Source organism: Talpa occidentalis, unplaced genomic scaffold, assembly GCF_014898055.3.
Source record: "Talpa occidentalis isolate TD23 unplaced genomic scaffold, MPIMG_talOcc4v2.1 talOcc4.15, whole genome shotgun sequence".
Taxonomy (NCBI): domain Eukaryota; kingdom Metazoa; phylum Chordata; class Mammalia; order Eulipotyphla; family Talpidae; genus Talpa; species Talpa occidentalis.
In genome coordinates this window covers 79,498,653-79,568,972 of record NW_023601543.1, presented here as the reverse complement: position 1 = coordinate 79,568,972, position 70,320 = coordinate 79,498,653, and the positions used below count along the sequence as shown (strand labels likewise).

General features: G+C 48.8%; 2 protein-coding genes and 1 pseudogene across 2 annotated transcripts; 1 reads left to right on the top strand and 2 right to left on the bottom strand.

The window, feature by feature from the left end:
• Positions 1–17,252: 17,252 nt before the first annotated feature.
• Positions 17,253–17,497, bottom strand: LOC119246781 (cytochrome c oxidase subunit 7C, mitochondrial-like; annotated as a pseudogene).
• Positions 17,498–37,012: 19,515 nt separating this feature from the next.
• On the top strand, positions 37,013–51,070 carry PDHA1 (pyruvate dehydrogenase E1 subunit alpha 1). The gene is made up of 11 exons (XM_037512637.2): positions 37,013–37,154; positions 42,314–42,373; positions 42,825–42,998; positions 43,416–43,542; positions 44,127–44,218; positions 44,887–44,979; positions 45,671–45,826; positions 45,928–45,999; positions 47,426–47,493; positions 48,360–48,468; positions 48,858–51,070. The coding sequence occupies exons 1-11, from the start codon at positions 37,098–37,100 to the stop codon at positions 49,020–49,022; spliced, it is 1,173 nt and encodes a 390-aa protein (XP_037368534.1). The 5' UTR covers positions 37,013–37,097; the 3' UTR covers positions 49,023–51,070.
• A 150-nt stretch (positions 51,071–51,220) lies between these two features.
• On the bottom strand, positions 51,221–69,546 carry MAP3K15 (mitogen-activated protein kinase kinase kinase 15). The gene is made up of 14 exons (XM_037511704.2): positions 69,455–69,546; positions 67,777–67,858; positions 65,524–65,657; positions 64,212–64,339; positions 62,474–62,604; positions 62,180–62,285; positions 57,858–58,015; positions 56,761–56,944; positions 56,003–56,162; positions 55,416–55,590; positions 54,646–54,831; positions 53,969–54,074; positions 53,061–53,247; positions 51,221–51,415 (listed from the first exon to the last, which is right to left on the bottom strand). The coding sequence occupies exons 2-14, from the start codon at positions 67,834–67,836 to the stop codon at positions 51,253–51,255; spliced, it is 1,878 nt and encodes a 625-aa protein (XP_037367601.2). The 5' UTR covers positions 67,837–67,858; positions 69,455–69,546; the 3' UTR covers positions 51,221–51,252.
• Positions 69,547–70,320: the final 774 nt, after the last annotated feature.

Genomic DNA, 70,320 nt, shown 5'->3' with positions numbered 1-70,320 from the left:
TGCACCACCAGGGGAGGCCCTGTTTTGTTTTGTTTTTTTTAAAGATTTATTCTATTTGTACAAGAACCGGGGTACAGGCCAGATGCGCGGGAGGGCGAGAGGATTCACCAGAGACAGAGTGGGGAACAGAACAGGCAGACTGACTGAAATACACTGCTGAGGGGGAGCAGCGGGCGAGACAGGAGAGGTCTGCTCGCCATGTGGGTTGCTCCGAGGCCGGCGGGATCGAACAGGCGCTGCAGAGGCTGCAGACAGCTTCACAGCGCTGCGCTCTACCGCCTGCTCCACCAGGGAGGCCCTGAAGGGTGTTTTTAAAGAATTCTTTATTAAGTGCTTCCTTTCTGAAGCAAATCATAGATTCCAGTCAATATTTCCAATAATGTGGTTGTTCTCAGGACTGGTTGGACATTAAAGTCACTTGGGGAGCTTTTAAAATGCACCAATGCCAGGACCTCACTCCAAAAAATTCTGATTCAGTTGTCTAGGTTAGGGCCATGTCATTTGAAAAGCTCCCCAGGTGATTCCAACTGGCCACCAGGGTTGAGAATCCAGTCATAATGGAACAATTGGTGTCTTATTAATACCCCAGAGAATCTACTAAAGTAATATATTAAGATGGGTAGAAATGAATAGGAAAATTTGTTTAAGTTCCTGAAGATGTTTAAGGAAAAACAAGTTAATAATATTGCTGTGAAGGTTCTTCTTGGCAGGGTCTCCAAATATCTTATAATTAAAAAAGCAAAAAGACCTTTGCAGTGACTTATGGAGCAGAAGTTTATTAAACATAATAATACCTTGCCTTGATCCCAATGCCAAAAAAATAATATGTTTTGAGTTTTTCTTTTGGAATTTTCAGTGTCGTCCAATTCAAGTTCAGGATATCAGTACATCCAATTATTCATTAGACTGAGAAAGACCTCGTGTGTCTTCTACAATGAAATCCTACTGCTTTAGTTTAGTTTGTTTTAGTTAAGATGGAAATCAGAATGAATCCTTTCTGAGCAAACTATTTCTCAGGAACACAAATTAAAATCATAAATAAATTGTAGAGATCTCTAAAATATTTAAGCAAATAAACTTCCCCCAAGGGATTGATTACAAGGGAATTAATTAGACTTACTAGACACCATAATTATCTTCTCATTGAAACAGGGTCCCTGGAGATCTCTTTTAATTTTTAACTTAGATTTAATTATTGAATTTATTAAAATAATTTATATTTCTCTTTTAATCAGGACTTCTTTGGTTGCAAATAACAAATCCAATTAAACTAAAAATAAGGATAAAATGAATTTGTTGGCCAAAAAGCTGAAAAGTCCAAGGAGAGACCTCAGGCAAGACTTGACCTAGCAACCCTTGTCATCAGAAATCAGTCTTGCCCTTTCCATCTCTCTTCTGTTTTTCCTCTAAGTAGACTCCATTCTCAAGTGACTGGTGCTCCTCATGGTAGTAAGATGGCTGCCAACAGCTTGAAGCTTCACCCACGCCAACAGAACATCCCGCTATCTCAGGAAGGCCAACAAAATTGTGTCATTGAGTCTTATTGGCTCAGATTGGCCTGGCTTTGGTCACATGACTTTCTGTGTCCCAATCCCCATAGTCAGTGAGGTGCATGACTGACTGACCAGGTTCCTGTCACATATCCTTACCTGGAAGAGAGTGAGGTCAACTATACTTGGGTTACACTGCTGAGGGTGGGGTGAAGCATAGTTACTCTGGGAGAGTCAGATTGTTTTCTAAGTTTCGTGGATGCTGAGCAAAGGAAAACAGACTTACCACAGTTTAGAAAAACTGTATCAAATTAAACTTCCTTGCCTCTCTTTCCTCATTTAGCCATAACCAGTGAGGTTTTATGGTATCTTAGAAATTCTTGTTTTTCAAAATTCAAACATAATGCTCTTGTGATATTGTAATTTGTAAGAAGAAATGTCTATTTGGTCTTTGTCCCAGTTTCTGGCAGAGTTCTTAAAACCCTTGGAATTTCCTCAATGCTGAGAGTTTTTAAGGTGCTTTTTATTATGTTAATGAAGTGACTGGAAAGACCCTAAGAAGGGGGCTAGTTGCCAGGGGATCCAACTGAGTGCTTAGAAGTTCAGAAAGTAAAGCCCCTCTTCCTGACTTCCAGGGAGGGGACAGGCACTGGAGCTTCTCAGCCCTTAACCCAAGGATAGTTGATGACTAAGGGGGGATTTGGGAAGAGCGGTGTGCTTGGGGAGAGCATGGAAGCTCAGTTCCCTTTCCCCTAACCTTACCTACACTTGTAGGGAATCCATGTGGATAGTCATCTGCATCCTTTATCACATCCTTTTATAATAAACCACAAGTCTAAAATAGTAAAACATTTTTCTCTGAGTTCTGTGAGCTGCCCTTGCAAATTAATTGAATCCAATATTTATAAATAATAAAGATTTATGCATACAAGAACTGGGGTGTAAGCCAGAGGTGCAGGTGGGGGTGGTGGTTAGAGGATTCACCAGACACAGAGTGGGGAGCATTACAGGCAGATCTACTGAAATCCACTGCGAGGGGAGCAGCGGGGAGACAGGAGAGGTCTGCTGCTCCATGTGGGTCACCTCCCTGGCTGGAGATCGAACTCATGCTGCAGTGCCTGGCGATAGCTTGATAGCACTGTCTTTCTTTAACCCCTGAGCCACCAGGGAGGCTTGAAACTTCTGATTTATATAACCAGTAGGTCAGAAGTACAGCTAAACCAGCAACTGGTCACCCTTGTAACTGGTCACCGAATTGAGTTGCCAAGAAGGTGGTCATTAGAACCTCTAATCTGTAGCCAGAGAGAAGCACAGGTAACAAAGTGGGCTTGTCACTGACATCTGAAATAGGGAAGGGGACAATCGTGTGGACTGAACCCTTAACTTATGGAACCGATAGTATCTCTGGGTAGAGAATGTCAGAATTGAATTAAATTGAAGGATACCCAGAGAAGTGCTTGTTGTCTGTGTGGAGAACCCCTCCCCACATTGGAAACTGTGCACCAGAACTCTTGTGTATGTACATCTTCTGATGAGAGTTAGTTTCTTAAGTAATAATTCTGTGGAGTCGTACTATATCAAACCATTAGTTAACTTAAGTATATAATCTTTTTCCTTTTCTTTTTTTGCCTCAAACAGCTAAAATTGATTTGATATGATGGAAATGAAAGTTTTATCTTTTTTTATTGTGTATCGAGGTAGCATCAATTTATAGCATGATTTAGTTATATAGGTTAACACTTCTATACTTCTACAGACGTTATCACCAAAGCACCAACATGATCCCTCATCATAGGCCATTGAGACCCCCTACCCCGCCCCTTGCTCCCATCCTCCCTTTCTTTTTTTAAGATTTATTTATTTATGCATACAAGAACTGGGGCGCAGGCCAGAGGTGTGGGGGAGAGAGAATTCACCAGAGACAGAGTGATGAGCAGAACAGGCAACTCTCCTGAGATACACTGCTGAGGGAAGCAGCAGGGAGGAGACAGGAGAGGTCTGCTGTGCCATGTGGGTCACCTCCCTGGCCGGGGATCGAACTCATGTTGCAGTGGCTGGCCATTGCTTGATAGTGCTGAGACTTTCACCCCTGCGCCACCAGGGAGGCCCCGTCCTCCCCTTCTGGAAATGCAAGTGTGTAAAGACTGGATGAACATGGCTGAATCTGCTCTCTGAACACTCGTTAGCCACAGAGACAAAAAGCCTTGTGTCCAAGGTTCCCTTGAACCCAAAGCATATGTCTTGAGATTATTTTCAAAACTAGAGGGAGGAACCCCCTGGAATGACTGAGGATATGAATATATATATATATATATATATATATATATATATATATATATACTCCTTCAGAGACACCACCAGCTCCCACAGTTCTGAAGTGCACTGTTAGAAGCGAGTCAGTGACCAGTCTTGAAAGAGTTCATGGTTTGTATTTTGTTAGTCCCTGTAGTCAAGGCAACCAACTGGTTCTTCATAAAGCCCGAAGCCAACAGACTTGTAATGGAATACATTCCTCGGAGTGAGTCAAAACCTTGTTGAAAAGGAAGCAATCACACTGTTATGGAAATAAATTATAAACTCCTATGAACTGCTCAGGGTTGAAATAAGCAACTTTTTTGGAATCACATATCCCCCTCCTCCCACATATTTTTGATGATAAGTAACTTAGCAATGCTTCCATTCGGATGGGACTGTCCATCATAGCTTTGAGAGGAGGCATGGAAATAGGCAGCCTGCCTACCGCACAAGGGCTTAGTAAGGATCAGATGAGAATGTGTGTGTGTGGAGGGGGGAGGTGTGGGTGTGTGTGCGCACGAGCACGCGTGCTACAAATACTGCAGTGGGCTCCACCAATATGATAGTGCTGTTGATTAAGAATCCTTAACATTCAGAAATGGAAGTTCCAGATATTATTTTAACCCACCCCTGAGCTATTAGAGATTACTTCCTATGACACACATACTAATATTTTGTTCAGTCTAAAACCCAAGTGATGAAATTTGCACCATCCCCCTGGGGCATGCTACTCCACCATCGAGCCAGAAAGTTTATGCCAGTAGAAGAAAGTGTTTAATAGCTGCAGGCAGGCAGACATGGGTTCAAATCCCAGCACCACTATTTTGTAGTTGTGGGAACGTGGGCACGTTACTTCAAGTCTTTGCTTCTCAGATTCTCATCTCCCAAATGGTAGGGTAACAGGACCAGCTTTATACAGCTGTGAGGAAAAGCCAATATAATAATGATAATAAAAGCACCTAACACTCTGGCAGAGTAAGAGGCAAATAAGTGCTAGGTATTATCATTTGCTTTATTTCCCATTAGGGTATCTTTATTCTCCTTGTTGGAATTGTTTCTTCCACATTAAATTCCTTTTTCTTCTTGATTTACTCTGTTGCTTTCGAATACTACCTCAATACTTTCTGCTGTTTTCATTCCCACCTTTTGTTCTCATCTCACTGATTAAGATAAACCATTGTTTGGTTTATCTTCAAAAAGGAGATTCCATAACAAAAATTGTTGGCATTTTTAGTGACTTATTGTTTAGTTACTTAACAGCTGGTTTTGTGGAAGTAGACTGACACCAACTCTCCAGCATTCTAGGGGGTTTGGGTTCTGCATTGGCTCAGAAATGAGTTTTTTAAAGTATGGGTAGGAGAGCCCACTGCTGGTGGGCCAGAGTGGCAGATCAGCTGTGACACACATTCACCCACCCACTTCCCTGGCTGGCTGCTGGGCTCTGATGGCCCACACAGGCCGGTTGCACAACTTTGGCAGTGAGTTTCATCCACTGTTTATTCCTTAGTTGGACAACCTGGTTAACATCCTGCAGCTTGGAGCCCCCTGAACTCTTCATCATTGTAGTTTTGTCAGTCTAAGCAGACAGATTTCTGCTTCTAGGAACATTCCTTTGGAGAAGAGCAGAAATTTCAACAAACTATCAAGAGCTCTTCAAACCCCTGAATAGGTGAGGCCCTTGATCTGACTCTTCTAATAGACTCATTCTAAAAGAATCATACCTAAAAGACTCATTCTAAAAGAATGGTATTTGGAGCTGCAAATTTGCATATGGTCAGTTTTTCCAAGAAATAAAGTCCTTCTTTTGGATAATTAATTTGTAGAGGTTGGCATTTCCTTCTACCTGGCCACATTTGTTTTCTCCATCTTCTTGGAGATTGACCTTAAAATAGTTTCTCTATCTTTAGCCCTTCCAGAAGATTCATCTATGCTGTTCCAGGATCTTCATTAATTTCAATTCCAGACTGAATTTCCTGTGCCATAAAAGGCTTTTAGGTTCTGTAATAGCTCTTTGAATCCTCCTGAACCTGCTTCTCCAGCACAGAGTAAGTTTTAACAAAAGGGTTTTTTACAAGCACAACATGTCCCTTACTGACTTAACACTGTGAGCAAGTCACTCTTGGCCTCTTCTTACAACAGCAAACCTCAGTAGGTAGTACAGTAATCAATTCTCAGAACAGATTTTTTTCCTCCTTATTCGAAGATACCTTGAGAACCCAGTTCAAGTCAGAACTATTTGGGGCAGAAATGAGACAGGGCATTTAATATCTTTGTGTCTGGTAAAATCCTTCCCAAACAGCACTAGGTTCTCATCTATTCTTTGCAGTGGCTAATGGTTAAGATGCTAATTCTCTACCCTCGTCTCAGTCTGCATGCTGAACCTCAGACCACTTCCTTTTGGGCTGGATATTTCTTAAGTTAGAACCACAATCTGAAGGGAAAAAGCTTTTGATTAGAGAGTTAATTAAAAAAAAAAGATACCATGTGCTCCAAAATGATTTTATTCCATCTGAACAAATTCGCCTGGTTTCTATTTTGAAAAACATTGATTATGCACAGAAAATGAAATCAGCTTGCCATCTCCAAGATGCCACAAACTCTAAGCCAATAATAGTTAATGAGTGATTTATAGTGATATTAGTAAATTAGAGGATTAGGGGCACCTAACATCATTGGAGTGTGTTTTTCAAATTGCAAAATTGTGAAGATTACTTAACACTAATTTCCTTGCTAATGGAGCTGTAATTTTAATGGTTTCTCAACCTCTACACAATTGAAATTTGGGGCAGGACAATTCCTTGTCATGGAGGATGCCCTGTGCATTGTGGGATGTTTAGTCGCATTCCTGTCCTTTACCCACTAGATGCCAGTAGAATGCTCACTCCAGCAGTGACCACAGGAAATGCCCCTACACGTGATCATGTGTCCTCTGGGGGACACAGTCGCCCCTGGTTGAGAACCACTGATATAGAGGATCTGGTGAAACAGTTTTTTCCCTTGCTTGCTTTTCTGGACTATGAAAATTTTAGAGGCCAATGAAAAATAAGAACATATTAGGTCTTGGAATGTGCTATTTTGATTCCATTATTATAAAAGCCTTAACTTTTCTCAATTGAGATTTTTAGAAAAACAATTAAATTTCCAAATATAGCTCCAATATATAAACATTGGTCTCTGGCACGTCTCACCTCTCTGCTAATGGGTCAACAAAAACAGGACTTTTCATGAGGTTTTCCAAGAGTTTGCAGGGCCCCTCTCTGGCCTGGCTTACTGAGGCCCAGGGTAAAACTACTCATTAGCAAAGTGACTAATCCAACAGGCCCATTAGCTGAAATAGCCAGTGAAGGGAAAAGGAGTGTAATGTTTCCTGTGTACTGTTTTCTCTATTTTAAAGCAGAATATGCAGTAGTCTAATGAGTGGCCCCATCCAACTTGGTCTTAGAAGTTGGCAAGTTTGGTTTACTGTCCAGTACTTGATTCCAGACTAATCAGGATTTCCACAGGCCTAAAGTAAAAGGAAAATGGTGGCACCCCAGGCATTCTCTGTTCCAATAATGTTCCTCTGGCCTGTTCCCTCCCTTCCTGCTAGCCCCCTGCTTCTTCCTGGCTTAGGCTTCGTGACCGCTCTGAAGAGGGTGGTGGGGAGAAGGCAGGGAAGCCAATGTGAATGAGAATCACCTTTCCACCTGGAAACAAAAGATGCACTCAATTAGGAGAAATTGAAGGGAGATCAACAAAGGGACTATTTGTTGCATCATGCAACACCACACTGACAAAGACTCGGGAGTTGTGGAGCAGGCAGCACAGGGCAGGATGATGCTGAGAGCAAGATCCTGGCCGTTTTTATTGATGGAGCATCAGCTACGTGCATTAGGAGGACAAAGAGAAAAGGATGGTGAAACTCAAGAATATTATCTAGGGCTTGGGGCCATGAGTTTACTGACCATGTTATCAGCTTGATGACCATGTGTTGTAATCGAAACTAGACCTCAGACCCCCAGCCACGGTCCTAATCTTATCAACAAGGCATTCCACTGATCAGCTTCTGGGGTCCCATGTCATGCATCGGTCCTCGGCCCCCCGGGCGTTCCAGGTCATACCTCAAGATGTGTGAGTCGGGAGTAAGTTTATGCATCCGTCCCGGTCATACCTCTTGATGCATGCCCTTCCCAGAGTGATCACGCTTTCTGTTCTTGATTGATATGAAAGGAGGCACCTTATAAGGTTTGGCTCATATGACTGTGACTGGACAGTTCTGACCTTTGTATAGGAATGCAGAACTTCAGGTAACCATAATGGTGGCTGAACAGGCCGCTTAGGTCTAGCAGACCCACACTGTTGGCAGAGCTGTGGTCTGGGTTTAGGGAAATCCAAAGGAAAGTAGTGCCACAAGGCAAGTAACTGCACGGAGCTGGTGCCACCCTCAGGCTGGAAGAAGCGAGGGGGCGTTGTGGGAGCAGCCATCTGGTGGAAGCTGTTTGACAAGCCATGGTGACCTATCAGGGAGGGGGCCTGGAGACTAACTCCCCCAATTTCACTTCGTTGCCCTCCTTCATCCTCCCGTTACTTCCCATTGACTGAAGCCAACCAGAAGAAGGAGAGCAAGGGAGCCTGGTGAGTGACTCTCACAGGCAGAGAGCAGAGTGGAGATGCATGGAGAGTCCATCTGGGGAGCTAACAGAAGACAGCCAATGCACAGCACAATCCCAAAACATCAGCAGCCCTTGGAGTGGGGAAGCATATCATTTGAGAACTTTCCCCAGTGATTCTGCTCTCTCTCCTGGAGTTGAGACCAACTACTTTAAAGGATGATGGAAATTTGCAAAACTATCTCATCTCCTCCAGAAGGTTCCATCACTTAGCCAACTGGAAATCACCAGAAATTCCATTCCCTGTCTTTACTAACCTATTGTTCCTCTGTTTCTACCCCAGTCTGCCAACCTGTTTTGCTTGAAATGAACATTTCACATCACACTGGAGGTCAAGACTATTCTAGGGTGTCTCAGGACATGTATAGGGGAGCGAGAAGCAGGCAGGGCAGAGTTGGGGCTAGGTGGAAGGCAAAGCAAGCACAAACTGCTCCCCTGTCCCATCTGCTGTTTAGCAACATGTAGGCGTCCTTAGCACCTGAACAAACTTTGTGTAGGCTCCTGGGGTTTCTTTGTGTTTGAGGTTTTTTTTTCTGACAAGCACACAAAGTCACACCACACTCTGGAAAAGCTACCAGTTCAAAGGCGTAGCACTACAAAAATGTGAAGCCCCGAAGAACAGGAGACTCCCATTTCACATGCCCATCTAAATTTGAAAAGTGTCTCCCAAAGCATCCCCAATATTCAGAAATATCAGTGGCGATGTGGTTTCTTGTTGACTACTGAGAGAGCTGGCTGAAATACAACAATCTTCTCATGTAGCAAAATATGAAATTGCAATGAAAATAGATGTAGAGAAGTACTGTTTGGATCAGCAAAACACAATAGAGTGAACACCAGGGAGGGGGTATGAATTACCCTGCAGCTCCCACTTACCTTTACAGAGATACTTGCTTTATGATGGTTACACCTAGACAAGTCATTAGTGTTCATTCACAAGAGCTGCTGAGAAGGGGCATGAGAGAGACTTTTAGGGTCATGGAAATATTCTGTATCTTGATCTAGGGGGATGTGTCATGAAATTCAAACTAGGCACTAAAATCTGTGCACTTGGCTGTGAGGGGTTATAGATCTCAATTTTTTTTGCAGGGGGCAGGAAGAATACAGAAATAGAACCTCAGATTCTTTTTTTTTTTTTTTAATTTTCTAGAGGCATGTCTTATTTATTTATCTATTTGTTTGTTTGTTTGGTTGGTTTATACATGCACTGGGTACAGTCAGAAGCCGGGAGGGTGAGAGAATTCACCAGAGCCAGAGCAGGGAGCAGAATAGGCAGAAGGACCGAAATACACTGCTGAGGGGAGCAGCGGGCGGCAGGAGAGGTCTGCGCGCCATGTGGGATCCTCCTCTGGTGGCCGGGGAGCAGCCGGGGATCGAACCGGCGCCGCAGAGGCCGCGGGCAGCGGGCAGCTTCGCAAACCAGCGCTCAACCGCTGCGCCACCTGGGAGGCCCTAGAACCTCAGATTCCTAGAACTTTAAGATATCTTTTCAGTTATAAAAAGAAAGGAAAAAATTGTCCCCTGAGAAGTGTGAAGTCTAAAGCTCTGAAGTGACATTGGTGAGAGTGTTAAATCATACTCTGTTAATGGGCCTCCCTGGTGGCGCAGCAGTTGAGCACTGGGTTGCGAAGCTGCCCGCAGCCTCTGCAGCACCAGTTTGATCCCCGACCATGGGGCGAGGGTCCCACATGGTGTGCAGACCTCTCCTGCCGCCCGCTGCTCCCCTCAGCAGTGTATTTCGTCAGTCTGCCTGTTCTGCTCTCCCCTCTGGCTCTGGTGAATTCTCTCACCCTCCCGTGCTTCTGACTGTACCCAGTGCTTGTATAAAATAAATAAATCTTTAAAAAAAAAATCATAGTCTGTTAAGTCATGCTCCAGTTTTCACTGTTGACACCATTTTCCTGCCTTTGCCTCACACCTTCCCAATCCCTCAGAAAGGTAACTTTTTGCAATTAATCCCTAGGATACTGACAACATGGGTGTATGGAACAGTTCTACATATTTGCATAGTGCTATGTCATTCGGAAAGAAGAAGGAAACTCACTTGATTTTTGTAACAACCTTGGGAGGTGGGCAGGGTATATGTTCATCTTCATTACCACAACGAAGGATCTGGAATTCAGAGAGGTTAAAGATAATTTCCAGCCAGTATTCTCACTACAAATTTGTACTTTTCAGTGGTGCTCATAAATGATGATTTCAGTACAACTAAACATGTCAAATGATCCTGGATTGGATCCTGGAAGAAAAAAAATGCTATAAAGGACATTATTGGGACAGTTGGTAAAATTTGAAAATGGACTATATAGAGAGAATAATACTGTATCTATTACTTTAAAATTTTTGACTTCGTAGTTTCATACGCGAATGTCCTTATTCATAAGAAATACACGCTGACATTTTCAGGGTGAAAGATCATCATGTTTATAACCTTCAAATGGTTCATTAAATTTATGTAGATGTGGGACCTCCCTGGTGGTGCAAGGTGTTAAACACAGCACTGTGAAGTTATCTGCAGCCTCTGCAGCATGAATTCAATGCCCCACCAGCCAGGGAGCAACCCACATGGTGCAGCAGACCTCTCCTGTCTCGTCTGCTGCTACCCCTCAGCAGTGTATTTCAATCAGTCTTCCAGTTCTGTTCACTACTCTGTCTCTGGTGAATCCTCTCACCTCCTGCACCTCTGGCTTGTACCCTAGTTCTTGTATGCATAAATAAATAAATCTTTTTTAAAAATTATGTAGATGTGCAGAGAGAAAAAGAAAATGTGGCAAAATGTTAACAAAACGTGAGCATTGTGATTGGTGTACAAATATTTGTTGTATTGTTTTTGTAACTCTTCTGGAAAGATTAAATTTCACTAAATTGAAAAAATTAAAACTGTTACTTTAGATAAAATCAAGCTGTGCCTCCTGCCGTGGGCCTCTCATCGAGCCATGGTCATCTTGAGCAATATAGGAGAAAATGACAAGCTTGTAATTCCTAACAGATTTATTAATTACTTCATTTCATCTTATTTAGTTAACATTGTCTAGTGAACTTAAGAGAAGGACTTGTTCTACTGGTAACAGTTGTAGTTCTCATAGAATACTTTAGAATGTTCTGTTATGAGGCTCTGAGGGCAAAGTATCTGCAGCTCCAGGGTCCCTGCTGCTTTGTTGAAGCCTCAGGAAGGCAGCAAGATTTTGGAGGGCATAACCACAGGGTACGCTCAGGGACACTGAGACTCAGGGACAGAAGCTCCGGCCTTGCTCCTTGGCAGCTCAAGTGTATCTTGGAAGCACCAGAACAGTAGATTTGAAAGAAAGCTAGGACGCTGCTCACTGGGGGGAAATGGTTGATGACCATAAGTCAATTAGACCACTCTGTCATGGGGAGGACGCAATAGTTGAGTGCAAATTTCACTCCACTATGGCAAGAGTTAAGTTTAAGTCAAAGTAAATAATAAAATGATGTTTCTGTATTTGAACGTTTGGACTGATTCCTATTAACGTTAAGTAACATGTACTGAAATGTATTATATGCTAAGCACATTATGCTGGTTATGACTTGGGTAAAACAGAACAGCAACTCTATGACTTAGGGAAAACAATCCCCATTTTACAAATGGAAAAACTGAAGCTTAGAGGGATGAATAAGTACTTGCCTGAAGTCACACAGCAAATAACTGGTGGAGGCAGTTGGGCCCACAGCCTGACTTTGGAGTTTAGGCCCTTAGCCTCACTACCATGCTTGTCAGGACCACCCACCTACCCATGGAGCCAGTACTCTGGGCCTGCAGAATAAGGCCTGTGATTTATTAAAGGGAGATGCTACTCTGTGGTATAACAGAAATGTAAGAAGCCTATCCCAGGTCAACAGAGCACAAGAAAATCATTAATTCCATTCTTTTCAATAGGTAGCCAAACTTTCCACACTGCGGATGACTAAAAGATAGAGCTGATTGTGCCCAGGAGGGTGTGACTCTGCTGCTGAATGTCCTGGCTGGCGATTCTCTCCCTCTCCTGCAAAGAGTGGGGTTCTTCCAAGTGACACTCGTGTTCTCCACTCCCCCTACGGATGTGTCACTTAGTCAGGTAAGACTGCCAAAGATACACAGCACACTGCCTCATCCGGGGCCTGAAAGGAGCTGGTCCTGCACTAAAGGTGTTTTTGTGAGACATAATTACTTGCAGATTCCTTCTGGAGCTGCTTACGCTCCATGGTGTCTCAGATGTATGGCCAGATAGAGCTCTCCTTGGCAGCCGAGGAATTTTCTGTCTCCAGCTGGAGAGTAGATGCAAATGACAGAAACCAAGGGCATCACTCGGATCAAGTTTGGCTTTTTCAAGACTTGGTGGGGCAAGCTCAGATTCATGAATGGGGCTTTGGGGACCCTACCCTTTAGCAGATCCAAACCACACAGATCACAGAGATCTATGGAAAATAACATCTTCCTCATGATCTGACTAAGTGCTGGTGATAGTCTCTGTTTGGTTTGAAGGCACTCTGGGCTTGGAAATGATGAGAAGAGCCTTTTTTTCTCAGTAAAGGGGCAACATGATCAGCAAAGGCGATGCCAGTAACCTAAAGAAAAGACTTTCCCAAGGTAACGTGCTTTCTGTTCAGAGAAGCACAGCAGGTTTCCATTATGTTTATCTCCATGAGTGTCAAATCACAAAGCTAATATAGATATGAATTTGATTCTTCCCCCAAACCTTAAGATGTGACTGTTGTGTATCCCATTTTACGGATAAGTAACCAAGTTAATGTAAACCTGCAGTGGACATTCAACAACATAGAAGAATCTCATAGATGTTGAACAGAATGATAGAACTGAGATAAGAAAGAACACATACTGGGGCCTCCCTGGTGGCTCAAGGGGTTAAAACGCAATCTATGAGGCTGTCTGCAGTCTCTGTAGCACGAGCTCGATCCCCGGCCAGGGAGGTGACACACATGGTGCAGCAGATCTCTCCTGACTCACCCGCTGCTCCCTTCAGGAGTGTATTTCGGTCAATCTGCCTGTTCTGTTCCCCACTCTGTCTCTGGTGACTTCTCTCACCCCCCACACTCTGGCCTGTACCCCAGTTCCTGTATGCATAAATAAATCTTTAAAAAAAAAAAAAGAACACATACTACACAATTTCATTTGTATGATATTCACTAACATGCAAAATTAGTCTGTGGTGACAGAACTCAGACAAGTGGTTCCTCTAGGAAGGTAGTATTGAGTGGAAAGGAACATGAGGATGGCCTTATGGCATTAGAAAAGTTCTAGAGCTTGATTCCCGTGGTAGTTCCATAGTTGTATACAAATGTGCCAGTTCATTGAGCTGTGCTTTTAAGATTTGTGCACTTAACTACATTTAAATTAGCTCTCAAAAAATAGATCACAATTTACAATTTACAAAGAAACTGAGACTATAAAATAGGGAAAGAATAGTGTCTTCAGTAAATGGTGTTGGGAAAACTGTATATCCACGTGCAAAAGGATGAAACTGGACCTGTGTCTTATACCATACGCAAATGTCAACTGAAAATGAATTAAAGACTTGAATGTAAGACCTTAAATCATAAGATTTCCAGCAGCAAACATAGGTGGTAAGTCTCTTGCCATTGGCCTTGGCAGTGATTCTTTGGTTTTGACACCAAAAGCAAAGGCAACAAAAGCAAAGATGAACAAGTGGGAGTATATTAAACTAAAAAATGCTTCTGTGTGGCAAAGGAAATCAACAAAGTAGATTATCCCATGGAATGGGAGAAAATATTTGTGAATCTCATATCTGATAAAGGGTTAATATCCAAAATTATAACACGTCTTAGAGAAAATTCACAGACGCTATCATGACACTAGTGCTTTTGAAGTTTCAAAATTTCAAATTAACAATCTGCCTTTATTGAGATAACTGTGAGCAAATAGGCGTATAACAGTTGCCATAAAATTTCAATTACTCTCTACTTTACTGGTTGACATCATAAGGTTGACCCTAAAAAGAAAGTAACAACCATCCAAAGAGTATCCTGAAACTTTGAAAAGTCTGCTTTAATGTCTTTGAAGACTGTGGACATGGAGCTATGAATATTTATCAGGAGAAGTTACATTTTTTAGACTGTTCATTCACTTAAAAGTGTAGCCTCTGATTCCTGTGACAGGTCTGATTCCTGTGACTGTACTCACCTCCTTTGATTAAGATAGATGGCCTTGACTGTGATCTAAGTCTCAATAATTCAATCAGTCCAGAAAAGTATTGCATCTTATGGAATTAAGAGAATATAGGTAAAGGCATATCTCCTTGAAAAGACACTTAGAAGGCAAATAAAGTGACATAGCTTAACAATATTGAAGCTGAGGGGTGAGATAACTAATCCAGTGATGCCTGGGGCCAAATGTGAGAAACAGGCTGGACCTCAGATCTACTGGCTCCTGACCTCATCATCGTGTCCACTGTCCTAGGGATCCTTGCATTTTTTATTCCTGTTTTAACTTAAAGTGAATATGTGCATAGAAAAACTTCTGCTTCAGTGTTATAAAATTATATATTAACAAGGAAAGGATGTGCCTCCTAAAACAGTTTCTCCTCTGGAAGTTTAAAAACACATCTTTATGGGCCTCCCCAGTGGCGCAGTGGTTGAGCGCTGGGTTGCGAAGCTGCCTGCAGCCTCTGCAGTGCTGGTTCGATCCCCGGCTACCGGGTGAGGGTCCCACATGGTGCGCAGACCTCTCCTGCCGCCCGCTGCTCCCCTCAGCAGTGTCCTTCGGTCCTTCTGCCTGCTCTGCTCCCTGCTCTGGCTCTGGTGAATTCTCTCACCCTCCCGCGCTTCTGACTGTACCCAGTGCTTGTATAAATAAATAAAAAAATAAATCTTTAAAAAAAAAAAACCACATCTTTATAATGTTATAAACCATTGTTACCTCAATAAAAATTTATTTTACAAAACTACAATTTTCATTCTTTTTTTTTTTTTTAAAGATTTATTTTTATTAATGCATACAAGAGCTGGGGTACAGGCCAGAGGTGTGGGGGGTGAGAGGATTCACCAGCGACAGAGTGGGGAACAGAACAGTCAGACTGACTGAAATACACTGCTGAGGGGAGCAGCGGGCGCGACAGGAGAGGTCTGCTGCACCATGTAGGTTGCTTCCCAGGTGGCTGGGGATCGAACTCATGCTGCAGAGGCTGTGGATTGCTCCAGAGTGTGGTGCTCAACCCCTTGTGCCACCAGGGAGGCGCCTCATTAATTCTTGATTAAAGAAGATCTAGAGATTGAAAGAGTATTTCTAAATAAATAGAAACACTGCACAGCAGCAAATCGGGGGTGTGGCCAGGGTGCTAGTCAGACTAAAATGCAATGTCAGGAATGAGAGCTCTAACAAGTAAGACCACATTTTCAACTCTGGAATCAAGAAAATTAAAATAAACTTGAAGCAAAACAGAAAAAGGGGAGAATGAAAGTTAAGCATAAAAAAAGAAGAAATAAAGTGAAAAGAAAAAAGAAAAAAAAACTGTTTCTTTAGAAATCTAAATATAAGAAATTTTTCCAACATCTAATCAAGGGGGAAAGGAAGAGGAAACCAACATACAACATTAAAGAAGATGACTTCCGGGCCTCCCCGGTGGCGCAGCGGTTGAGCGCTGGGTTGCGAAGCTGCCCGCAGCCTCTGCGGCGCCGGTTCGATCCCCGGCTGCTCCCCGGCCACCAGAGGAGGGTCCCACATGGCGCGCAGACCTCTCCTGCCGCCTGCTGCTCCCCTCAGCAGTGTACTTCGGTCCTTCTGCCTGATGTGCTCCCCGCTCTGGCTCTGGTGAATTCTCTCACCCTCCCGTGCTTCTGACTGTACCCAGTGCATGTATAAACAAAACAAACAAACAAATAAATAAAACATGCCTCTATAAAAAAAAATTAAAAAATAAAGAAGATGACTTCCTGTTCATAAATTTGAAGATGTGACTGAAATGGATACTTCTTAGGGAAATGGAAGTAACCAAAATTGCTTTCAAGAAAGCAGAAAATCTGACCACCCATGGCTAGAGTGGTAAACTGAGGGAGGGAGCATTTTATCACTGATGTGGCTGCTGGCACCTGGGGCAGACTCACCCCTGGATGCCCCTTCTTGCTTCACCACTTCAGGGCTACTGAAAAAGTGGAAAAGACAGTCAAAGATTTATTTCTCAGAGACAGCAGACCTAGATGGTTTTATAGATGACATTTACCAAGTTTTAAAGAAACCAACCCAATGTTATGTAAACTGTTCTAGAACACAGAAAACCAAAAGAGTCTACACTTTTCATTTTATGAAAGAGCGAAAACCTGATACTCAAGCCAGATTAACACAGCTGGAAGAAAAACAAGCTGTAGACCAAGCACTTACGAACGTACATATAGAAATTGTAAATATCAGCTACCAATATCCAGCTGTGTAGTAGAATAATATTTAAATGAATCATAAAGAATATCCAAGGAAAGCAAAGATAGCTGAAAATAAGAAAATATGTGAATATAACTCATGGTGTATAAGTAGAATAAAAAGAACAGCATCTCTAGAGTTGCTTAAAATAGCTGGTAAAATTTTACACCTGCACATGAATTTTGAGAAAAAAAAAAACTTAGAAAATTATGAATAGAATAAAATTGCCTTAACTTGATAAAAAAAAAACAGGTATCATAAACCTACAGCCAATATCATACTCAGTGGCAACACAAGTATCACCATTTTAACATTGTGATGCTTCTTTTTTTTTTTTCAGAGAAGAGGCATTAAGGAGTCATGTCATAAGTTTATTTACAAACATATTTAATATGTTGAGTTTGAGTTTGACTTTTCAAAGAAGTTGCACTTCTTAAAATGATCCTCTTCGTATCTGTTTCATGGATGAACTAAAATGTCCTTACTTCTTAAGCAGTTGGTGTCTTACTAAAAAGAAAGGTGCCGCAAATCCAGAACCGGAGTACACAGTCATCATAAGTAGTAACCGCCACTTGTTTTCCACAGAAAAATGGCAAATTCTTCCCTGGGCCCTCCTCATAGTGGCTCCTACGGACCACAGAGGTCGTGAATCTCCGGCTGCTCTGTCCCAGCATAGCGCAGTCGGGAGCGCTGCGAAAGGCTCAGAGAGCGAAGGAGGGCGAAGTGGCGGCAACCCAAATAGTCCTTTTTTCACGACCTTCAACATTGTGATGCTTCTGATGGCAAATAAGAAAGTCTGATCCACGTGGTTTAAAAAATATACAGAAACTATTTTTGCCCTGTTTATTAGAGTTCTCCAGAGAAACGGAATCAATAGTGTGTGTGTGTGTAGAGACCTATTTTAAGGAATTGGTCCATGTAACAATGGAGACTGGCCAATCCAAAATCTGCAGGTTGGGTCATCAGGTGGGAGACCCAGAGAAGAGCCAGCGTTGCAGACCCTCCAAAGGCCGTCCATTAACAGAATTCCTTCTTGCTCAGGGATGTCAGGCCTTTGTTATATGCAGGCCATGCGAAAATTGGGTGAGGACCACCAATATTAGGGAGGGTGATGCTATACTCAAAAGCTGCAAAGTCAACTTTGCCTTAGTCCTTTCCATCACACTGACTGCCCCCACTTCTTTCCAGTCCACCTTTCACCCTGTCGCCAAGGTATTCTTTCTAAGATGGAAACCAAATCTTGTGACCCCACCAAACTTAAAAATCCACCACTGATTCTGCAATTGTTACAGGAGAGTGTCCAAATTCCTTTCCATGGTATAAAACTCCCCTCGTGATTTGATCCCAACCTTTTTTTCTAGCCTCATTTCTTCCATTAACCGACTCGGCCCTGCTCTCACCCAAGACCTCAACCTTACAGATAGGGGGTTATCCTATGAGTGCCATATCAGCCTTCCGTGTACCTTTGCACAGCCTGGCCCCTCTTCCTGGAACAGTCTCTCTCCTTTCCCTTCTTGCCAGTGAATGTCGATGACTCCTTTAACACCTAGCACAATTGTCACTTTCTTGGTGTTCCTTCCCCCACGTTTCTCAGGCAGAATTCACTCCCTTGCTGGTTTCCCTCATGCCTCTGGTAATTACTTATTCATGCTGTCTCTCCATTGAACTGCAAACTCTGTGTCGTGTTCACTGTTCTGTCTCCAGTACCAAGCACATTGCAAATGATCACTGAATGTTTCTGGAATGAATAGGATGATTTCTTGAGTGGCAATGCTAGTTAATACAAGGTGTGCCCACCATGGAGGGACAATTATGAATGCTACACATCTGGGGGTTGCCAGAGTCCTCTACAGAAACACCATCAGAGCCTCAGGGGCCAAAGACGCCTGCCCCTCCAGCCTGCCTGGTCACAGCAGGTCACAGAAGGAAGGTTTTCATATCTTGAGACTAGAGTGTTAATAAGCAAACCAACCTCTTATTTTCCCTCATGGTGACCACCAACTGTAGCACATTTTGTGTAAGCTGAAATACCATGTTCCATCAAAAGCTGCTATTTTGGGGGGTGGAATACAGGAATGAGGGAGGAGAAAATTCCATCCTTCTACACAGAAACCTTTTTACACACCTTAGAGTCTTACAGATTAACAGGCTCTCACCTAAAGGTCATTGGTAGGTTTTTAAGAAGAGCTACTGGCATTTCCCAACCACAATTTTCTGAAGCTTAGCCAACAGTTTCCAAGGCCCATCTTCCTGGCATCCAGAACACACAAATGATTCCCATTCTCTGTGACCCAGAGGGCAGAGGGCAGAAAGGCGCTTTGATAAGGGAACTGGATGCCAGACCTCTCTGGAGTCAGAAGCCACATTCAGCAAATCCTCCTGGGTGGGTTTCTTAAAGGTCACAAAGATGAAAAGAGGTAGAGAAAAACATAACCTTCAAGAAGGGAAAAGAAAACTATCCCGAGGCTTTGCGGGATGTCATTTCAAATAACTGTAAAAGCCAAGCCTCTGGGATAAACAGGTGCTGGGTGGAATGTCTGAATCTTGAACGTTCTAAGTGAAGCCTCAGGCGAGATCCCGGCAGCGGTCAGGCCTGTGGAGAGGGTCAGCGGGGACACTTGGTAACCAGCTTGCTCACAAGGGTCGGGCTGGCACGAGAGTCCGAGGGAGGGAAAGCCACAGCGGGTACGTACGCTGCCCCCCTGGACTCCGGCCTCATGCTGGGGTCACCCACTGCTTCGACCCCACAGGAATCCAGGGAGCCAGCGCGCCTGATGCTGCAGGCGGTGCCAGCCCAGGGCTGGGCCATGGGATGGAGGCGGGGAGCGCGGACAGGGCTACTGGGGCTCCCCGCCCTGGGGCCTGGGCTGGACCCCCTCACTTCCACCCGGCCCTGCCTGTCTCCGGCACAGGCCGCAGCCCTCTCCGCGCTGGCGTCCGTCCACAGTCTGGAGAGCCGCGCCTCGCCTGGACTTTGCCCGATGGCATCTGGCTACGCTTGCGAGCTCGGGCAGCCTCAAGCTAGTGCGGCCTCGAGAAGAAGGAAGGGCTTTTGGAGCCGAGACCTGACTGATGAGGCATCTGGTGGCAAGATCTGGGGAACAGCGAGGTCGATGCCCTGAAACAGAAGGGCCTTTGGGACCTTTGTGGGACGGACAACGCCTCCCAACGCGCAGGGCTGGACGCTTGGTGGCTCGTGACTCGCCGAACAGGGGCGCGGGGCTCCGTCCTCACCGACGTGACACCCGCGCCCCCGGCAGGGCAAGGCGCACGGTGACTCGCTGCCTTTCTCTGGACCCGTGTCTTCATTTGCAAGGCGGGAAGCTTCCCTGGCGTGAGCCTGAGCTCACCTACTCTAAAGAGAGGCGGCGCATCCTATAAGGACGGAAAAGATGCAAAGTGTCAGGAGTTTATTTGAAAAGTGGAGCAGGTGGCGACCATGTTTTCTCCTGGGCTGGGACAGCCGGCGCGCTCAGTGCGCGGCCCTGACGCCCTCGGCTCTGGCCTCCCCGGTGCAGGGGACAGGGCTGGCCACCTCCTGCAGACACCTGCTCTCTCCAGCAGGGCTGTCTGGGCACAAGGCCAGGGTGGCTGGGGGAAGGGGGGTGGCGGTGGCAGGAGAGGCTTCAGTCGGCCGGACCACCGGCAGTGGGAGGGTCAACACCGCTTCTTCCTCCTGAGATGCCCCCCCCCTCCGGGGCACCCACCTGAAGCAGCCCGCTCGCCACCCCACGGAGCACGGGCCCCTCTCCCCTCCTGGCCTCGCTCCCCGCCCTTGATGGGTATTGCCCCAAAGAAGCCACTTGCACTGGAATCTTATTCTCAGATCCGCTTCTGAGGGCGCCACACCCAAGACAACCAGTTACCAGGAGGGGAAGTAAGGAGCATAAAATTCATCTCCACCCGCAGGAAGCTCTCCATCGAGTCACTAGTTTTTGGGCAGCAGACGGGAAAGCCTTGCCATACAAGTTCACAGCCAACACTTGAATGTCTGTGGCTTTGTTGTACAGAAATGATCCCGGGGCCTCCCTGGTGGCGCAGGGGGTTAAGATGCAACCTGTGAAGCTGTCCACAGCCACTGCAGCTCAAGTTCAATTCCCGGCCTGCCAGGGAGCAACCCACATGGCACAGCAGACCTCTCCTGACTTGCCTGCTGCTCCCCTCAGCAGTGTATTTCGTCAGTCTGCCTGTTCTGTTCCCCGCTCTGTCTCTGGTGAATCCCCTCACCCTCCCGCACATCTGGCCTGTACCCCAGCTCTTCTATGCACAAATAAATAAATCTTAAAAAAAAAAAAAATCCTAACTGTGCCCAAAACTTAGACACCAGCCTGTCCATTTCTCATCAAAGCACTGAGAATAATCTCTAAAATGAGATGTTCTTGCGTCGGACAACACCACACTGACAAACGGGAGTCGTGGAACAGGCTACATAATGCAGGATGCTGCTGAAGAGCAAGATCCTGGCCCTTTTATTGACACACATAACTGGTTGTAAGGAGATTAAGGAGTTCAAAGAAAGGGGAAGGGTGTAGAAGATTAGGGACTGTGAGTCTGCCCGCCAGGCACTTCTTATCTACTTGACGACACACCTTAATTCCCCCCCCCCCCCATTGGTTCTAATCTTATCGACAAGGTGCTCCACTGATCACCTTCTGGGGTCCCTTGTCATACATCGGTCCTTGACCCCCTGGGCGTTCCCGGTCATACCTCGTGATGTATAAGTCGGGAGTACGTGTTATGCATCAGTCCTCGGCCCCCCGGGCATTCCGGACATACCTCGTGATGCACAACCTTCCCAGTGTGCTCCAGCGTTGTGCTCTTGTTGGATTTGAAGGGCTGAAGGGTTGGGCTCCTGTTCCTAACTGGCCGGACCCCTTTGACCTTGTTTAGGTGACAAAATGGCGGCCGAATAGGCTGCCTGGGAGGAGCAGACCCACGAGATGTCAATGTGAGTGTCCCACGATGAGGAAAGTATGAAATAAGTCACATGGACACCCGCGTAGCCCAGCGCGGCTGCAGGATGGGCCGGGTGAGCACGAGCACGGGCGGGGCGTCAGCGCCCGGCGTCTGGGCAGGTGGAGCTCGTGCTCACACTCACGTACGTCCATGGAAACGACGCCGGCAAGTTGACAAGCCAACGAGCTCACAGTGCCTAGCAGCTTCCTTCCCTGGCTCCATCTCTGTTTTCCAAAGTCATAATAAATAAGATGCACTTCCTTGCTTTCAAGAGACAGCAGACGCGGGGTGCGTGGTGCCAACCCCGAGAGGCTAGGCTTCCAAAGGTGGAAGCCATGCCAGCTTCCTGGGGCATGCACCGCCCCCCCTCCTCCCCCCCCCCCCCCCGTCCTCAGTCTGGACGAAGAACATGAGAGAAGCAGAGCTCCCTGAAATGTTCTAGATCAAAGACTTCTTCAGGCGGTGGTGCTCAGCGATTAGCTGGGGCTGGCGTCCTGACCAGATGCAGCCGACCAGAGAGTTCCCGAGAGGGCAGCAGCGGGGCAGCAGCCCAGTGGAGCGAGTCCCCCGGCCAGCGCGCCGGCCAGCGAGCCGGCGTCTGGCTCTGAGGACGCAGAGGCCAACGCGACGCCTCCGATGCCCGCCCTGGGTCCGTGCTAGTGAGCCCCGCGCCCCCATGTAAACACCGCAGCCCCGGGGAGCACCGCCCCTGGGGAGCACCACCCTGGCGGGGAGCACGGGCCTTTCTCGGGTGCAGCCTCTGAAGCGAGGACAGAGAAGGTGACACCCGCGCAGAGATGGAGGCCCAGACGCCCAGCTGGGGTGAGGGGAAGGCTCTGAGCAGCTGAGAGAGAAGCGAGCGGAAGGCAAGTGAGGAGGCGCGCGGGGGGGGGGGGGGGGGGGGGGGGGGGGTTGGCCAGGGCCCCGGCTCCCCGTGCCCTGCTAGGAAGGGTGGGGCGCGCTCTGCTGTCTCTGGGAAGGCGCTGGGAGCTTGAGTGGGGAGGGCCAGGTCTGCGCGCGCCCCTGCAGGCCCCACGGTGGGGCTGGGGTGCTGCGAAGTTGGAAGAAGGCCCAGGGGGAGGCCCGGGCCTGGCCCCGGCAAGGACCGGCGAGCGCGCAGCCGCAGCGTGAGGCCGTGAGCGATGAGGCGCCGCAGGCCCGGGCCTGGCGAGCCCGGTGTTGTTTTGAAATGGGCCAAGCGCCAGGGAGCCGGGCACTTCGTGAGCTCTCGGGAGCTCATGCCAAGGCGCCGGGGCGCCCAGCTGCGGCGGCTGCACATGCGCAGCCAGAGCCCGCCCGGGAAGCCCCAGGTTCGTTTCTTTAAAATCCCGGTTCGGCGGCTGATGCCTGAAACGCCACCATTTGACGTTGCCTCCTCCTGTAGCTTTTCAGGTCAGGGCAGAAAGTGAATCCCGTCCCCAAGCAGAGGTGGAGACAGCGCTGAGGAGCAGAGTGACCGGGAAGCTCCCGGCAGAAGGCAGATGGGGCAGGAGATTAGGCATTAGGCTTTCAAACTGCTTTTAGGGCGGTGGCACTGGAAGTTCTGAGGGGGTCACCCAGGGGTGACCTCTGGGGGAGCAGATTCTGAAGGATTGGGGGAGAGGGGGAGGCGGTCCCTTAGAGCTTAAAGAGCTGCTGGAGGGCAAGAAGGCAAAGGCTGCTTGTTTGCTCCTTCCTCTCCCTGTCTTTCTTCAGACGTGTTCCCTCCTTGCCTGAGTGAGCCCTGGCCTCCTGCATCTGGTCCGCCCGGCTAAACAAGGCCCTTCAGTCTCCTCCTGTGGCGGCTGGTGCAGCTCAGCCTAAGACACAGTTTTCCCAGGCCCCTCTGGGTAAGTAACCCCAACATTTAAGTCAAACACTAAGTTTCATGGAAATAATTTCCATGGCTTTGGAAAACCCAATGAAACCTAATTTTCTCACTAAACTTCAGCATTTTTAATTGCTAATTTTCCTTATCTTCTAATTCCCTTTTCTATATAAACAGCCTTGAGATGCATTTAAATAAACATAGTTATTTTGGTCTCAAGCACATTTTCTTCTATATTTCATCCTACCTGTCCAACTGCAGAACACAGAAGTCCTGTGAACAAGGCTGGAAGACTCTAGATATTTCTTCTATGCATGTTTTCTTCTCTCCACTTATTTGATCTTCACTGCCCTCAGGCAGTTCTAGTCTTTTGCATATTTAATAAAAATTTGTTGAACTCCTGGGCCTCCCTGGTGGCGCAAGGGGTTAAGCACCTCACTATGAAGCGATCCGCGGCCTCTGCAGCACGAGTTAGATCCCTAACCACACAGGGAGCTACCCACATGGCGAGGCAGACCTCTCCTGTCTCGCCCACTGCTCCCCTCAGCAGTGTATTTCTGTCAGTCTGCCTGTTCTGTTCCCCACTCTGTCTCTGGTGGATCCTCTCACACACACACCCCCACCCCCCCACCTCTCTGGCCTGTGCCCCTGGTCTTGTATGCATTAACAAATAAATCTTAAAAAAAAAAAAATTTGTTGAACTCCTATTATGCATCAGCCACTATAGTAGAAGCTAGGGAGGTAGAAAAATAGTAGATTCGTTCCTGCCCTATATGACCTGCTAAAGAAGGTACAAAAAGTCATTGAAACACAAAGAATAAGCCCCATTAACTCAATTTTTATTTTCACATTAAGTAAATAAATCCTATAAGCCTATACCACATATTAGTGTTTTTCGTTTAAATGTGAAAAGAATTCCAGAATAAAAGTCAAATTATTTTATTTTGTCACATTACCATCTAATTAAGATCTTATAAAACGGCTTAAGTGCGGTAATTTTCTATTTCTTATGTTAGACTGCCATCTCGTGGGATTTTTATGTAACTGCAGTTCGGATATCTCTATTTGTTGTGTTGGAGCGCCATCGTGTGGAATGTGTGTGTAACTGCAGGTTCTATTTCTTGTGTTAGAGTGCCATCGTGTGGAAATTTTATGCAATTGCAAGACAGAGTTTTCCTCACGTTACAGCGCCGCCTAGCGGAACACTCTCAAAATTGCAGAGGGTATTTTTTCCCTATTAATCAGGCTAGAATAACACTGGGTAGAAATTTCGTGCAGTTGCACACAGTTATGTTTTGCTTATTTCTCTGGCTAGAATGCTACTCGATGGAATTTTCCTGTAATTGTAAAGTTTTCCTTTTTCTCCAGTTAGAGTGCCCCCTGGTGGAGTTTTCCTGTAGTTGTCTATCAGATATGCTTTTCCTACTAAATTTAGAATGCCAACAAATGGGATACTAGTCAAATTAGAATGCCCCCTAGCGGACGGATTCTGTAATTGCAAAACATTTTTCCTGCTGCTCAGACTACTGGAATGTTTCTGCAATTACAGAGTATTTTTCAATTTCTCATTTTAGATTATCTGGTCATTGCAGAATGTGGTTTTCTACTGTGAGAGAGCGCCACCTCCTGGCATTATTCAGCAGTTGCAGAAAAGGTTTTTCTGCTGGGGAGAATTGCCACCTAGTGGAATTGTTCTTTACTATAAAGTACACCAGTAGTTGTGTACACCTAGTGGTACACAGGTGTACACCTAGTTGTGTACACCTAGCATTCTAGTCACCTGGAGAGCTTTATAAAACACAGATTGCAGGTCCGTCCCCATCTCCAGAATTTCCTGTTAAGGGGGTTTTGGATTGGGTCTGGGAATTGGAATTTCTAACCATTTCATAGCTTTTGTTGATGTTATTTGTCCAGAACTGCATTTTGAGAACCCTGAAAGTACCCACAACTTAAATTTTAGTTTCACATATAACTCGGGGTTTTTCCCTGTATAGTTTCTACAGTTCTTTCATTTTTTGAGTAGCTGTGAAACCTGGAATCCTTTGCTTTCTTGAGTCTTTCCAAAGAAGTCATATTTTTTAAATTAAATCTACTGGTTGCCCTTGAAATCAGTTTTTACAAACTTATCTAAGCCACTTGCAATGTGGGATTTTGTCTGTTTTATTTTTTTGTATCCCCAGATGCTAGAATAGGCATTCCATAAATATTGTTTGGATGAATGAATGAATTTGGGCCTTCAACATTGCCTAGTTGTTTGGATAAGTATGGCAGCTTTCCACAGTTAAAGTAGGTAGAAAGTTTGTCTCCTTCCTTCTCCATCACTTCACTATTACGTCCCAATAAAAGAAACCACAGACAGGAATCTGTCAAAATCATTTAGTCTTATGTAGGCACAAAACATCACACACACCTGTTTCTACAAGTGGGGGAGGGCTTTCTCTGTCCTAATAGGTGCTATGAAAGCTTCTTCCCAAAGTGTCAACTCACACCCAATGAGACAAGAGTCCTCTGTAAAGAAAAATGGAGACCTGCAGTTACACATAAATTCCACACGATGGCGCTCCAACACAACAAATAGAGAAATCCGAACTGCAGTTACATAAAAATACCACGAGATGGCAGTCTAACATAAGAAATAGAAAATTACCGCACTTATGCCATTTTTATAAGATCTCAATTAGATGGTAATGTGACATAATAGAATAATTTGAGTTTTATTCTGGAAATGTGCCCTTTAGGTCACAAAACCATGGTCCTTATGCTATATGATGGCGGCGGAGATGTCAAGTAGAGATGACCCAGTAGCTGTGAGAGAGGGAAGGGAAGGGAATCTGGAACTTTTTGTTTCTTTGGAGCACTGCATGTCCAATCTTTTCTCACTTTAGACAACATCTGTCTGATTCAGGACAAAATGCAGTGGCCTGACGCAGCAAACGTTTATTATCTCCCAGTTCTGGATGCCCTGTGGCTCAGGAATGCAAAAGCAGCTGAGCTGGATGTTTCCAGTTTGGGTGTCTGGTGAGATTGCACCCCAGATGTGGGCCAGGCTGCCATCAACTGAAGGTCTGACTGAGGCAGAGGAGCCAGGTGCCCTCACACACCTGTGGCCAGCCCCCCACCTTCACCCCCCCAGAGTAGGGATCTCCGGGACAGCGCAGCAGTGACCGGCCAGGGCCCTGCGGTTTGCCATGGGTCGCCCTGAGCAAGAGGAACACACAGGCTGTGAGCACCAGGGGGCAGCACCGCCAGAGGGGCCGCCGCACCACAGACGAGCCAGCTAAGAGATCCCAGGTGAGTGGAGTGGACCTGCGTGCAGGACGCTGCAACCGGGCGGCGGCCGAGCCCCCGGGAAGGCGCTCTCGCCGTGCGTGCTCCCGCGCCCCTCGGGCCTCCCTCTCAACATCCTCTCTCCAGAAAGTCACTGCTTTCTCCCCTTTCCAGCCAGTCTTCCAGGCTCGGTCCCCACCTGCTTCCTCTTTTTCTTTATTGTGTTTCTTAGCTTCCCTCTATTTTCTTTCTCTTTCCCGCTTTTAAATGCTTTCTTGAGAGCCCAGGAGGAGCGCGGTTGTGCAACCGATTGCAAGGAACAAGTCCAGGAGGAAGGACGAACTCTCCCGAAGCACTCCGGCCATCTGAGACCCTCGTTCTTCTCTTTGAAAAGACATTTGCTCCGGCTGCCAGACGACGCTGTTCTTTTAAAAGAGAGGCCTGGCCTGCCGAGGAATGAGCCGCTTTTTCTCCACTGTGTGTGTGTCGTTGAGGGCCCGTGTGCGTGGGGCCGAGAGCGGATGCCCGTGGGGAGCTGGGCTCCCCGTGGGGACTGGATCACAGCTGACCCTCCCCAGGAGAGGATTCCCAGGGACACTCGCTAGGAGGCTGCCCTGTGTCGTGTGGCCTTTAGAAAGCAGCTGGGTGCCTTAACATCCGGGCACTTTGGAAACTGAGCCAAACTGTCGCGGTCTTGTAACACCAGGCCGACGAGCTGCCTCTCTCCAAGGACTCGAGGTGATTTTGAGCTCTTCCCTCGGGGCTGGTGGACCTGTGAGCCCGGCTGCCTTGATGCCCCTGGAACAGAAACCCCGGGGTGGCCGCGACCAGCCAGCCTCCAGCAAGGCCTGCGGGGGAGACTGATGCCCGCCGGTGGGCAGCCGAGCCTGGACAGCTGCTGTTGCAGGAAGCCGGGGTGGAAGCTTATGTCGGGCCCTTGCTGTGAATGGAGCAGAAATGCAGCGAGACGCCAGCAGGTAAGAGAAAAAACGGGATCTGATGAGTCTCATCTTGGCTTAAAATTGCTAGCGTCGAACAGATGCAGAGAGGGGCGTTCCTTCCTCCTCCCCTCCCCTTTCACCTGCACCCCCATCCCACCCCCAGCTCACTGCAGGACTCGCTCTGTTCCAGCGCACCTCCTAACCCAGAAATGGCCGGGGTTCCCTTAAGGGAAAGAAGCTGGTGCTCTGGGGGAATCCAGGTGAGGGCAAATGGAAGAGGGGGCCGAGGAGAACTTAGGGAGTTTTTGTGAGCCTTGTGAAAAGGGGTGATTTCCTCACCAAATGCCGGAACCCACCAGCTTTTAAGAACCAGCGACTGAGTGAAGCAATGCTCAGAGCGGCCACTAGGTGTCACCAAAACATTATTTTTAAACCTGCCGTAGCCCAAAGGTCCCTTTTCAAGAATTTTTTTTTTTTTTTAAAGATTTATTTATTTATACAAGCACTGGGTACAGTCAGAAGCGCGGGAGGGTGAGAGAATTCACCAGAGCCAGAGCGGGGAGCAGAACAGGCAGACTGATGAAATACCCCGCTGAGGGGAGCAGCGGGTGGCAGGAGAGGTCTGCGCACCATGTGGGACCCTCGCAGGTGACCGGGGATCGAACCGGCGCTGCAGAGGCTGCGGGCAGCTTCGCAGCCCAGCGCTCAACCGCTGCGCCACGAGAGGAGACCCTCAAGATATTTTTAAACAATCCTGAGATGAAACCCGTAGATAATACCTACCTACATGCATAATTTTTACATTTTTAAAAGACTAATATAGGGGTGAAATGAAAGTAAAAGAGTGTGTAAAACACTAATAGTATGCTTGCACGTGGCTACACTAGTGCCGCACCGAGTGGTGGGGTTTTTGCCCCCAACTTAGCAGAATCGCTGTGACTGCGACAGTTGCGGGTATAGACTGAAGTGGGGTGTTAAGTCAGCGGCCCAAATACCGTTATAAGCATTGCCTTTGGCGGATTTTTCTGCAGTGGTAGCAGCTCTTGAAAAAGGCCAAAGCGGGCGCTGGAAGGGATCATGCTTGGCGAAATAAGCCAGAAAGAAAAAGAAAAATACCGGATGGTCTCACTCATAGCAGGAATTTAGAAAACCTAAATAAGGGACCAGGAAAATGAATAACTATAAGAAAGTGAAAATCAAAATCAACAAAAAACTATGAACCAGAGACACTCTATGAGGGGTGGGGGGCGGGAGGGGAGGAATTGGGGTCAAAATAAGGGGGTCACAATTGTATGGGGAATATAAAAATAAGATTTATAATTTAAAAAAAAGAAAGAAAAAGGCCAAAGCAAAAACCATTTTTGACAATCTTTCTTGCACTTACTACTTAAATATCTTGCTGTTCCTGGCAAATGCATTCAAAACTTTTTTATTTCTCTGTTAACACCGAGGTAGGGTCTGGGTCGAGATCCAGGTGTCAGATGCAGGTTCTAAGGCGGGCTTTCCTCTGCACAGGAATGGCCAGGGCAACCTTTGAAAGTGTTGTGCGAAGTAGGAGACGTTCTCTTTGCACACTAATTCGGACACCCAAATTCAAGAGCACCCCCAATCGTTGTGACAATGAACCCCAACTTGCAGAGTCGTCCATTTGTGAGCCGTAAAGGGATAGGTCTGCCCCCACCAGCCAGAAAGGGAGAGGTCTGCTGGCGGGAAGGAGCCAAAGTGAGAGGAAAGAAGAAGAAATGTCCGTTTGGACTCAGGCCGGGGTACGCCGTGGGGTAGCGGGGTGCGCACCTGACCCGAGTTGCCTGTCACTGCCTTGGGGAAGCAAGTGGAGCCGACAGCAGTGACCCTGCATGCAAGGCCAGCTTTTTAGTCCCGTCACCACCACGCTTAGCGTGCACCCCATTTTAAAATATCTAGAAATCCATTTCTTTCCTTTGCCATTTTTTCTATGGGATCTTTAAATGATTTTAAGTTTATTCAAAGGAGATTTTCTTTTTTAAAATCAAATTTTATTGATTTGCCAAGAGCTTACATAACTATCATTTGAGGAGCACAACCTGCTCTGCACGTGCGCACAGCGGACCCTCGGCCCTGCCACCTGCCCCACCCCTCCCCCATCCCCCTGGTCCCGGCTACTCTCTTCAGAGTCTAAGAGTTATTTTTTGTTGAGTTGTGCCAGTTTGTTAGAAAGAAATCCACCTTTTATAGATTTAAGGTTCTCTTCGGGCCCAGGTAGATTTCCGAAAATGGATTTAAAGATTTCTAGGGGGGCAAAGCAGCAATATGGATCAGAGCCTAAAAGTTTGCTCACTGTTGGACTCAGTCATCACCCTACAGTTTATCCTGAAAAACTAATTCGCATGAAAGAATAGCTATAAATATGCTCATCAGACATGGTTCATGACTGTAAAAATGGAAAGCCACCTGATGATGCAACGACGAGGTATGCGTTGAATGCATTATGGCCACAGTGGACTTGTAGAAGTTGAAAAATCAGAGTGTTAAAAGTATTTGATCACCACGGGCAGGGTGACAAAATATTTAGTACCTTCTGATCTCATTTGTATATATTTCTTTAATGTATAGCAAAAGTCTATCCCTGGAAGGGGTGGATGTGGGTATATGGTTGTTGAACATCTTCATGTTTAAATTGTGATCTATTTTTAGTTTCCAGAATGTCTGTATTGACCATGTTTCGCTTAGAAGAAAAATGCTAGCTAGGAAATGACGCAAATGTTTCTAAAGGAATCCACCTACAGCTATCTGGTCGAGTCTGTACTTGGTCCCTGCTCTGTGTTTGGTAACTGATCTGTTTCTGTAAGAGTGGCAAAAGGCTTATCACTGGTTAAGCCGGTGTGCATTGTGACAGGATCTAGCGGACTTTCGTGAGTAGAGAACTTGACACCAAAGTTCTGAGCAGTAGCCTTGAGGGCAAAGGTCACTGAGCTCTCCAGCTCCCATCCATCCTGAAAGCCTGCCTTTGTTTGGCCTGGTTGTTTGACTGATGATGTCATGTGCGTCCCTTTGGCTAGGTGCTGCGGTGACACAGATTCTGTTCCTCTGCTTAGTAGCATTTGTTGGTAGCTCCTAAAATAGCTATTTTTTTTTAAGATTTATTTATGCATACAAGAACTGGGGTACAGGCCAGAGGTGAGGGGGGTGAGAGCATTCACCAGAGACAGAGCGGGGAACAGAACAGGCGGATCTACTGAAATACACTGCTGAGGGGGAGCAGCGGGGAGACAGGAGAGGTCTGCTGCGCCATGTGGGTCAGTTTCCTAGCTGGGGATGAAACTTGTGCTGCAGAGGCTGTGGATAGCTTCCTAGTGCTGAGACTCAACCCCTTGCGCTACCAGGGAGGCCCTGTAAAACAGTTAGCTATTGACCGTAAATATAAATGTACTGAATGCCTTACTGGTTCATTCTCAAAGCACTTCTGGAAGACAGAGGCGTCTAAAAGTTGTTTAACAAGGACAGCAAGGCACCAAGAGGTTAAAAGGTCTGCACATGTACTTAGAGTTACCAAATTCTAGTCTCATGCTCGTTGTGGGCCAGGCCCTGTTCTAAGTGCTTAGCAAGTACTAATCCACATCAGCTTCATAACTGTCCTGAGATGAATATCATCAAGTTCCTTTTAAAGATGAGGTAACCACAGCACAGAGAGGTTAAGCAACTTGCCCAAGGTAACACTCGAGGAAGTTCTTGAGCCAGGATTTGAGGCCAGGCAGATTGGTTCCAGAGTTCAGATGCTCTGCTGTCTCTCAGAAGATTAATTGTTAGGTTTCCAAAGGCTGCTTCTGTTTGGGGGTCAGACAGTACCTTCAGGCCAGGCTAGCCGGCCTCTGTGTGCATGATGGGAAAAGGAGGCCAGACTTACAAGGGTGTGAGTGTGAGGCAATCTGTGGTCTGATGAAAGCCAGCCTGGGGTGATGCAACGCACCACAGCATGGAAAGGTTTGCCCTGGGTCTGGCTGGGGCCCCACAGAATAAGGCAAAAACAGCCCCAAGCCTGACATAGCATCTGGGGCCCTGGCCTTCCCTCCTCGCTTTCTCTCTGGCATGAACATGCCCACATTTGAATAGGGAAGCCTTTGGGATCCATTTTCCACCTTTTCACATTGGTTAACAGAAAGAGACAATGATCCCCACGGTTACCCCACATCTAACCATGGACTTGGGGTACCCATGCTTCTGTGAAAACTCGGTGGCAACTCTGTTAGCGGCTGGTTCATCTTTCCTCCCATATTTGCAAAATGCAAGGCTAAGTCCAACTGTTCCTTGGCTCCTCATTGTTCTTAGCTCACACATCTAGATCTCAGTGAGGTCTGGAGGACCAGGACAGCCGGCCGCCGCCCCTGCTTCCTTCTCTCCAAGGTTACTCTGACCTGGGCCTGCCACACCCTTCCCCTTCCTGGCCACCCCCTCAGCCCTCCTGACTCCTGTTACCACAGAAACGCCGTAATTATGTATAATTGTGTATGTAACTGATCTGTTTCCCTTCTGCCCCACTCCCACTCCAGGCGACACGTTCCGTGACTGTGTCCCTCATGTCTAGAACAGTTTCTAGGTGTCCGATATGGCTTGTGAAATGAATGAACGACTGAACGACTGTGCATAATGTTTTTTGTTTGTTTGTTTGTTTTTGTGGGACCCTCGCCACAGGCGGCCGGGGATCGAACTGGCGCTGCAGAGGCTGCGGGCAGCCTCGCAACCCAGCGCTCTACCGCTGCGCCACCAGGGAAGGCCCTGTGCATAATGTTTTTGATTGTTTCACATAAGCAATTCTTTCCGTAGCTTCAGTGAATTATAACCAATACTGAAAAGTGGGAATGTAAATTTTCTTTTCTTCTTAAATCAAGTAAAGGTAATTGTATGACATGTCATCACTGATACGTGGCATCTCTACTGCTCTTTCTGTAATGAGACCTTTCAAAGATCCACGAGAGTGGGGAGGAGCACAGGGACCCGGATCTAGGCCCTGCCAGCTGCACCAATCCCCAGCTGTTGCTCATCTGGATGCATCCCACAAACACCTCCAGAGGCCAGCGCCCTCACTGCATTATTTTAAAGCTACCCCAGATAGCATATTGTTTCAACCATAAAACTTAATTATGTGTCTGTTAAGATAAAGACTCTTTTCAAACTTAATGCCATCTGCACACCTAAGCAATTCTTTTTTTATTACTATTTTTATCGAGACACAATAGACCGGGAACATTGAATTCGTTTCACCTGTGCCACATTGCTCTGCTGTGGGTGTGTATCGCTAAATGAGCACCCTACTAAACCTAGTGAACATGCTCCCCATACTTAGATCCAAAACATTTTTTTTTTTTGCTGTGATGAGGACTTTTAAGATTTCCTCTCTTAGCAACTTTCAAATATGCCAACTATATTAGCCAGACCCCGGCTGCACATTCCCTCCCGGGACTTATTTGAGAACTGGAAGTTTGTACCTTTTGACCCCTTTCACCCACCCCCTACCCCCGCCTCTGGCCACCACCAACCTGGTCTTTATAGCTATGAGCTCGATTGTTTTTAGATTCCATGTAATTGTTTAGGAGATCTTTAATATCATCAAACATCTAGTCAGTATTTAAGCTGCCCAAATTATCTCACAAATGTCCATCGGTCCCTTAAGCCCTCACACGACAGTCCCTCCACCCTTTTCTGTTTATCTTGATATTTGTTTCTTAAAGACATTGTCTTCTTGGGCTTCCCCGGTGGCGCAGCGGTTGAGCGCGGGGTTGCGAAGCTGCCCGCAGCCTCTGCAGTGCCGGTTCGATCCCCGGCTGCTCCCCGGCCACCAGAGGAGGGTCCCACATGGCGCACAGACCTCTCCTGCCGCCCGCTGCTCCCCTCAGCAGTGTACTTCGGTCCTTCTGCCTGTTCTGCATCCTGCTCTGACTCTGGTGAATTCTCTCACCCTCCCACGCTGCGCTTCTGACTGTACCCAGTGTTTGTATGAATAAATAAATAAATCTTTAAAAAAAAAAAAAAAAAAAAAGACATTGTCTTCTTGTCTGTAACTTGGCGCCATTTTTTATTTGACAGGGAACACCCTGGTAGGCAACCTAGAGACTTGATGGGTGTCCGCTTTGATTTGGTGCCCTGGGGCAGGCGTTCCCTGCTATTCCCCAACCGCTAGCTGCATCACCTCCTCGGGGCCTGCAAGGGCAGACTCTCAACCTTCCAAGACTCCATCTTTAGGGCTCTCCTGCCCACCTGTGAAACTGTTCTATGAAGACCTGTCCTGGTCTCTCTTCTATGCATTGCCTACCGAGCGGCATGGGGGAGCCCCTTTATGCCACCATAAGGGGCTTGCTAGGTCCCCAGTATACCAGCTTTGTGTCTGCCTCAGGGTGTTTGTAGTTGTCGAGCCCTCTGTAAAGCGCCCCTCAGGATCTGTGCACGGAGTTCCCCCAGTTTATATTTGTCCCCTCCTCAGAGGAGACTTTCTGACCCTCTTCCTGTTTGTTACTCTACCCCTTTACCCTTTTTCTTCAAGCCACTTAGTTTTGGGGGTCCCGATGATATCTATTTCTGTGCACTTGTTAATTGCTCTCCTAGGCCATGCAGTACAGGCCTCCCCAAGATGTGTTACTTGGGCGTGTGGATTACTTCAGGCTGAGCTCAACTGTGGTCCTGCAGGCTCCAGAGAAACTTATTTTTCTCTCCTTTACCTGGAAGAATGAAAATTGGGGCTATTACCCAGATTTAGGGTCATCTCCAGAAATAACCTCTCTATGGGAGAAACCTATCTGTATGGCCGGGCAAACATGTTGTAGTGCCAGCAACCAGGTGCAGAGCAGGGGGAGGGAGGAGGGGGTGCAGGGGGGAGGCTGGCAGGCCTCCCAGCCCCCGGTGAATCTTTATGCTCTCTCTTCTGGGCTCTCTCCGCACTATCTCATGGTCTTTTCCTCTCGTAGCCATTCCACCGTAGCTGTTCATCACCACAGCTGTTCTGTGTGATGTCTCCCTTCTATCCGCAGCCTCCAGGCTCAGGCGTGCACACTCACACACGCCCACACCATACTCCAGGTGTCCACAATCAGCATGCATGCCCGTGCCCACGATCTCAAGTGCCTCCTGCCTTAGCACAATTAAGGCTGCAGGTGATAGCCCCAGAGGCCAGCGGCGTAAAAGCCTGACCAATTCACTTCCCCTATACATGCACTTACAGAGACTCTGGTCTTGTCACATGAGTCACCATCTCCTTGCTACATGAGTCCCCTCTTTGAAACCCCAGGCCTCTGTCCATCCAGACCAGCTTCTCGTGACCTGGACATCTGGCCTCCAACCCTTTACATTCCTTTTTTCGTTTATCCTCCAGACTCAGTAGCAGCATGTGTTGAAGTCATGCTGTGCAATGGATCTCATAGCCACCCCTAACTTTTACTTCCCGCTCCCACTCCTGTAAGGGTGTTCTCCCTAAGCTCGGTCATAGAGCTGAAAGGAGTGGATAACATCCTTTAGTCCAGGCTCCTGCCAGCACCCTAGTCCTTTCTCTAGCTTTACTGACAGCTGGTAGCATTTACTCTGAATTCTTTAGGTGACACTGACAGGGAATTATCTCACTGGACAATTTTCATTGTTAGAAAATTCATTTTTTTAAATTTATACAAGCACTGGGTACAGTCAGAAGCGTGGGAGGGTGAGAGAATTCACCAGAGGCAGAGCGGGGAACAGAACAGGCAGACTGACAGAGGACACTGCTGAGGGGAGCAGCGCAGGAGACACGAGAGGTCTGCAGCGCCATGTGGGACCCTCGCTGGCAGCCGAGGATCGAACCGGCGCTGCAGAGGCTGAGGGCAGCCCCGCAGCCCAGCGCTCCACCGATGCGCCACCAGGGGAGGCCCGGAAAATTGTTATAATGAACTGAAATTATTTTACACACACACACACACACACACACACACACACACACACACACGAGCGCGCGCACTCCAAGCCTAGAAAGAGAGGTCTGAAAATGTGTGAAGATACATCAAATCCTTTGTGGCTTTACTATTCATCCAGTTTTGTGGTCTCCCTCCTGGCAGGAGAATTATACTTCATCCAGATTAACTCAGACATAGTTGAAAATTGAGAGGAAATAACGTGTCACTTCTGGGTAGAAGCTTTGAGAGCCGGTTTCACTGAAGGCCTTTCTCCTCCTCCGAGTCAAGCTAAGTTCCAGAGAGGGGCTGCTTTATCAGTCTGAGTCCCAGAGCCAAGACATCGCCCAGCGAAGACAATGCCCCAGCAAACCCGCGAGGGACCCGTGGTTTAAGCCCGCTGATAGTCACTTCAGGTTCAAATAACTGAACCGGTGGAGGTTGTTGGTAAAACATAAGCTAGGCCACCTGAAGTGAATCCCCCGCACTCCTCTACTCAGTCCTCGCGAGTCAGTGTTAGCCTCTCACCGTCCTGGCCAGTCCCCTGGACTCCACTCATTTCTGCCCTCTCCCGCAAAATTATGCGCCTTAAAAAGTGGGGCCCAGATCGGAACCCAGCCCCCCCGGTGCCATCCCGCCCGTGCACAGCCCAGCCCTGAGGCCGGCGACCCGCTCTCAAGAGACGCTGGTTTGTGCGCTTGGCGCGGGCTTTTAGGAGCGGCCGCGTCGTGCTGGTCGTTCCAATTGTGCGTGCGCCAGAACAGCGCTGGGGGACAGGCTCTTCCCAGGGAGCGCTCACGACTGGCCGCCTAACCGACTTGGAGGCCCTGCCGGGGCAGCCTTTTACAGCTGTCACGCGACCTCTCGAAGGCAGGTTCCCGGCAGAACCACCCGCAGAACACGACGTTCTGTCTTTGGCCCCGACCACGTCGTTAATCTTCACAGCCCGCGTACTGAGCTCCAGGCTGCCGGTCGGCGACACCGGAAGGGCTGGGCGCACGGTAGGATTGGCCGGCACGACCTCCAATCGCGCACGCGGAGCCCGCGGAGCGCCAGCCAAGGCCAAGGCCCGGGTGCGCGGGGCTCAGGAGGCGGGGCCCTACTTTCCCACGCAGGCGCCCTCAAGTCCCCGGCCCCTCGCACGCGCGCCGCGCGGTAACGGAAGGCGCCCCCCCCACCCCGCCCACTCTGGCTTCAAGACCCAATGGGCGGCCGCGCCCCTTTTAAGTGGGCGGGGAGCGCCCCGCGGGCCGTCCTGGTTGGCCCGCGGGCTGGCGCGGCGCGTGACGTCTCTCCGTCCTCGTCGCGTCGCGCTGCTTTAAGGAGTGACGTCGGGCGCCTGAAGGAGACTTGGGGACGCCGGGCTGAGGCTCTTGGGCTCCTCGGTCGCCGCCGCCGCCGCTGCCACAGCCCGCGCTTCATGAGGAAGATGCTCGCCGCGGTGTCGCGCGTGTTATCGGGCGCCGCCCAGAAGCCGGTGAGGCGGCGGGAGCGGGAGCGGGGCGCGCGGCCGGCGGGGGGTCCGGTCCCGGGGCGCGCGGCGTGGCGGCGCGTAGGGCGTAGCGGGCGCCGCGGGCCTTTGTTTTGCCGCGGGAGCGTAGCGGCCGCGGGTGCCGGCGCCGACCTGGGGTCGGACGGCGCTGCGCGGGGAGGTCGGCGCGGGCTGGCGGCTGTGCCCCGACGTGCCCGTTCGTTGGCCGCGGGCCGCCTCCCGTGTGAGGTGACTCCATCTCCCAGCCCGCCCGCTTGAAACCGCCCTTTGGCGTCTTGGTGATGGCGAGGCCGTCGCGGGTGAAGGCGTGGGGCCTGGCGCACATCAAACCCCGGCGTCTCGGCGCCCAGCCGGGTGCTCCGTTCCATCCGGAAAAGGGAGCGGGTGGTAGCGCTTGCCCCGCGGGGGCGTTCCGAGGGCTCCGTGAGCGGCTTGTTTGTAAACTCGCCCGGTGGCGCGTGGGTCGCGCTGGGCGCCGGGCGTTAGCTGCTGCCGGCTTCGCGTGCCCGGCTGGTGCCACCTCGCGTGAGCACCGCGGTCGGCTCTGGCAGGTTCCGCACAGTGTCGAGTTCCCAGAAACGACTCCATCCCCTTAATTCTCTGCAACCTCGGGCCTTTCTTAGCTGTACCTTGGAAGCAGGCGTGCGAGAACCCAGGGGAAACTGTCCCTCGCCCCAGGCACCCACTCAGGGTGTGTAAAAGCGGCTAATGGCAAGTGTTCCTGGGGAGGGATGGGCTTAGAGGTAACTGTGACTCCAGCCTTTCGGCGCGCCCAGCACCTTGGGCTCTTGTGACCTCTAGGCACAGTGAGGTGGCATTACTTGGCTACGTGCAGCCAAGCTCCGACTTGTCCTTCTGGCTCTAGTAACTCTCCCAGGACTTCGTGGCAACTCTGCCTAGTATGGGCGGTGCGCGCGGAAAGGGAGCGTGGGCACCCCTCTTGGCATCCCATTGCAGTAACTACAGAGCACAATTTGATTAATCGATCAGCTATTAGCCTTTAAATTGTAAGTGGCGCTGCCCGAAGGAGAAGCACATTTATGTCACCGTTATGTGCTTCTGCATACACCTGCCGACACAGCCAGCCTTTATGGCGCTCTTAATGTGTGCCAGGCACTGGGTTTGGTGTTTCACGTTCTTTGCCACACTCGCTACAGTGGCTCACTTTTTAGCTGAATGTAATAGAAGCATGTTTTCAATATTACACAGACCCTTAGTTCTGCGTTATGTTACATTTAAAGGACCTGCATTAAAAAGGGAAGGTTTTGGTAGAATTGGTGATGATTTACAGAAAAAGGAAAAACTTGACATCGAATTATGGTCACATCTGTGTCCCTTTGAACTCTAGAGAGAGGTCGTTATTTAAAACCTAAGCCTCAGTCCCTCAAGTGTCCCAAATACTCTCAGTTGTGTTTTCTAATCTTTCAGCAATATGTTGGCATGAAATGCAAATTCCATTTCATCTTCCTCTCAGTAGATTTGGCCTCTTCAAAAATCAGCCCAAATTGAATAGACATGAGTTTTAGGCTACAGTGATCTTTCAACTGGATAAAACTAGAGAGGACTGTAACTTCATCCAATTACAAAAAGTTGTTATTGAGAGAAAAGACTATTATGGTGGAACTGGATCCCCTTACATAATATTTCTAAATTTTTCAAAAGATTTATTATATTTATGCATACAAGAGCTGGGGTGTAGGCCAGTGGTGTGTGTGTGTGAGAGTGAAAGGATATACCAGAGTCAGACCAGGGAGTAGAACAAGCAGCTCTATGGAAATACACTGCTGAGGGGATCAGCAGGTGGGACAGGAGAGGTCTGCTGCGCCATGTGGGTCACATCCTTGGCCAGGGATTGAACTCAGGCTGCAGTGGTTGGCGATAGCTTCATAGAGCTGAGACTTAACCCTTTGTGCCACCCCAGAGGTCTCCATGCTCTTTATTTTAAGTCACCCCTCTTTTTGCCAGTTTTGTGTGTTTCTTGTGTATATGACGATTATATTTGAACAGTGAAAAATATTTTGAAAAATTATGTATGAACTCTATATGTGTCTGTGGACTGAAACTGTATTGGCTCTCTTCTCAGCAGAGCAAAGTAGCTAGCTAGTCACTGTTTCCATAGACTAGTAATCCAGGAGATGTTGCCAGAGTGCTCACTGTACTTTGGGCTCTGGGGTCTAGTGGGTCATTCCTCATCGGGTTTTGGTTGTGTTTAACACAGGCTATTTAGAGTGTTCGGAAGGATTTAGAACCATCATATATCTATACTTTTTTTTTTTTTTTAAGACTTGTACTTCTTAATGCAAAAAACCTGATTACTAGTTAATGGGAAGCACTTGAAACGGTGCGGCATGGATGGGTTTTTGTTCCACAACATGCCAGGCTCCCAGTGATTCTGGGTTTGAAACTTAATTTTTTTTCAAATTTCCATTGGTTTACAAAACCGTGTAGGTTTCAGGCTGTATCTTCACACCTCAATAAATGTGTGCATCACAAGTGATCCTTCTGTTTATCCCATTCCCCTTTTCCTTCCCCCTGGTAACTCCCACTTCGTTATCAGAGCCTAAGATGTTTTCGTTAGTTTGCTTTGCTGCTTTATATTCCACATGAGTGAAACCATCCAGTATTGTCTTTCTCACGTTTCATTTAGTATCATTACCTCAAGTTCTAGCCATGTCACATAAAGCAAGATTTCACATTCCTTAAAATTAAGGCAACATCAGATGGTCTAAGCATAAGTGATATATTTTTTTTACCTTTTTAAACAAACTGAATTAAAGTGGTACGTATAGTGTTTAATATCTTAGAACCTCGGTGGAAATGTTGCTGTAATTTATCGTGGTGTTTACTGCTCCATTTGCGACACCTGGGGTTACCAGGGTCTGGCCCGAGTGGACGCCTTGGGCTATTGTCTCCCTCTACTTGGTATCCTTCAGCCCGCCTTCCAAAACCTGTGAGAGGTCAGCGCCTTCTTTTTCAGTAATTATCTAGGTCATTATTTTATTTATTTTTGGTAGCTTTTCTAAAGTAAATTCTCATTGGTTTATAAGAGCATGCAAGTTTCAGGTGTCCAGCATTGTAATCAACATGTCTGCACTGATCACCACGGAAAACCGACTCTCCACCGTGGTCATGATTACTTAACAGAAAGTTGAGACTCTCCAGATGGAAGCAGGGCCCAGTGTAACTTAATTCACTTAAGGTGCCTCAATAGCTGTGATTTCATCTTTGAATGAGGTTGAGTTTTCAAAGTTCTTAGTTCACATAAAATTTAAACGGCACTTAAAATTTTTATTTTTTGTCTTATTGCTTGTATTTCCATTATGACCCCTTTCTTTTGTAAGATTTTTACTACCAGTATATTCTTTGGACTTTTTAGGTAGTAGGTAAGATTTTTAATTTAAACTAGTAGAATCTGGAATTTTTGAAATGTTTCACCTTTCACTTAAATGGTTCCCAAGTATTTAGAAACAGCTGGTATCGCAAAGAGGACTTCCTTTCGACAGAACTTTTTTTGACTCTCCAGAGACAGTGAATGGTGATCTTTTCAACCATATTAAGTCAGAAATTATGGTGTCCTCACACTTCTGATAGGAACTCTAGCCTGACTCCTTTCACCTGTAATGTCAGTGAGTGTCCTTACTTTTGAAATTTGGAATGAAACTGGAAAAAGGTATCTTAAGTAGCTTCTGACAGCCAAAACCTGTCACCTACCTTCCTGCTTTTTATTATATAGACCTGTCATTCTTTGTTGTTTGGACTTCAGGCTTGAGAAAGAAAATTTTGCCTTTTCTCAGTTACTGTTCCCCGACTGGTTTGATCTCTGATTTTCAGTATTCCCCAAAACCTGTTTCTGTAGCTGCATCTGGAAATTCATTTCGCAATACAAGAACTATTTCTGGCTCCACAAAATAACAGCCAAAAATAACATGTCTTTTTTTATGATTGCCAAATACAACCTTTTGTTTGCCACCTCAAGCCTCTCGGCTTTACTTCCTCCCAAATTTATCCGTTTTCTTCACTTATTCTTAGACATATTAAGGGACTGTTCTGGCTTGGCTGAAGCATTTATTTCCAGTGTTTTAAACTGTTTTTCTCCAGCAATATTATTGTCTTTCCCTGTTGACTTTGCCAGATAATGGCATGTGGATGGGTGAAGAGATAGAGGGAATAGCTTTCTGCCTCTTGGCTCGTCTACTTGGAGGTATGCACTTTACAAGCAGGTCAGTCTTCTCTAAGTTCAAATCCAGTGCTAGCAGTTAAATGGTAAGGGAATAATTCTGAATCAACAACATCAAAGTAATATTTTGTGGGCTCTGATGAATGTGCCCCACGTCTCCATGGAAAGTCATGTTGGTTTACATATCAGTGTGGGAAAATAGGACGCCCCGTGGCTAGAATGGTATAATACCGCCGCTGCTTACATGTCTCTGGTCTAACTTGGACCTTCGCTGTTACATAGATTTGCTGTAAGCAGGTATGTTTGTATGTTTAAGAGTAGAAAGGAATCATTTCCAGCAGCTTTTTATCCCCCCACCCCACCCCCACCCGAAGGTCTGGGGCTTCAGGAGGCTCCTGCCCAAGACACAGGCTCAAATTAGAAAACATCTCTCAGGTGCACTGCTTTTAAGTCAGGGAATGCTGGCTGTCTTCTTTTGTCTTACACATTTCTCATGAAAGCATTTACCTCACACTATGAGTAGTTTAAAATTTTTCTTAGAGGTCCAGCTCATAGAAAAGTAATTTGCCTAAAATTAGGGATTCATAGTTTTATTTAAAATAGAGTTCTGAAAGTGAAACTTTAGCTTGTTGGAAATATATTATGACTAAGTACCTTACGTGCAAAGCCCACAGATTGTCTAGTCTCTTCAGTGTGGCCATTAACAGCAGCGTATTCTCACTGTCATTTTCTCGGGTTTTGGCCCCTTTCTCGTTCTGCTGTTGGCCTGGAGATGCAGGTGGGGTCATAGTTCACTGGCCTAAGCGTGCGTTCATTTTGGAAGACCAGATCCCTATACAGAAGCAGCATGGAGGAGAAGCCCCAGAGTATGGTGTGGTGTATTAAAGCTCCATGACCGCATCTGATAATGATTTTCAAAAAGAACTAACAATAAAAAGTGCTGATTTGTTTATTTTGATCTTTCAAGGCAAGCAGAGTGCTGGTGGCATCCCGTAATTTTGCAAATGATGCTACATTTGAAATTAAGGTAAGAAGTATTTCATTTTCCCATGGGTACACTCTGATACGCAGTTTAACCTTTGGAATGGAACATTTTGGTGTTCATCCTTTTTCACTATTTTCTTCCAAAATATTCTGGAAGTTTACAAAAATTAGAATATGCTTATTTAGCAGCTTGGGGCAGGGGCCATTACAAAACTTGGAGACTTCAAAGTTCAGAATGTAATTCAGTGAAACATTTGAGTAAGATTCTTGGAATGCTTTGGAAGTTTGTCTTTCACTTGACTTCCGGGAGTTTTCACTGAAAGACATTTTAGGCCCCCTCCCCCATCCCACTGTATAGTAAGTTTCGTGACTTAAGGCGTCAGAAGCAATATGCAGTATTTCTGCTGTGCATCTGCTGGGAGTTTTTTATTTAAATATTATTTGCAGTGTTGACTACGTCATAACTGGAAGTTAACTGCCTGATTCCATTTCAGAAGTGTGATCTTCACCGGCTGGAAGAGGGCCCTCCCGTCACAACTGTGCTCACCAGGGAGGATGGACTCAGATACTACAGGATGATGCAGACCGTGCGCCGAATGGAGTTAAAGGCTGACCAGCTGTACAAGCAGAAAATCATTCGTGGTTTCTGTCACTTGTGTGATGGTCAGGTGAGTGGTAGTTGTGTAATAAAACCATGTTATTTAGGAATTTGAGTATGGGTTGTGTTTGTTGACTTTCACCCTGACTTACGTTGGGAGAATTCAAGGCTGGCATTTTAGAATGAAAATGAGACTGTTGAAACCTGTTGTGAAGAATTTATTCACATCATATTGCTCATTTCCTATATTTTAAAGCTTTATGACATTGTGGTTACACATACTGGACATACTTGTAGGAAAGAGATTTTGTGACTTGCCAGTGGCTTGGAGTTAACCCCCCCCCCCCCCCCCCCAGTTCTGATGGAAAATAGAGCCATTCTGTTTATTAATGAAGACTTCTGCTAGGCCAAATGTTTCATAATAGTCTAGGATACATTTTATCCAGGAACGTATATTGACTCATCACTGCTTTTGCCTTTAATGCAGGAAGCTTGTTGTGTGGGCCTGGAAGCTGGTATAAACCCCACGGACCATCTTATCACAGCCTATCGGGCTCATGGCTTCACCTTTACTCGTGGGCTTTCTGTCCGAGAAATTCTTGCAGAGCTTACAGGTTTGATGTTGATTTATTGACAGGGAAAACGGGTGAATTAAGTTTTCAAATCTCTCCCATGAAGATGTTAGCCATCATGAGTTAATACTAGAACCTTTTTCAGTTAAAAAAAACCTTTCCTCTATTATGCTTTTGAATAAACTGGCCAGTTTTGAGGCCATTAGGCCCCTTAGGTAAAAGTTTGAAAGGTTAGCTCTATGAAGCCAGAATAGTGTTTACCACAGTGCAAGCGTGCCAGCGGAAGTCCAGCAGTCCTAGAAAGTAAACTAAATAGAAATGTTTTGTTGTATGCAAATCAAATTTTAGGAATCTTAGTGACTCTTGAACTATTTGGTATGCCAGTGTAGGAGGATTTGGAAGCCTCGGGTACCATGGTAACATCTGAAGAGCAGGGAAGGTTGGAAAGATCAAGGACATGGGGACTAGCCTGATCCTCACTATAAAAGGACCAGGAGCCATAGAGGGGCAGGTGCTCCTGCAATTGGCGTTAACCTCATGGTTCTAATGGCCGAGCCTGTAAGTAATACCTGAGGTGGGGTTTTATGTGTTTGGCTTCTGATACGTTTGTGTGCTGCCATCTCCAGGACGAAGAGGAGGCTGTGCTAAAGGAAAGGGAGGCTCGATGCATATGTATGCGAAGAACTTCTACGGTGGCAATGGCATCGTTGGAGCCCAGGTAGTGCAGGAATGCATGCTTTCCGAGATTGAGCACAAGCCCACGTCTTTCCACTACCCCCAAAGAAGTTACTTTGGGGGTTTGGTGTGCTTTGAAAGACAAGATCTATTGCTTCATATCCCTAGCATTTAATCCTGTAATAATTTGGATCATTATTTTTTTTTCCTTTTTGGTGTGTGTTATATAAGCAAGAGCATCTAGCAGTGGAGCTACACCTTCACCTTTTCATTTATGTTTATTGCACACGAATATACATTTGTCCACATCACCCTCCCCACTCCCTTGCTGTAGACAGTGCGGACACTGGTGCCAATCAGCATCTCAAAGCCCAAGTTAGAATTAAAAATCAGCTTTTGTGGTTATTCTCATCAGTTAATGAAGTAGCAGGGTATAAATCATATCTTGATTGTTTGGTTTACTTTCTAATATATTGAGTCTGTTTTTTAAAATTTGGTTTCAATTTTTTATCAATAGTTGAGTACAGAAATGTTAATTGCTTAATAGATAAAATAGAATGTCATAATGTTACTTTACTGGCTTGTCTAAAGTATTCAGAGGGAGTAGGGAGAGTGTATATTTCAAATTCTAGCCAGGAGTTAAAATTCAGAGCATTAATTTCTGTCCTCATGCATTTCTGTGGTTCCTTTCCTGGTTCTACGTAATGCTAGGTGCCCCTGGGAGCTGGGATTGCTCTGGCCTGTAAGTATAACGGAAAAGATGAGGTCTGTTTGACTTTATATGGCGATGGTGCTGCTAATCAGGTGAGTATGTGTCTCTTAATTTTTCTGTAATGATTACCATTTTATTTCCAAAGTGGTAAATAGTCCTAGTTCTCTCTGTAAAGGAGTCATGTATTATTAGTTGATAGCCATTTATGTGGCAAGCTAAAACTTGGTTTCATGCCAACTTAATTTCTACCTCTTGGCATGTTTCACAAGTGCTTTATAGGGGTGCACTTCCGTGAGGGAGCTTCTTTACCCCAGTGCTTCCCAAACTCTGTAGTAACGTATCTTTACATTTTAATTCATTGCAAACCAATTCTGTAGTGTTCAAACTTCTGAGTAATCACCAGGCTGTAGACAACATTCTATGAGGGGCCTGTTCTAGACGCTGCTGCTTAGCACACTAGTTCACTCTGGTTAGCCAGTTGGGCTAACAAAGCCTAAAACTAGGTACCACATTTTTCCATGTTGACTTTTTCCCCACCACCCCAGAGAAGTAAGTGATGGGATTTGGCTTGTCTCCCCTTATTATAAGAGTGTGACCCCTGATGTTTATCTTCACCCCAACACACACTCCTTTGCCTCACCACCAAAAGCATGGCTGTAGAAGATGAGGTTTTTAGTTCTTTGAGAGCTCTCTCTGCCAGCAGAGCAGCAGCTATTATATATGATGAAAGTCTAGAAAAATAGCAAAACGAAACCACTTAAATTTTTTAATACATATTTCCAGGGTCAGATATTTGAAGCTTACAATATGGCAGCTTTGTGGAAATTGCCTTGCATTTTCATCTGTGAAAATAACCGCTATGGAATGGGAACCTCTGTTGAGAGAGCAGCCGCCAGCACTGACTACTACAAGAGAGGCGACTTCATCCCCGGGCTGAGGGTGAGGCGCAGCTTGATGTCAGTGTATGAGCAGGGTGTGTAAAGTCAGAATACTTTGGGGCAGTGTGATTCATGCTTTGCTCCTGTCCCATGTATTAACAGGTAGACGGAATGGATGTCCTGTGTGTCCGGGAGGCGACAAAGTTTGCAGCTGCCCATTGTAGATCCGGAAAAGTAAGACTCCTATCTCTGGGCTAGAGAACGCTAATAATTCATGTTAAAATTAGTAGGCCTGTTAGCTATTCATGTTGACGGTGAACCAAACCCAAAGGCAAGATAGAATTAAATGCCTCTTCCCCCTCCATTAAACATAAGCCCCTTGCGTGAGCGGACTGGGGACGCCCAATGCTAAATTTATCTCCTATAAACAAAATCTTGATTTTTTTTCAGCAATGGCAGTGGAAGGATAGAGAAGTGAGACTGGGCCTAAGAGGCTTACGTGCCATCAGAGCTAGCAGCCAGATGTTCTTTTCCTAAATCTGTGTTACAGGGGCCCTGGGGTTGACCTTCCATTGATGTCCCTGTGTGTGCATGTGGGGAGTAATGCAAACGAGATTTGGCTGGCAGGGATAAAGCTGGGAGAGAGGGGATGACAGAGCTAGAGAAATGGAGCGCAGTTCCAGAAGCAAAAAACGAGAAGACTGAAATGACTGAGACGGCAGGTTCGGGGCACTGGGCCCAACTGTCTACACTGTGGATCCCCCTCTCCCTGAACCAGTATGTGGGGTCCAACCATATAGGGAAACAAGGTTAATGGTTTATAGTATGTGTTGACTTTCCTACCCTGACCAAAGATCTTAGAGTCTGGGAGGGCCTGGAATCCCCCTTAGCCCAACCCACCGTACATCCAAATGGCTACTGGATGACATAGCAGCAGTGTGTTACCTTGCTTGGTCTGCACAACTGAGGGGACAGGCACAGAGCCCTCCCCCTTTTAACTACTACACAAAACCATAGCCGCATCAGTGTTCTCTCTGGAAGTGGGTAGGGTGGCAGAAGCAATCTACACTAGCTAGTGTAGCCAGACTCCCTGTACAGAGTTGAAAGGTAACTTATCACCGGCCACCTGTGCCTGCCAACTTTGTTACACAACTAGCCAAATCCGTGTGAAGCAGGTTATCGGCCCACAGGAAAGGGCGTCCCGAAATTTACTCACCCCAGTCTTGGGTCTCCATTCTTTCTGCACTTCCCAGCACACGCACAGGTCTGCTTTTAGTCTTCTTTTGTCAGTTTATACATCGACTAGGGGAAAGAATTCACTGAGGATAAAAGCTATTCCCTCTCCCATACCTGATCTGTGGTTTTTAGAGGGTTAACACACCAAATGCAGTGCTGCTGAAGTAAGCCATTCTGATGCTAAACAGCTGCAGCAGGTTTTGTCTAGTGTGCTCCAGTTAAAAATGAAAAGGATGAAACATACAAATAAACAGGTATTAGAAATGAGAACACAGAGGATCGGTCCACCAATAGAAATTCTTGACAACTCAGCACACTTACAGGTCTGATGAGCATTGCCTTTGATCTTCAGTCTTCATTTGAGGTTGTGGATGACTGATGTACCGTGCCTGTTGTCTCACCCGCTTCCTTTGGGTTGTTTCAGGGGCCCATACTGATGGAGTTACAGACTTACCGTTACCATGGACACAGCATGAGTGATCCTGGAGTCAGGTAAGAGTTGTGGGCAAGCTAACTGGTATCCAGAGTGGGTAGGGGGCTTTGAATGTTGCTGCTCACATGAAAAAATCAAAGCATTTCAACATTTGCTTTTGAAATGGCTTAAAAGCAGCAACTCCAAATACATAGATTTGACTATAGAAAACATTCTGAAAATTCATAAAGTTTAGACTATGTACATGATAGCCTGAGCAGCAGTAAAAAAATTTTTTTCAGACAAATTGTTGCATAAAACTAGTCAAATGGTAGAGGAATATATTTGGGGGCTTAAAATGCCCTGCTCCTTTGGGAGAGTTGGAATTTGACTAATAAGCACATGGGGTATTGGAGTAGATCAGCTCAGAAAGCTAGGTTATATTATAAAGAGTTTTACTTATCACTTAGAACTCCATTCTCTACACCAAGGCTGCTAAGGAAAAGAATGTATTCTAGCATCGAGAATTGGAAAACCTCTCCACGCTTCTGTGGGGCCCTAGGGGAGAAGGGAAAGGCAGACATTTATTCCTGCTTGTCATTCTGCCTCAGAGCCTACCACTATACAAAAATCATCTTAAAAGGGTAAGACAGTTGACAAGTAAATAGCCCTACCACTTCTTGATTTAGGTTTAAAAAAAAAAAGAGCCCTCTAGTCTTGGTGAATTGCCAGTGTTCTAGGTGAAAGCAGCTCCTGTAGAGTGTTACACGCTCAACACAGAAATGCAGTCTACGTTCCCCCATATTCCCATGGTGACACAGGTGTTGCTATGCTCCTATCTCAAAAACATGCCTTTTGTACCTCACTTCATTTTAACAGCATGGCCCCTTAGTGTATTGCACAAAACTGTTCTGATCTACTCATAACTACATTTCCCACCCTGTAGTTACCGTACACGAGAAGAAATTCAGGAAGTAAGAAGTAAGAGTGACCCTATCATGCTTCTCAAGGACAGAATGGTGAACAACAATCTTGCGAGCGTGGAGGAATTAAAGGTACAATTCCCCCTGGGGTTTTCAAAGTCTGCAGAGGTTGACTTTCCTTTCTGAGCAAGTCTTCTCAACTCTAAAAGCTGCCACACTCCAGGCTGAGCTCTACCGAAGTAAATGGGAGAGACTGGATTAAGTCACAGTGGCAAAGCCTTCAGCAGCACAGTTCTTTTCTTAAAGATACTTTGGCTTTTTAATGCCTAAATGCTCCCTCACTGATCCTCTTTTTAATGCACTCTATACTCCAAAATATTTGTTTAGATCGTTGTCATGTTTTTAGAGTACGACTAGACTAGTACTAGAGGACGTCTAGCAACAAGTTCTGAAAGAACTGGTGGGTACCTGAGCTGCTGCTCATTGACCATTCTCCTGTACCATATAATCTGATTTTTCAGGAAATTGATGTGGAAGTGAGGAAAGAAATTGAGGATGCTGCCCAGTTTGCCACCGCTGATCCTGAACCACCTTTGGAAGAACTAGGCTATCACATCTATAGCAGCGACCCACCTTTTGAAGTTCGTGGTGCAAATCAGTGGATCAAGTTTAAGTCCATCAGTTAAGGGGGAGAGCGCATCTATCTAATGGATGGTTACACCTTCTGTGGGCTATTTGGCAGCAACTGTAACGAACTCTATGTTCTTATCTTTGTTAAGGAGGAATTAAACCCATAAAAAAAACTTTCATTAAGGCTAAACAGTATGTAGAGTAAGTGCATGCAGTTTACTCTGCTGCATTAGAAAATGTTATTGCACAAAGTATTTAGTGTGACTATTATAAAGGTTATTTTAGACCTATATAAAATAAGTAATAGTTTGCTTAACCTTTCCTTGAAATTACATCCGTAAAGTAGTTCTATTTGACTTAGTTGTACGCACTTGTCACACTCTAGTTAAAAGGGAAAAGTTCTTGGTATGTCTGTCCACCCCTGCCCCTCGCAGCGGCATGTGGGTGCTGAAGCCTGTGCACACTGACCTGAAAGACACTGTTTATTACAGCCGGGCAGGGGGCGGGCTGGACGAACAATTCCATTCTTAAAGAAGACACAGCTACTCCGTTTCATAGGTCAAATAACTTAGTTCTCTCCATTTATACAGCCAATATAAATACGAAGCAATTAGGTTTTCTCTTTACATTCATATCAAACATAAGTACAAGGCATGTATGCTGACCAATTTCATCTTTCTCAGATGTAAGTGCAATACCAGGTCATAGTGATAGATAATCCCAGCCTTTTTGTTGTTTTTAAGTAACCACTGTTTCACCTTTCCAGCAAGTGCTACAGGGTATATACTTTTCTTTTTCATTGAAGTAAACAAATTCATTTTTCCTACTTTGGGATGGCAGAAGTAGGCCTCACAAGAGATTCTAGTCACCTTTAAAGCGTGCTGACAACAGTTTAAAGAAACCCATCTCAGTTAACAAAAGTCTTTAAACTTCAAGTACCTGAATTGGTCATCAGATAACGGCGTTTTCCTTACAGAAGCTTTCACAGCAGAAATGCCCGCGCTTTGCTCCCTTTGTCCCCTGGCTTCATTACCCTGGGAAGCCTACTCCTGGGTTCCTGGGGACCCCTGAGCGCGTCTTCTGTGCTGGGAGACAGCAGTCCAGAGTCTGCAGAGATGGCCGCCCCTACGAGATGAACAAGTCTGTCTTAGAGTCGTAAGAAAAGACAACTTCAAAGCTCACCACAGAACACTTTTTGAGGAGGCCTTTTGGTATGATTCTAGACTTGTCTCAATTTGCTGTCGAGTCTTACTGAAGATAAAAATAGGTTCTCTTCAGAGAGGAAGGTGACACGTGTGCCCCAGCAGGAATAGGACATGGCCTTCAGAGGCCTCACGGGAGTGCTAGGGGCCTGCGGAGCATGACCCGAGAGCGGAGAACGCGGGTTGCAGTGGAGGGAAGGGGGTGGGGGTGTAGTGCGCCGGCCTCTCACGCCTTTCCTCACTCCCGGCCCGGCAGGGATGGCGGGAGACCCGGAGGGAGAGAGCACTTGGGTTTCTCCTTCCTCCTCCTGCCTGTTCCGCCGGGCCTTCGGCTTCTGCCACCTCTTGCCTTTCCACCTTTAACTTGGGGGAGAACTCGAGTTTGGGGTGAAGTTGGGTAGTTTTGTTTTCTAAGCCATAGGAAAGGGAATTAATTTCAATGAAAGGGGAAAGTGACAGCACTTTTTCTACTGCTTTACTTGAAGTAATTTTCTGTTATACAAAGTGTTTTGAGGCTAGTCTTACCGTAGCTTAAGGTATCTTAGATCTTCCTTGGTGATATCGTTAAGAATGTCGGAAAGTGTGTAACCCTCTTCAACAATCTGAAACCAAGCAAATCTGTAAGCACTAAGCAGCGCGGTCATAATAGCATAGGAAGGGTGCGCATAGGAAAGGGTTGTGGTGATCAGTTTACCTTGTCGATCGTATTTGCATCTGCGCCTTGCAGCTGCAGCCATTCTACAAGCTCTTGATCTGTTCTCTGCCCGGGAGGCCCAGGAGGGGAGGCTGCATTCTCTGGACCGTCTGTAACAATTTGCAACTTGTTATGTGTTGACATGTAATATTGCGAACGAACAAGTTGGATTAAATAAATGATTCCAGAATGTAAATGTGTGAAAAGGAGATAAATTGAACTTGTCTCACTCAGCTGCCCCAGCACACACTGCACAACAATCCATAGTTCTTAGACTCCCTGCCAGAGAGAGGTCTCAGCCACAGTACCTTTAGCTGCTGTAGGATTGGACGTTCCCTGCCCGCCACTGTATGTGCTGCTTCCCTTGTCTTTAACGCGCTCTTAGCAACGTCATCCCTCACTGCACTGGGAGGCAAATGAGCACCCGGACGGTAACTCACCATTAGATTTGAACTGTAACTGAAGATAATACAGTTCTTGAGTTTTCTGGTCTAAGGTTTGCCGTAGAAGGTGCTGGTACTCTTTCTCTTTCTGAAGCAGGTGTTCCAAGAGTCTGGTTTAAAAAACAACAACACAACAGTGAGAGCGCCCAATACCATTTATCGCAAACATCTGTCACACACGAGAGGTTCTAAAAAGTCACAACCCCCGTAGTAGTGAGGGAAGTAAGACGAGCCGCGGCCTGCCTGTAACCTCAGGGCGAACAGCAACACTAGGCCCAAGGGTGAGCTGATCTCTTCAGCTCGATTCCCTGAGTCACATCGAGCTGCTAAGCTGGTGGTCAGGCCCATTCCTCACGGGCACTAAGGCAAGGCCTGGAGCAGCTCGGGGAGAGGACGAGGACGCACGCCGTCCCGTCAGCACTTCCGGGGGTAGGGACCTTTTAAACTGAGGCGCTGAGAATTCACTCAGCCACGCTGGCCGGGCGGTCGCCTGACCCTGTCTCGTCCTGCTCCCACATAGACGGGGATGGCACAGCCGACCCTCCGACACCTACTTCCCTGCGTGCCTGCGCTGGTGTGGGCCGGCGGGAGGGGCCGCAGGCGGCCACGTCTGCGGGTTTCGTTTGCCTGGGGCGTAGCACGTGGGCGTCCCGCGTTTCCAGCCACGCGCTGTGCTCCCTGCTGCCGAGCTAGGGAACCGGCTTTACTCACAGTACGCAAGCGAGTGACTGAAGCCGGCCTTGGAAGGCACTCTGCAGCAGCAGGTACGCGGGCTCTGCAGACGCCCTGTCATGCCCTGTGCTGGCTGCTCTTTGACTAATCGCTACTTCTGCCGCGGCTGGAAGGTAACGGGGCCTGGCGACGCTGGCAAGGGATGCCTTTGAACCCAAACACAGTGTTTCATGAATTTCGTGGTTAAAATGTCCCCCCCACCCCGGGAAGGATTATAAACAGATGCCAAATAGTACAACCCCCTTCACAGTCATAGTTTTAGACCTTGAGACATTTTGCCATTACCCGCTAATTCAGACGCCACGTCTTTATGAAAAGAAAGGCGACCCGCCTGAGGCTAAGCGTCGATCCTTAGGACCAGAGAACTTCTCGTCCAGAACCTGCACGCCCTGGGCCCTTGCCGCGCCGTGAATACTACTTAGCACCCGATGACGGGGCGTTTAGAGCAAGCACCCAGTTTGCAGAGCTGTAGCATGTACTTTTGGTAAGCCTGCTGGTATCGCTCCACAAGCAAAGGGGAATTACTTGTTCATTGAACACCTTTTTCGGGGCTGTGTGCCCGGAAGTGAACCAAACCACCCAGCCGTCTCGTGGCGGGGGTGCGCACAGCCATGCCAGGACTCCCCGACTGGGAGTGAAATCCACAAGTGCCTGCCCAGGATCGCGGCAAATCACGAGCAAAGACTTGAGGGTAAACCTCAGGGTCAGGGGATGGGGTACACATCCACCCATGAAGTGCTCACCACCCCCCAACTTGGCGACGCGTGCGGGAGCGCACGGTGTCCTGCCGGTGTCGCCGCTGGGCCTGCTGGACCGCACCCCCGGCGGGGAACAGATCATCCCAAGACGCTGCCGCCGGGCGGCTGGTGTCTGTGTGGCCTGGTCCTTTGCCTGTCTGATGGCTAGCGTCCAAGCCCGAGGCGTTCTAGTCTCCCTCTAGCAGCTTTCCCGGGCCCTGGGTAAACCCTCAGCAGCGCAAGCAACTGCCTCACTGGTCCAGGTCACTGCTCCGGTCTTGCTCACCTGTTGGTCTCTTGCCGGAGTTTATCCAGTTGGAGGCTCAGGCGTTGTGGGGCCTCCTGGAAAACCTCTGAGGCTGCCTGTGCTTCTCTTCCAAGCAGGGCTGCCAGGGGATAATCCTCTTCCACCTCTTCCGGGGCCTTATCTACCCCCTCAGCCTCAAAGGCGGGCTCGAAGTGGGCTCGGAGCTCTGTGACATGGAAGAGGAAATGGCCGTGGGTCACCAAGGCTGGGCTCGGCGCAGCTACCGTCCTGTGCCAGCAAACACGGCTGTGCTGAGCCCGGGTCAGCCGCTGCAACGCTGCATTTGTGGGAGGCTGTAAAAGGGAGGCGACTGCTGCTTTCATTCTCAAGTTGGCGGAGGGCAGGTTTCAAAGCTCCAACCAGGCGTCCAACCAGACCTGTGCTGGTACTCCTGCCAGCTGCCTGCTTGGAGTAGGGGACTGATAAAGTCGGGGTTCAACAAATCTGCCCTGGAAGCAGAGCCTTGGCAGGAGGTGACAGGGAGGGAGTGAGGAGGCAGTGGCACTGCCAGCAGAAGCGTGGCAAAGCCGCCGTTCCTAGGAAGAAGTCACCACGGGGGAGTCGGCTCACACTGCTCTGACGTTTTACGAAGTCCACAAAAGCCAAACATTTCTACAGCTATCCCGTGATTCTGGGGGACACCAACCCACGAGATCAACCAACCAGTCAGTGGGTGTTCTGGGCGTGTACGCACAGCTCCTGGGGATGTCCTTGGAGTCACAGAATCGGCCCTGGGAGGGGTCTGTGACGACAGTTACTCAAGTGCAGAGCACAGAGCCAGGATGCTCTGTGATGAACAAGCAAGCAACGACTGTTGAGGGCAGAGGACACTTCTGCTCTTTTCCCCTGCCTGAGGCGCACCTTGACCTGGAGAAGGTGGCACTTACCTGGGGTGAGAATGGTGACAGCGGCCTGCACCGCTCGGCGGATGATGTTATCCATTGCAAACATCCAGTGGGGCCTAATTAAGTGGTTCCTCAAAATTTTATTTACCTAAAAACACAAAATTCCAGACTCCTGATCTACCAAGAAATGAGCGCTTTCACTCATCCTGTCTATTCTGACATAAAATGTTACCCAGGCTGGCCTGGATCTCAACCCAACTTGATTCTTCTGTGCTGAGCCTTCCAAGCGGACCCCCAGCCACGCTGCGGGCTGGGCAGCTCTACGGGCTCGCCCTCACCGCGCCTGGGTTCACTCAGCAAGTCCTTCCTGAGCACCTCTGCACGTGGGGTCTGTGCCGGGGGCTCGGGACAAAGATAAGCCAGCCGAGAGCAACCCCAAGCCGGGCAGAGAAAAGCTTGACCCTCCCCCGCTCCGCTGGCAGACACCCGAGACGGTCCCAAGGCCTAGACGCGGGTTCTTGGGCCCGCGGGCAGGGAGCCCGGCCGCTGTGTGTTACTCAGGGCGTGGCCGCGGCAGCTGGGACTCGGGACGAAGGGGGTGAAGAGAGACCAGGACGATGGGAGAAGGTGGTGACCGAGCTCCCTGGTCTCGGCTGTGAGCCACCCCCGGGGGCTGCTCGCCTACCGGCACGTTCTGGGGGGCCCGACGCGGCACTTACGGCGTCCTGAAAGCCGAAGAGCACCAGGTGGATCTGATTGATGGATGAGCTGTCGAAGTCCAGGTCCACTTTGAGCTTGGAGATGGTGGACGCCATGACCCGGTGCTCCGGGGAGCGGATGAAGTCCCTCAGGATCCCGATGATCTGCTTGATGTGGCCGACGGAGAGCTGCAGCTCTTCGGAACTCTGCTTGCGCCCCGCGAAACAAAAACTGTTCTCACTGAGTCAGAAGAAAAACTCAAAACGCGCGAGAAACCGGGTTAAGCAGATTGTCCAGTACCCGCTTGTGAGGGGTTCTGTGGCCCCTTGGCCCCCTGAACTGGGACTGGTTCTGCCTGGTCACCCCTTTGTAAACAGCCCCCCGCCCCCTCTAACTGAAAGGAACTTTCCTCACCCCAAATCAGTGACAACTCAAGTATTTGCACCCAGAACCTTTCTCCCTACGGGGGGCTCCCAGCTGCGGGGCCTGCAGCTGGGGTTCGAGCGGGTCAGGGCTGCGACGGCAGGGCGAGGCCCGGGCTGGGGGCCCGTGAGCTGGGCGCTGCTGTTGGCCTCGTTTCCCGCCAGGGGGCAGCGCCACCTCCTCTGTGCCCGGCTGCCCAGCCGTCCCCGCACAGCCAGGTGTCAGGGGCGTCTTCCTCCGCGTTTTCTGTCTTCCGAGGCGGCGGAGGACACGGTGAGAGCCTCGCAGGCGTCACGAGGCTGCCGCAGGAGCCCGGGCCGTTGGCCTTGGACGGGGCAGAGGGGCGGGACCCCCCCCCCCAGGCTACCTGGGCCACGCAGTCCTGCAGATGGGAAGCCACCTGGTTCTGCTCCACCCACAGGATTTTGTACAGGATGGCCCGGCGCTCGCTGTCCTTGCGCAGCAGGAAGAGGCCCGGGTCCCTGTCCTCCGGGGAGGAGGCCGTGCCCCTGTCTTCCAGGGCCGAGCTCTCATCCGGGACGCTGCAGAGAACACGGCACAGTCACCTGGAGCCAAGTGCCCACGGAGCACATCAGCAGAGGTCATGTCTCTGCTGTCCCCGACCCCAAGGCAGCGACGTGTGGAAGGCGGGCGGGGGGGGGGGGGGGGAATCCTTTTCCATCCCCAGCAGCACCAGGGGCGGGACAGGGAGAAGAGGAGGGAGCTGAGGGAGGCGGGGGAGGGGCTGACGAGGGAGCCTCCCGGGGGACGAGGCCACGGGCGGAGGGGACAGCGAGCCCGCGTGCACACCCCGCCCTCCCGGCCGGCCCTGCTGGCCGCCCGCTGCCGAGCAGAAAGGGAGCAACGGCCCTTCGTGTCCTCCGGCTTTGACGCGGGAGGCATTTCGCCCCCTCGCGGGCTCGCGGTGGGGACGCGGGATGGGGCCACCGGTACCTGAGCAGGTGACTGAGCTGCTGCTTGGGGGCCTGGGCTTTCTCGAAGAACACGTCGGGCTGGGCCTCCGTGTCAGGGGAGACAGAGCCGTGTTCGCTGCTGCTGCTGCCCAGGGGCTCCCTCGGCGCGGGCAGGGCCAGGGTGGCACCCCGGGCACCCTCTGTGTGGACAGACAGGAGGGGGGCTGGCACGCGGCAGCCGCTCAGGCCAGGTGTCCCGCGCGGGGGCCGAGTCCGCACAGCTCTAAAGGGGGAGCCCAGATCCCTCTGGGAGGCCGGCGAGGGGCGAGGCGGGTGGGAGACGGTCTCTAGCCGGCCCGAGGGGCGCGCCGGGCCAGCTAGGGGAAGGCCACGGGGTGACCCACATGCCGAGCCCCTCCGTCTTGGGCCCGACCTCGACGCACTCAGAAAAGGAGAACGAACGGCCTCCCCTGCAGGGCCCACGCCGGGCACCTCGGGGGCGGGGGCTTCCAGCCCGGGACACGCACACCCGGGCTCCGCGGCCGCGGGCAGCTCCCCACACGCCCTTTCCTCCGGCCGCGGAGCAGCGCGGGGCGGCAGCCAGGCTCCCCCAGGCCCCCCGGCCTCCCTTGTCCTGAGCGCGCGGCGGACGGAGGGGCCGTCACCAGGGGGGCCTGGACCGCCCCCACGCCTCCGGTGCCAGTCCCTGCCGCTCTCCAGAGACAGCACCGGCCGGCACGCTGCCCAATGGGCGCCCGGGGCTCCAGGCGGTGCCCCAGCTGGACTGGGAGGCCTCACCTGAAGGCCTGAAAGCAATCTGGTTCTTCTTGCCCTTCTTCGCCTGCCTTAAGAAGCCCTCCTTGAGCAGGTCAGCGGCCGTGACGCGCTTGTGGGGGTCAGGCTGAAAGCAGGACAAAATGAAGGCCCTGGCTTCGGCTGAAAGGGCTTCGGGAATCTCAGGGTGGATCTTAAACATTCCCACCTGCATTCGAGAGAGAGGCGAGACGGACCGTGAGGCCTCGGGCGAATCCAGGCCCGCAGGCCTCCAACCCGGGAGGCCACACCGCCATCCTGGGAGGGGCTGAAGCAAGAGTGTGCAACAGCCTCCATGCCTCGCCCCTGCGTCCACATGCCCCCGCTGGCCTCTTGGGACTTTGCCAACAGCTTGGGGGGTGGGGAGCGAGATACTGAGGAGTGTCTAGAACCACCTCCTGTCATCAACATTGGACGAGTTTACTTCTGCTTTAGGGTAGACTGGCCACCACTCACCAGGTGACTCTCGGATGAATCACTGCACCAGCGGCGCCATCCAGGGAGCATTTCTCTGGACAACGTGGCCACAAAGGGTTCTACCTGCTGGGCTCTATGAAAGGGGGGGGCGTTCTCTGTCTTTGCCATCCGAGTGGATTGCCCGTGGTGCACCTCACAGTCTGACTTCACGCTTATTCAAGAGAATTCCTTCCCTGCAACCTTCGAGGAGAAGCTTCTGGATCAGAGGAGGTTTTGTTTCTAATTCTATTTCCCCAACACGGGCCTCCCTGGTGGCGCAGCGGTTGAGTGCTGGGTTGCGAAGCTGCCCGCAGCCTCTGTGGCGCCGGTTCGATCCCAGGCTGCTCCCCGGCCACCGGAGGAGGGTCCCACACGGCAAGCAGACCTCTCCTGCTGCCCGCTGCTCCCCTCAGCAGTGTGCTTTGTCCAGTCTGCCTGCTCTGCTCCCCGCTCTGGCTCTGGTGAATTCTCTCACCCTCCCGCGCTTCTGACTGTACCCAGTGCATGTATAAACAAAAACGAACAAACAAACAAACAAATAAAAACATGCCTCTTTAAAAAAAAAAAAAAAAAGAAGTGCTCTATTTCCCCAACACCGGCAACCTCAGTCCCCCAACACGTCTTACTTTGAACATGGCTGCCTGCGGCTCGCCGAGCTCATGGAACGGGGGCCTGCCGGTGGCCATCTCGATGATGGTGCAGCCCAGGGACCAGATATCGGCCGGGGCTCCGTACCCTCGAGGTCCCTGGTCGATGATCTCAGGGGCCATGTACTGCAGGGTGCCTATCGGGAAAATGCAACACAGGTGACAGGGAGACGCTCCAGCCCCGACCCAGCCCCCTGGGACCCGAAATCCAATGGGGGCGCCGAGACCATCACGCAAGCAGGATTTTCAAATTCCCAGCAAAAAACCACATGGCCCAGGGCAGTCATTTAGAAGTTTGAATGAAGGTGCCAAGACACGACTGAGGTGCCCAGGCATTTCCTTGGTGGGAAAAGGGCCACAGGTGCCCCTTTCTAAGGGATCTCAGACCACTGGTTGGGAAACTCTGGGGGCTCTTTCCCGGGGCCTTCTACCAAGACCGAGGGGTGTTGAAAGGGACTTCCTTAGAGAGCTGCGCGGGACCGTCCACCCTCTCGCTGGAGGCCCCGGGGAGCGGGTGCCCTTAGGCGGGTGTGAGCCCACGGACACTCAAGCCACTCGTCGTCCGAAAGGAGATGCGAGGCGCAGCTTCCCGTGGCCGTGGGGGGCACCCCAATGGCCCAGCCCAAGGGATGGGCCTGGCGGGAGGCGCCACCGCTTCTTTCTAACCCAAAGCCAGTGAGGGAACTTCCGCGGGCTCCTTCCGCGCGTCTCCTGCGGGGAAGCTGCCCAGAGGATTGGTTCCCACGGGAGCGAAAGCAGTTTATGGCGGCAGAGCCGGGGGCCAGAGTGTGGAGATGCCGCCCGCCCTCCCGGCAACGGGTGAGCGACGCCTGATCCTGGCCCCAGACGCAGCGCCCGAAGTAGAAACCCTGAGGCTCTCTGTGCGAGGATTCCGCCTGGAGGCAGAGGACGCGGGAGGGGGTACAGCGAGGGAGGAAGGGGGGGAGCAAAGGACAGACCTTGCCTGACAAGAGTGGCCGCCAGAGGGGCCGCGCGGCGCGAGCAAGCAGCAGCCGGCCCGGAGCGCACAAGACGTTGGCTCAGGACCGAGCTAGGGAGCAGCGACTTCCAGGCGCCCCCCCCCCCCCCCCCCCCCCCCCCCCCCCAAGGAAGAGAAGGCGCCACGGGCCCCCGGGGGGCTGCGCTGGGCCTCAGGGCCGGCTCGGGCTGTGCTCGCTTCTCCGGGCACCGGGCGCCGCGGGTCGTCCAGGGGTGGGGGGCGGTGGCGGGCAGGGCTGCTGCCCGGCGTGGGGGGCGAGCATGGCACAGGTTCGCATCCCGGGGGCCCAGCAGGGTGCGCACTGAGCGCGACCCTCCCCGAGGCCCGTCACGGCTACTGTGGCTGCCGAGCGCCCGGCAGTGCTTCCCTCCTCGGCGCTTCCGCTGCCCGCCACGGGAGGCGGCGCCGGGCAAGACGCTTCCTCAGTGTGAACTCGGCAGCCACCGACCGCCCCAGGCAGCGGGGCGCGAGCGTCTCCGCCGGGCTCGGAAGGAAACCGGGGCACACGGGGGCCCCATGCCCAGGGTCAAGCTAGGGAGTGGCGGGTCCAGAATTTGAACCCAAGAAAATTCCCGCAGACCCAACAGAGCGCCCGCCCCGAGCGCCGCCGCGGGCACCGCGAGGGCCGGAACCTGCGCGCAGCCCCGTGGGCGCGGCCCGGCGAGTCTCCCCGGCTGAAAGCAGGCGCTTCCGACCGGGCATGATTTGGCAACAAAACTTACCAAATAGGGAGATTGTGCTTGAGGAGAGCGGGGACAGGGGTGTCCCCTCAGCCACAACGCCGGCGCCGCGGGAGAGGACACACGGGACCGCGGGGCCTCCCGCAGCGCCCGCGCCCGCCGACGGCGCTCAGCAAATCACCGAAACGGAAACAAATCATCACGGGATCTGCCCAAGACAACCGATCCCCAGACGCAGCCACAGAACGGCGGCGGCGGGCGCTGGGGGGTGTGAGGCGACGCACAGCAGCTGAGGCGAGATATTCTGCGCCAGGGGCCGGCAGCCCGGGAACGAGCAAGCAGAAGCGCCCCCGACGGCCGTTCCCGGGCTCCCAGGGGAGCGCCCACGCCGCCGGCAAAGGAAGCGCCGCCTCACACTCGACTCACACTCGTGCAGGCGCCTGGAGAAGGGATAGCGCCGGGAGCACCGCGCCCCGCGGGGAGGACTCTCGGGGCGAGCACGGCTGTGCAGGGGCGATGGGAAGGGGGACTGCGGGGGCACAGGCCCTTTGCGGGGCAGGAAATGCTCACAACCTGGATCGGGTGCGACCCGGCAGACTCCCGGACACCGCAGGCCCGGCTCCCGGGCCCTGCCCTCCTGTTCCAGCCGGTGTCCGCGCACCGCGGAGACCTTCCGGAGGAACACGGGGGAAGGGCTCCAGCCCACAAGCCACCCGAGGCCCCTGCCGCCCCTGCCCGGCTGGACAGCCTCCAGGGCGCGTGGGGAAGTCCGGCCTTGTCGAGCCAGGCCCAGAGGGCTGCACCACGCAGAGATTTCTTGACAGAACCGCTCTGTTTCCCCAAGAGTGATTAGAGGCAGGGGAATTTCCTACCCAAAATGACACCCCTTCTTTATTATCCCCCAGACACCCCTGCATTATTTTGCAATGCAAAATGCAGCCTCCGCAAGCCAATTACTTGGGAAAATGCGCTATGTGATAATGAATCTTACATGCATTTTCTTTGTCATTTTTTTTCTCCTTGGAGTTGCTAATTATGAGATAAATTGTTGGGGGTTTTATGTCTTGAAATAACTCTTGTCATATCAGAGCCCCTCTTGCCACATATTGCCGAGCTAATTGGTGGCTTCCAAAGAGAAGACTATAAGTCATTCTCAATTAGGGTAGTTAAAAAAAGTGCCAGTCATACATGCAAATACATATATACATATTCATGTATTCATTTACATACATGTACAACAATGAATGAAAATTCCATGCACTCTCTTCTTTGGGAGATTCTAGAGGGTTCTTGGTATAATATTTGCCCATTCTGAGAGGCATGTACTTCTCCTGGTACCACAACTGAGAAATCATTTTTTAGAAATTTTTTAAAAGATTTATTTATTTATGCATACAAGAGCTGGGTACAGGCCAGCAGTGTGGGGAGTGAGAGGATTCACTAGAGACAGAGCGGGGAACAGAACAGGCAGACTGACTGAAATACACTGCTGAGGGGAGCAGCAGGCGAGACAGGAGAGGTCTGCCTTGCCATGTGGGCTGCTCCCTGGGTGGGGATTGAACTCATGCTGCAAAGGCTGCGGATTGCTTCACAGTGCGGTGCTCAACCCCTTGTGCCACCAGGGAGGCCCTGAGAAATCATTTTTGATGCATAAAAATTCCCTTTAGATAGGGAATGTGTCTCCACCGTGGGCGTCCAGTGGCTGACATACAACAACTCTCTTATTGAGGAAAAGTCTTTCCAAGTCCAGGCATTATTCATCAAAACTAAGGCCAAATAAGGCCAGTGGATAACTTGATGCTACAGGGATGGGGAACAGTCATCTGTCTTCTAGAGCTTACTTCAGAGCTACAATGTAAGCATCAAACAAGACCTTTGCGGCCTTTTGAAGTACATCTTAGGGGATGATACAGCCTTGTTGAAAATCAGTACTTATTTCTATGGATCAAAGTTTGTATTACAGTTGCTCTGAAGCAAGAACTTCAAAAAGTCATAGGTGGCTGGTGAGCGTCACTCTACTCATTTGTCTTGTAAAGGTAAACGTGGATGGAAACTTTATCCCACTTTTTGAATGTGGTCCTTTCCTCAACGCTTAAATGATTCCATCACTGACACATGAAGAAAATTCAGTTCCTCAAACCCACTTAGAATACCCTGTTCTCTACAAATTAGCCTCTTGGCTAATGGAAATGCAATCATCCCAAAGCACAAGGTACCAGAACTCACTAAACTAACAGGCTATTTTTATGAGGGACCAATAAAATGCCCTGACGAGTTGTCTGAGGAATAGTTACTCAGAATGACCCACGATTCTGAACAACATGGCTGCCATTTTGCTGACTGGTCAGAAACTCTGGGGAAACCTCAAGGAGAGCCCTACACCAACCCAACCTTTGAAAGACAAAGAAGAAAGACAATCTTGTTGCCACAGAGTCGGCTAAATGCATCCTTACAAGAAAGACAAAACGACGTGATGTTGGGGACAATACACTGTCCACTTCCACGGTCTGTGGCCCGGCCCGCGCTGCCAAGGCACTCAGCAGGCAGCGCTCAGAGGACCGTGCTTGTGAGCAGAACGTCCAGGCCACCCCCATACCCCGTGCCAAGTGTGTTCTGCTTACCAGTAAAAGTCTCTGTACAGGGATTCACTCCTGCGAGACGTTTAGAAGTTCCAAAATCAGAGATTTTCACCACTCCACTATAGGTGTTTACCAGAACATTATCGCCCTTTAGAAAAAGAACAGGAGTGCTGAAAGAGACTGACTGACAAGCGTGAAACAGCACCTTCCTGCCCCCTCCCCCCAAGACAGCCCCAGGGCTCCAGGTAGACTGGACTTTGCCCCTTGCAGATGTCACTCTGTCCCTGCCCTCCTGTGAGGGGCCCCAGGGCCTTGGGGGCTCAGGTGAGCCTGTACCTTGATGTCTCTGTGCACGATCTGGTTTTCGTGGAGATACTTAAGGCCCTCCAGGATCTGCTTGGTGTAAAACTTGATGGTGGGCTCCTTCATCGGCCCCCACTTGGATCGCAAAAGAGCAGACAGGCTTCCTGGCAAGAGACACAACAGAAAACTGATAGGGGTGATGAGGAGAAAAAACTAAGTTGGTGTTTCTGGTCTCAGGTGGGCACCCACGCCAGGGACACAACCGGGCTAGCCCTGTCGCTTGCCAGCTGCCCACATGCAGGTGGTAGATCCTACCCCAGGGTCAGCCATTCCACTGGGGTCAAAGCTGTGTTTACGTCTCCTCCTGACATCAGAGGGCAGGACCAGGGAGGGGGGCCTTTTAGGATGACGGCGACAAGGCCTAGAAGAGACTGGGTATCATCTGAGTTCACTGAGTGGAGGTGCCAGGACCCCTGACCCCTATTAACTATTAAACACTGAACCTTTCGGCCAAAAGCAAGCCTCCTTTCGTGGCATCCTGACCCCCTGGTTCAGGTGCCATCCTGTGAGAACAGGTGCTTGGGCATCAGCCAGTCCCGGCTGGCTTTACAGTCTATGCCAACTTGCTCTGCCTCAGTTTTACCATCTGTGAAGGGGACACATGCGTTCATTTGCAGGTCTAGTGTCATCCTCAAACTTCACGCTGGAATATCAATAAATATGAGCAGCGACCAACGTTTGCTCTTAGACCACGAGCAACTGGCAAAAAGCTGCACTTTACCCTAAATACAGCCCTCGACCTGGGCCACCATCTGACTTTTTATGCAGCCAGGCTCTTAATAGTAGGCTCCTGATAACTGCTGAGTGAATTTACGAATCAAGATTTCTAGCTGAAGTTTTTGCATTTATATTCCAGTCATAACAGTTATTATAACTATTATTAACTTTATTATTATTGAAATGAGCACTTACTAAGTTTTCACTCTCTGCCAGGCACCATTTAAAGAGCTTTACATACATAACTTATTGAATCCACCCAACAACCAACAACTGAGATAGGGTCATTATTACTCCAATAATTATTACTCCAATTATAGTAATTAATATTACCCCAATTTTACAATTCATTTATTCAATAAGAAAACCGTGGGCACCGACAAGTAAAGAATTTGCTGGACATCACACAGCTCGCAGATGGAGGCCCAGAGAGTCTGGCTCCAGATCCAAGACACTCTTACTCCTGCAATGACCGCCTACATTTGGGAATTTGGGGGAAAAAACACTGGTAATTGACTTCACTGTCAAACTGCTATTTTGCAATGTCAGTGTTGAAACCCCTGTACTCTCTTTTCTGGCCTTCTTCAAACCACTGTTAAACTCCTGCACTGTGAAGGCTTCAAAGCCGAGACTCTGCTTTCAGCATCTGTCTCCAGCCCAGCCCACTGTGACTACCTGATGGCTGCATTAGCCAATCCGAAGTCGACGCTTATGGAACACTGGCCAGTTCATAGCCAGCTCACGCTCTCCCACAGCTGGAAGGTCTTTTTTTTTTTTTTTTTTTTTTTTTTTTGTGGGACCCTCGCCGGCGGCCGGGGATCGAACTGGTGCTGCAGAGGCTGCGGGCAGCCTCGCAACCCAGTGCTCAACCGCTGCACCACCAGGGGAGGCCCTAAGGTCTGTCATCTTTTACATGGAGGATGGGAAATGATGGTCATGCTGTTTTCATTAGTGATTTTCAGCAAGAGACACCAGAAGACCAGAGGCTGCTCACCTCCAGGCACCTGCTCCATGAATATCTTAATGAAGCCATGCTCGGAGACAGAGCCCAGGTACTGCACAATGTTGCGGTGCTTGAGGTGCTTGTGCAGGGCGATCTCCTCATGCAGCGGCTGAGAGTACCTAGTGGGAGAAGCACAGCCAGCGTCACCTTCACCTGCCACATCCTTGGGACTAGGGGTCCACACTGCACCTTGCCCGTGCCTGCCCTGTTGCTGGCCCGGCCTTCTCTCTGGAAACATTGTCTCCAGAAAGATTCTCTCCCTAAGCAACCAGGAGACAATTCAACTCCCCTAAGATTCTCTCCCTAAGCAACCAGGAGACAATTCAACTCCCCATCTGTAAAATGGGGGACAATAATACCAACTGCGCCGGGCTGCTGGGGACCCAAGTGTGCCGCGCTTCTCAGCAGAGTGTGTGGTGTGTGCTAGGTTAGCAAAGAAAGGCTGCTGTGAAGACCTGAACTCCCTGACCATCCTGTGCCCCTCAATAGTCTCTCTTGCACTGCCGCTTATAAAAGGTGCTGTTCTAGAAGGTTCTACTCTCAGCTGTCTTGTAGTCTTATTCCATATCCTCGGTATGAGTCAGCAAATGAACCTCTCAGGGCCAGGCTGTGGTGTCTAGTCTATCCTGCCCTTGGCTGCTATTCCCACTTCCTCATCCGCATCCCTCCTCACGGGGCTTCCCTTCATAAAGCCTACATAAGGGCGAGTGCGCTCAATGTGGCACAGAATGGCCTTCAACTCAGACCCGAACACACCTTTCCAAACCTCTGCCTCCTTCCAAGAGTGCCCAGCGCCCCACATCCTCCAGTCAGGTCACAACAGACAATCTGCTCTGAAACGCCCCATGTTTTAACGGTTCTTCCCCCAGCACAGCACATGTGGCCGCCTTTTCTGCCGGACAAACTCCTACTCATTCCTCGAAGACCAGCTCGAAGATGACTTATTTTCTCCCATAGCCACGACTCACCAGAACAAATAATTCACTCCTTGGTTCTACAGGCGCGGTGCTCCCCCCAACAGCGCCGCTACCCTGGCTCTCAGGCAAGGCCTGTGCGTTCCCCACCCCGCTGGGGGCACCCCGCCGCGATGCCAGGATGCCAGCTCGGACGCGGCCCGGCGCAGGCGCCAGTATCGCAAGCCCACTCGGTCAGCTTCGGCGCGGGCCCACGGCCCCGAGCGCCCCTTCCAGCTCGAAAACCCCAGCCGCGACCGCAGGAAGAGCCGGGACGACAACTGAAACCCGCCGCGGCCTCCCCGGACGCACCGACACCGCCGCCAGCGCGAGAGAAGGCGAGGACGTGCCTGCTGTCCCGCTCCGGGATCTCCTTGATGGCGATGCGCACCTGGTTGCTCAGGTCTCTGCCGGCGTACACGACCCCGTACGTGCCTCTCCCCAGCACCACCCGGTCCCCCTGCGCGTCCTGGTCGTACTCATACTGCGGGAGGAAAAGCGGGAGGACACACAAGCAGCGGCTTGAGGCAGCGCAGCCCAGGAGAGCCCCGAGGCTGCTCCACCCTTTGTGAAAGGTATAAATGACATTGGGTGAGTGTCAAGGTCACCGGCCCTAGAACGCGCCCATGTCATGGAACACAACAGGCCCTTGGGTCACGTTTCATCATGCAGATGAGAAAAAGGTCACTTTCCACCCAGGGCCACTGTCGTCGTGGGGCCTGCACATCCTTGCCACGTCAGGTGGGTACCTGGGTACCCACAGGCGCTGGCCCCCCGCGACCCTGAACTGGAACCAGGTCGGAAAAGGAAGGAATGATGACAGCTGACTGTTTCGTACTAGGAGTGTTTTTGTTCTTTACTGCAGAGTTTGCTGATGTTTTTGTGGTCAGAAATATGCCGCAGGAGCGTCACTCACTCTTGTTTCTATCCGTCCACAGGAAAACTTGCTTATGCATCATTTCACTTCAAGTTGCAACTTCCAACAACCTACTGACGATGTCAAGTGAGGACTTACTGTACAATTTTATTTCCGTATTCATGATTTTATGAAACGGAATCCAAAAACTTAAGTATAAGGCTCACATGTCACCTAGATGGCTCACTTTTTGGAGACTCCCCTCCCCGCCCAATACTGAAATTTAAGAATCCTCTCAAACGTGCCAAATACTTCAAACAGGCGCCTTCCCTCATGATCCCTCATCCATCTCTCAGGAAACAAACTTTTTCCTGAAGCCCAGAAAAGAAGCAAAGGTCAGTAATATTTAAACTGTCTTGACACAAAGGGCACCTGCTGGACTTCACCTGCTTCTGGATGCACAGAGCTAGCATTCACCACCACTGCACTACATGCGTTCAGCCTCCAAGACGTACTGTTACTTTGGCACCCCAATTTTATCAACAGAAGTTGTTGTACGGCTGCATTCCAGCTGCTGCTTCTTGATAAGACACAGGTAACCCTAGGCTGAGCAACACTTATTTAAAAGAGACAACAAGGGATTCCTTTTTAAATTTTTTTTTGAAGCACCCCTGGTTTGTAATATTATGTGGGTTTCAGGGGTGCAGCCTTATAAATCAGAACGTGTAGAGACGCCACCTTTACCCCTGGAAATCCAGTTTCTAGCCAGCAGCACACAGCTGACCCCTCTCCCTGACTTACCCACCCTGCTTTCCCCTGTCTCACTGGTAATTACTATTTTATTCTCGTAATCTGAGAGTCTGTTATCGTGGTCTATGTAGTTGCTGCTTTTCTGCCATCTAGATTCTCCGCTCCACTGTGTCTACTCACGGATACTCACAGAGCAGTGTGTGCGCATGTGCATGCACATCTCCCTTCTCGGCTACTTCAGGGGTGACAATAACAGACCCCTAAGGGATCCCCATCGCCATCTGATTTAACCAGATGTCAGCCTGCTCCGCAAAAGCTTTGCTCTCACCTTTCTTTGTCACCGCATCTCTGACCTCCAACGTGCAACGCACCTTTCGTTTCAACAACAAACTGATTCGAAATAAAGAATTTGTGTACCTGACTCCATTATTAAAATGAATCTCTGCTATTTTCTAAAAGAAACCTCAAGGAATTGATTTGTAATCTCATTAAACTGCAATTGTTGTGAGAACCTGAATTAGGGGCAAATCTGATTAATTGTACAAGACTCAACTCTCCGAAAGAGCTCGTCATGATCTTACCGTCTCAAAAATGATTTTAAAATTTTCATATTTAATATTATATGCAAGATACAAACTAAAGCTACTTTAGGTATAAGTGAAAACATCTGCTTCCCGTTAGCCATTTTTTCTTGGTCTCATGAACATTGCTAATTTGCTTAGGAAAAACTTTCATAGGTTGTGCACAAAAGGGAGATTTTGGTATAATCCATGCCAAGTTTTCTTAAGTGATCTGTCCGTCAGGATCCCAGAGTAATGAGGTATTTCTAGAAAGAGGCATTAATATCTGAAAGCCATGGATAGTGATGGCTAGCTCACTCATAAAAGAATATTTCTGAATACACTTATAAAGAATTTCATACTCAAAAATAGGACATTTTCTTTAAGCATCAAAGACACAATAACTTATTTCATGTTCTATGTCTTCTGTGACTCACCTCTAAGGTGTCCCCATCAGTCTCTCCCTCCAGTTCCACCGTACTGCCCACGGTTATCATCTCTTTGACCAAAGAGCAAAACCTAGAATAGCAAATGTCACAAGATGCTGCCAATTATGATCCTCTCTTGGTCCTACCTTTAACTTAACCTTCTTACATTAAACTGTGATTAAATCTAAACCAAGCTTGTACAAGTTCATGCAGCAGTCTACTCCTTGATTTGACATGGGACTCTTACCTACTCCATCCAGTTCAAATACCCATGTGACTCTTGAATCCTCTCTATGCAGTACCCTCACCAAATGGTTGGCCTGAACACCCCCAGGGAGAGCACTCATTACCTCACAAGGCAGCTTATTCTTTGGAGAACGCCACGAGGAATGCTTCACTTTCACTGAACTAAAGACTTCGTTTATGTGCGTTCCATCCATGGATGGCTTAGAATTAATCCCTTTTCTACGTAACAGTCCATTAGAAATGTACAGAATTTTATTATGTCCCTGTAAGTCTCTCCTCCTTGCTCCCCAGGAGCTGTTTGTGAGGCACCCCACTAGCAGAGAATTCTTCAAGTGTGTCCCCGGATCACTCCTCCTGTCTGTGCCTGAGACCAGTGTTCTAGGAGTGATCTAATCACTGCTAAGGATTATGGGGCCATCACCTCCCAAGCTGTAGACACTCAAGTTCTTAGTGACAAACAGAGTCTTCTATGAGAGGAAGGCTGGGGAAGAAACGCATAAGGCCGTCACACTGCTCTGTCAACGCATATTAAGCTTAATATCAACTATTGTTCAAAAATCTCACAACTGCTGCTGGGCCACATCAGTCATGTGCTAGACGTGTGTGGCTGTTTACTTGCATGTAAGTGATTAGACTCATCAGGTCTTTTTTTTTTTTTTTTGTGGGACCCTCGCCGGTGGCCGGGGATCGAACTGGTGCTGCAGAGGCTGCGAGCAGCCTCGCAACCCAGTGCTCAACCACTGAGCCACCAGGGGAGGCCCTCATCAGGTCATTTTTATTTAAAGTTCTTAAGATGGCAGGGGAGAGTACTGCACACTTTAAGATAATTCCCACAAACATCATACATCACTGATGGGAATGTAAATGGAGAAAACACTCCATCTTTCAAATGATGAACAGATAAGTCAAATATATCCAGAAAACAGAACAGTACTCAGCCACCCAAAAGAAGGAAGCGGTGATAGGCGCTACCACACGGATGAAGTTAAAACCATTATGGCAAGTGGAAGAAGCCTGTGACAAAAAACCACCTACCACCCGATTCTATTTATATGAAATGTCAAGGATGGGCAAACGCATAGAGACAGAATGTAACTAGTGGTAAGCCAGGGCTAGAGCTGTGGGGATTAGGTGGAGGTCAAATGGGGAGTAATTGCTAATGGATACTGGGTTTCTTTTGGGGTGAAAAATATTCTAAAACTAAACAGTGGTGATGATTAAAAAACTGAATATACTGAAAAAGGATTTCAGTCTTTAATCACCTGCAAATCAATGCACTGCATGGTATGAGAATGATACTCAATAAAGCTGTCAAAATAATTTTTCCACAAGCCAAAATTTCAGGAAGGCAGTAGAGCAAATAAATCTTTTTCACAACAAAAATCTTTTACAATGATTCACCACAATTAGATCACAGATACCTGAATCAGTTGCAACTCACCTATTACACTGGTCTTCAGTGGAAAAGTAGATCTGAAAGTCATCAGAATTATCATGGACGTAAAGAAAGCAGCACCGCTCATCAAACTTGGATATGCTGTAAAATTTAAGAAACATAAGCATATTTATTATATATGCTATGATATCATTTTAAACCCTTGAAAAAAATCTAGTAAGAGAATTTCTTCCATCTTAAAAACCTGAAATGTTCATTAATGTTTTAACAGATACCTCGCAAATCTGACTTCTATTTCTCTATGACACTTAAAGAGCAGGGACATTCACCTTGCTTATGCTTGTGTTTGGATTCAATGACTACTTTAATATGTATCCAGAACTTAACTATGTTATATTCAGTGCCAAGCAAAGCACATGGGCTGCAGAAAAGAGAGTCAGGAAAAGTATTTGTGAAATAATTACAGTATAAAAAGAATTTCTAGACCTGAAAAATATCAGGACGCAGTATTTGTGACCACAGGGAAGGAGACAGCCATAAAGCACCTTAGCTCAAGAAAGTCCTTTGCGTTCTGTCTGGTCCATCCCCACCCAAGTGGACCTGATGCTGCGGCTCCTCCAACAGGCAGTATTTGGCCTGCCTGGGCATATCCAGCAACAGAAAGTCATCACACCCCATCACACTATCAAGACTGACCTTCCTTCTCAAGGAAAGGAAGTCATTTTATCTTTCCCTTTCTAAGACATCTCTTCCGGGGGTCCACAGACTCTCTGACCATTCTTCGTGTGTTCCAGATTACATGACCATACTGAGTGAAAGAGTAATAGCATAGGGTGATTTTGAGAGTTAAAATTAGGTCACACATGACCAAGTCCTGAAAAGCAATCTCTAAAGGAACTACCGCAGCCAGC

Coding starts and splice junctions, on each gene's coding strand:
- PDHA1 (XM_037512637.2), top strand. CDS start 37,098: ATGAGGAAGATGCTCGCCGCGGTGTCGCGCGTGTTATCGGGCGCCGCC. Junction 43,543..44,126: donor AATTCTTGCAGAGCTTACAG/GTTTGATGTTGA, acceptor TGCCATCTCCAG/GACGAAGAGGAGGCTGTGCT. Junction 44,980..45,670: donor GCGATGGTGCTGCTAATCAG/GTGAGTATGTGT, acceptor ACATATTTCCAG/GGTCAGATATTTGAAGCTTA.
- MAP3K15 (XM_037511704.2), bottom strand. CDS start 67,836: ATGATAACCGTGGGCAGTACGGTGGAACTGGAGGGAGAGACTGATGGG. Junction 62,605..64,211: donor CATGGAGCAGGTGCCTGGAG/GTGAGCAGCCTC, acceptor GTCTCTTGCCAG/GAAGCCTGTCTGCTCTTTTG. Junction 54,075..54,645: donor TCTTCGGCTTTCAGGACGCC/GTAAGTGCCGCG, acceptor TTGTGTTTTTAG/GTAAATAAAATTTTGAGGAA.